The sequence below is a fragment of the Peromyscus eremicus genome, unplaced genomic scaffold (assembly GCF_949786415.1).
Source record: "Peromyscus eremicus unplaced genomic scaffold, PerEre_H2_v1 PerEre#2#unplaced_407, whole genome shotgun sequence".
NCBI classification, from domain to species: domain Eukaryota; kingdom Metazoa; phylum Chordata; class Mammalia; order Rodentia; family Cricetidae; genus Peromyscus; species Peromyscus eremicus.
Window position 1 is genome coordinate 68482 of NW_026734643.1, and position 72089 is coordinate 140570.

Genomic DNA, 72089 nt, shown 5'->3' on the forward strand with positions numbered 1-72089 from the left:
GGTGAGGAGAGTGTGCTTGGACAGCCTGAGAAAGGGATCCTGCAAGAACAGGAAAAACTAATTGTGTGGCTGCATCAGCCAAGGCATTTTCTTCAGATAGAGGACCAGGCAATTTTAAACGGGCCTGTAGATGGCCAATAAAAAGGGGGCACTGTCTAGCCATAATCAAAGAGCACAGCTGAAGAAAAAGTGGAGCTGCATTGGTAGAGGGTTTAATAAAGGGAACAGTTTCCAATAAGGGAACAGAATGGGCAGCATAAGCACTATCAACATACAAATTAAAGGGATGAGAATGAAATAGTTGAAAAACTTGAATGGCTGCATAAAGTTCAACAAGCTGAGAAACATGGGGAGAGGCAGGAGGTAGCCTTTCCATCCACAACATAGGGGGCAACTCCATTGGCTGAGCCATCTGTAAATAATTGAGGAGCCTCCCTTATAGGTTGTGAGGCAGTTAATTTGGGGAAAACAAAAGGATGAATTCTGGCAAACTGTAACAAGGGATCACTAGGATAATGGTTATCGATAGTACCAAGGAAGGAGGAGCAGGCAATGGGCCATTCATCATTTGTTTGAAGCAGCCAATCTAATTGTTTTCACATATAGGGGATGGCTATGGAGTCAGGATCTTTTCCAAAGTATTGGCGACTTGTTTCTCTGCCCTTAATAATTAGCTTGGACATTAAAGATGGATAAGTGTCCAGGACCTTTGAGGAAGATGTGGGTAGGTGGACCCAGAGTAGGGGAGTCCCTCTTTTCTCTTCTCTGATGGTTATTTGTTGCCAGAAGACTAGATGTGGGGGGTTCAGGAATATTAATACTGACAGAATGACAGACAGAGGGTGGATGGGAGGACCTTTTAGGGCTTTTTCTCCATCCTTAATTAATTTTTGAACATCAGGGGAATGATTATAAGTTTTTAAGACATCATTAATTAAATTCCAGTAGGAAAAGTTTTGAACGGGGACCTTTTCAGGACCAAAGGTCTGGTAAAAATCATTTAAACAGTCACCAACCTGTCTCCAGCACTTTTCATCTATGGTCCCTTCTTGGGGAAACCAAGGACAGACATCTCCAATATAGTCAAGAATTTTTTTTAAGTCTTTCTTTTTAACCCTAGTTCCTCGTGTCTTGAGAGACTGTTTCAGTCCCGAAATAAACAAATCCTGTTTACTAAATGCTTGTCCCATGGTAAACTTAACTTACATTGTCACATCACAAGTCCTCTGGATCTGTCTCACGGCTGGGTGTTTCCCAGGTGATTACTGACCGGACCTTTGCTCATGGAGCCGACTTCCATGGTGGTCCAGCTCTTAGGCAGGCCTTCCCTGGGCTGTGACTATGTTCACCACTCCTCCACATCCTTGAGCTCCATGTTGGGTGCCAGTTGTCCCGGCCAGTGGGATCTTCAGCAGAGACGCTAGAAGGAGGAATGGCGAATGAAAGGGACAAGAGACACAAATAATTGACAGCAAGACAGTATTCTGATCAAGCTGCAAATTTTTATTTTTCTCAGGTGGGTTTTATAGTAAGCAGACCAAGAAACATTCTTTGGGAAAAAATCAGGGGACTGTTGAGTTGCTAAGCACCGCAACTAAGCAACCCAACCACAAAACATTGTTACTAATGGTCAGTGTAGCAGAAAGATAAGGAAATGATAAGTTATTTTCTAATAACTCAGGATTTGTCCAGGCATGTTAAAAGTTTCTGGTTAGTGGCTCAATACTGGACAACAGAAACTTAACATGGGCAGGCAATATGGCATGGCTCTTAAAATTGTCCTTGGCAGTTTGATTTTTGGTTTGTTTTTCTTTTCATTTTAAAATAAATTTATGTATACTTTTACATTCCAACCATAGTTTCCCATCCCTCCTCTCCTCCCAGGAACTCCCCCTAACCTCCCTCTGTTCCCACCCCTCAAACCACTCCTTCTCCATTTCTGTTTGGGAAAGGGCAGGTCTCCCATGAGTATCAACAAAACATTGCCTATGAAGTTCCAGTAAGAATAAGCAATTTCCCATGTATTAAACCTGGACAAGCTGACCCAGTATGAGGGGTAGGGTCCTAAAAGCCAATAAAATAATTGGAGACAGCCACTTTTCCCACTCTTAGGAGTCCTACAAAAGCACCAAGCTACAAAACTATAACACATATAGTAGGCAAACTGGTTGATTGGCAGTTAAGACTCTATGAGCCCCTATAAGCCCAGGTTGATTCTGTGAATTTTCTTGTGGTATCCTTGATCCCTGTGGCTAATGCAACCCTTTCTTCCCCTCTTCTGCAGCATATTCTGAACTCCACCTGTGGAGTCTGCATATATTTCCATCAGTTGCTGGATAAAGCTTCTCTCATGACAATTGTGTTAGGGACCAATCTGGTCACAGGAGAAAGCCAGTTCAGACTACATATCTGCTATTTCTACGAGTCTAAAGAATCTTCCTGATAGATTCTTTGGGGATTCCCTTATGTCATGTTGTTACTTAACCCTGAAATGCCCCCCTTTCCAGTAGTCTCTTTCATTACTCTATATCTTTACCCCCTCCCTCAAACTGATTACTTATGTTTCCAACCCAACCTGCCCTCAGATGACTCACAAATTCTCTTCTATTTTCCTTCTACATGGATATCTTGGTGTAGCCCCCATAAATCCTCTTGTTACCTAGTCTCTCTGAGTCTGTGCATCATAGCATTATTATCCTTTATTTTGCAGCTAATATCCACTTATGAGTGAGTACATACCATATCTGTCTTTCTCTGTCTGTGTTACCTCATTCAGGGTGATTTTTTTTCTATTTCTATCCATTTGCTTCCAAATTTCTGTTGGCTTTGTTTTTAACAGCTGAGTTGAGTGTAAATGCCTCACATATAATTGGGTCTTTTTGTAGGTTGATTCCCAGTTTTCTGAGAAACCTCCACACTGACTTTCAAAGAGAATGTACAATTTTGCACTCCCATCAGCAATGGAAGAGAGTTCCCCTCACTCTACCTCCTCTCCAGCATAAGCTCTTTGATATAGATATATAGATATAGATATGATAAGATAAAATAGTAGATTGTTTAACCTACTTTTAAAAAGCAACAACTTTTTTAAAAATGTTTTACATTGCTATGGATTTAGTTTATTGATACAAAATTAAACGTAATTTTGTTATACTCTATATGTATTTTAACCCTTATTTAAGGTATTATGTTGATACAACTCATTTAAATTGTAATAAAACAATTAGTCTTCTATGATAGTCAAACTTATAGTCCTGTTAAGTTTTCATAGATATACATAGATATAATTCAGTGAGGTAGACAATCATCAAACACTTCAAAGATGTACAAAATTTCTGGGCATTGAAACATGTCTCATCCTGACAATACCGATTTACTTCAGAAGGGAAGATGGACATCAAAGACACTCTATGTAAAGTTTATCTTCTTCTTGACAAAAATAGCCACTTGGGCAAGAAAACTGTTCTTGCCTGGACTGCTTGATCGACTGGACATGCAAGACCCATAAAAATATGACCACTAAGCTTTGCTTGACAAAATGGTCCTTCAGGTTCCTGCTTCACAAAAAAAAAGAAAAAAAGAAAAACACTGAGAGACTCTAGGCCTGTGGAATAAAGACAGATGCACCAACTTTACAAAGGAACTTTGGATGACTGTCCAGGCTGCCAATTGCTTTTGTCTACTCTCACAAGACTCCCAAAGTTACTTATGTCCTTCACCTGTTTCTCAGGTAATATTATATCCTTCTAAGGTCTTTGATATAGTTAAAGACCAGAAACTTAAAATTTTCCTTAGTTATGATAAAAGATAAGCTAGATATTAAGCCTTAGATAAAATATTTTCTTTAATTTTGCCAAATACAAATAGACTAGATATTATAACTATAATTCTTACTTGATAACTATTTTATTATATATAGTTTTACTATGTAAAAGTTAAAACCTCCCTTTTTAAAAAATGCTGTAAAATATTCTCTATGCTATAAATGTGTTGCTCTGATTGTTTAATAAATAAAATACTAATTAGCCAGTTCCCAAACAAAAAATTTTGGCGAGACAAAAAAAAATTCTAACAGTAAAAGACTAAAACAAAAAAAAATGCTGCCAGCCACCATAAAAAATGTTAAGATACCAGTAAGCCACCAGCCACATAACTTATAAATTAATAAAAAATGGGTTAATTTAAGATATAAAAACAACTAACTAAAAGCCTGAGCCATTAGGCCATACATTTTATAAATAATGTAAGTCTGGATGTGTTTAATTGGGCCTAAACAACTACAAGAGACAAGTAAACACAAAAATACTCCAGTTACAGCTGTTACTTGAGCTTTTGTGCTGACAGGTTAAGAAAGAATTGCAGAGTCATTTTCATTTGCATTCCCCTGTTGGCTAAGGATGTTGAACATTTCTTTAAGTGTTTCTTAGCAATTTTGGTTTCCTCTGTTGAGAATTCTCTATTTAAACTGTACTCCATTTTTAAATTGGATTATTTAGTTTGTTGGTGTCTAGGTTTTTGAGTTCATGTGTTTTGAATATTAACCCTATGTCAGATGCAGAGTTGTTAAAAATATTTTTCTAGTCTTTGGGCTGCAATGTTGTCCCTATTGATGGTGTCCTTTGCTTTATAAAAGATTTTCAGTTTCATGAGGTCCCATTTATTAATTGTTGGTCTCAGTGACTGTGCTATCAGTGTTCTGTTTAAGAAGTTGTCTCCTGTGTCATTCAAGGCTATTCCCCATTTTCTTCTATCAGATTCAGTGTATCTGGACTCATGTTGTAGTCTTATATGTACTAAGACTTGAGTTCTGTGCAAAGTGATAAATATGGATTGATTTGCATTCTTTTAAAAGCTGATATCTGGCTAGACCACTATCATTTGCTTTCTTTTTCCATTGTATAATTTTTGTTTCTTTGTTGAAGATCAGGTGTTCATAGTTTTATGGATTTATGCCTTCATCTTTGGTTCAGTTACACTGATCCACCTTTCTGTTTTTTTTTCAAATTACCATATAGTTTTTACTACTACATCTCTGTAGTAGAGCTTGAAATCAGAGTTGGTGATACCTCTGGATGTCCTGTTATTGTACAGGATTGTTTTAGCTATTACGCATCTTTGTTTTTCCATATGAAATTGAGTATTGTCTTTCAAGTTCTGTTAACAATTGTGTTGGAACTTTGATGGGAATAATGTTGAATCTGTAGCTTGCATTTGGTAAGATGATCATTTTTACTATGTTTATCATACAGATCCATGAACATGGGAGAACTTTCCCTTTTCTGATCTCTTTTTCAGTAAAGAACAATATTCAACTTTCCTCTCTTTTTAAAAAATATTTTCATTTTTTATTTTGGGGGAGGTTACTATCCCTGCTCCCTCTCCTTTCATGATCCAGCCTATATTTCAGTCTATATTCAGTCTACCATTTTCTCTATGTGTTGTAGACTCTTCCAGATTATCGAGCCTGGCTTTATTCTCCCTCATCTCTACAATAAAACCCTTCCCCTCTACTATACCTTAGTAAGGTCATATTCTCATTTTATGTGTCTTGTGCCTGAAATCCAGTAGAAACAATTAAGAGCCACATACAAGGGGCTCATTCTCCCATTACTGAATAAAACTGTTGATTTGACTCTCTTAAGGCAAGTATGGATCATTTGTTTCTGAAGGCTTTCCCTACACACAGTATTCAATTCCAAATCCTAGAGTCTGCCTCTTCAGCTGCTTCTTCCTTCTATCTATGGTAAGTGTTTTTCCTTGCCTAATCAGTATGGGTCCTCTCTGTTTCTCTAACTCCTGCACCTTTCTGTGCCTTTCTGTGCACCCATCAACCATCGCTGGGTATTTCTGGCTCCTGAAGCCTGGTAACCTCCGTGGTCACCCACCATTTGGTAATCTCTCTACTAAGACACAGCCTTCTTTCTCTATTTGAAACTTCCCTTTCCCTAGAAGTACTTCCCAGTCTACCTCTGTAGATGTTTTTTCCTCTTCATTTTTTCATCCCTTATCTTTCATCTACTTGGTCAGTGTCAGCCTAGAGATGCCTGAATTGTCTCTCTTGGACCACTACAAAAGCCACACTGGTATACCAGAAAGTTTATTTCACTATATAGTGATCCTATCACATGCAAAGGGATACATCCTATGTAATTTGGGACATTTTTCTCTGACAAGTTTCTCAACCAAACTGAGGATGCCCTGGATTGAAGTTCTTGTCAACAGGTCACTTAACTTTCTCTGTCCCTTGATTTCTCAGTTCTCATATGTACTTGAAACCTTCCTTGAGTTTCCTTGCCACAGCACCAGACTTACCTTCTCTGTCTCTTTCTTACTCTTTCATGGGCCTAATGATATTGGAACCTTTTCTCTGATTATAATTTAAATGAGATTACAACCAAGAGTTTGCAAAAATCTCAAAAGAGACTTTGAACTTTGGAACTTTAAACATTGTGGAAGCTGTCATAGACTGGGAACTTTTGTAATTAGACTAACTGTATTTTGTATTATGTTATAGCTACAAGCATATAGGTGCAAGGGAGTGGAATATGGTGGTTTGAATAGGTACAGCACCCATAGACTCTTGTGACCGAATGCCTGTCCTATATAGAGTGGCACTATTAGGAATTGTGGCCTTATTGGAGTAGGTGTAGTCTTGTAGGATGAGATGTTTCATTGTGGGTGTAGGCTTTGAGGTCTTATATGCTTAAACTATGCCCAGTGTGGGATTATGCTCATTTCCTGTTGCCTGCAGATCAAGAAGAAGAACTCTCAGCTCCATTTCCAGCGCCATATCTGCCTGCACACTTGTATGTTTCCTGCCATGAAGATAATGGACTAAACCTCTGAAAGTGCAAATGTGTTCTTTTAAAAGAGTTACTGTGGCCATGTCGTCTCTTAACAGCTATAAAAACTGTAACTAAGACATAGGGTCTAAGGAAGTAATTTCAAGTATGTAAAAGTAAGTTGTAAAGGTCAGAGGATGTGAATGCTTAAGTTTTGAGGTCTAATGAAATGATTTAAGAAGTGCAAAGGGCGTGGAAAAATGGAAAATGTTTCATATTTCTTTTCTTTTTTCCATGTTATTGTTATACTAAAAATTTGAAGGTTCAGAGTTTTAACATTAATCAATGGAGTTCTGATAAGCTATTAATCTAGCCATGGTAAAATACTACTATTATCATAATCACAAGCCCAGAAATTTGAAATTCCTTTGTTTTTTTCCCTAGGGATAGACTTAAAAAATGCTTCACATTGTGCTGAAAACATCTTGTTCTAAACTTTATATATCTATCCTCTGGACAGAGGAAAAATGTTCATGGTTTTAACCCACAACCATGGGTTTTGATATGACTCCAAGGGATGAGTGTACTATAAATGTTTTAAAGACACCTGTGAAGTGCTATTTAATTTAAACCTATCACTCAGGAGACAGAGATCTCTCTGAGTCTCTGTGAGTTCAAAGTCACACTGGGAACAGAGTCAGATGTGGTGGAACACAACTTTAATCCCAACTCTTGAGATCTCATGTCTTTGCTTGGGAAGCCTACAAGCCTTTATTCCCAGGAAGTAAGATGTCAGGGCAGAAAAGGGTATACAATCCCAAGTAAACAAGAAGTCTCTGTCTTGAGGCTGAGGATTTTGCAGAGGTAAGAACTTGTCTGGCTTGTTCTGTTTCTCTGATCTTTCAACTTTTACATCAATATTTGGCACTGGGATTTTTTTTATTAATAAGACCATTTAGCAATTTGTGTTACACATCTGTTAACTGTTTTTTCAACAGTGAAAATTTCAGTACAGATTATAAGCAGTAGCAATGCTAATATATCCAAAATTTTCATCTCCATGTGTAAATTTAAGATATTAAGTTTCTTAATTGATTAATGAAGTTTCAAGGATTTATGTCTTGGATCCATCTGTCACAACTCCTGTTTTAGATAAGTACTCCTGTCAATCTCACCAGCTTAAGCTTCCCTACTTACCCACTGTCAATTCCTAAATTTGGGATCTATCTATCTAACTATCTATCTCTCCATCTAGCTAACTTTCTCTGCTACCCTTAGTCTTCAGACTACTTCCACACCCCAACTACCTATAGTTCTGGAAGTTTCAAGTGTAAACCCAAGAAAAAGTTTTTCCACTATGCTCTTTAACTTTATCTTCTTTCTCTAGTCTGTAGCTGTCCCATCAGATTTCTAATTATTTAAAAAACCATAAATTGCTCCATTTTAAAATTAGCTACCTCTACACTTGCTATAAACCATGTAAACTTGATGTTTCTGAAGGAATTCCAGACTAGCCTGAGCCTCTGACTTTAACCAGAATTTTCAGACACTCTAAAGCTCGCAGCACTTTGCTTGCCCGAGGGTTTCCCTCAGAACGTGGGAAGCAATCAAAACATATGTCTCCAAGCATTAACTTCTCTCCTTCCTCCCAACCTTGATTAGAACTGCAAACTTCCCAGGTCATGACACTATCATTACCGAACAGATTACATAGTCCTTTATCATCAACAAAAAGTCTGGTGTGTCAGGGCCAAGAGAAACTCAGGACAAATGGCTAAATTGTTGCCTATTAGCATACCAAAGAACATGTTTGCCTCCATTCTCTCACAGAAAATACCTGTTACAGAGTTCACACTAGTATCCAGTATCCTGTCTCCTCTCTGCTCGTCTCACCCCAGTCCCTATCCTAAACTTTTCCAGATCACAGACTTTTATTCCCCAGCTTCTGATTTGTATATAATCCTTCCAAATTGACCACAACCCCCTTGGCTCTTTTGGTTTTCTTGGCCACTTTCTCTCAGCTCCTTCAGTTTTGGTCCTGCTTTCTTGCTCCCCATTCAGTAGCCTGGCCTATTCTGCTGGCCATGTTCTGTCTACTACTTTTTCTCCTTGCTCTGGACTCTTCTAGATGCCTCTGGATATATTCTCCACCTTACCTACCAGAAATACCTCCCCTGTAGTCATAAAAAGGAAAGACAATATTGCATTATTTCTTTATTCTGAACATCCATATTTAAATATAAGTGTGTCTATATGACACACAAGCAGAGAAGTGCTGTGTGGGAGGAGAAAGTACTAACATGAGTGAATGTATGGAACTTGTCAGTAGAGGAGCAATACTGAGAAAATGACAATGATGTGCATGTATGAACCAAAGTTTCCTAATGAAACCCATTATTGTATACACCCAGTAAAAATTACCAAAAAAGAAGAAAAAAGCTGAAATGCAAATACACAATTGTGAGCAGAAATGAAAGTTTATAAAGATCTACCATAGACTACTTAAATTAGGTTTTAATGTCTCTATAAATACGATTTATTTATATTGCCCAAATGTCACAGACTAAAAATTATCTACAAATTTCTGTAGTGTGTTTTATATTTCAGATATTACAAGGGTTATTTTAAGCTGGAATTCTGTGAAGCAAATTGGACTTAACTGGCAATGTAGAGTAAAACAGTCATAATAGGAACAAATATTTGATGACTCAAGACTACAAGAATCAGGGCTGGAAAGATGATTGAGAGGTTAAGAGCACTGTACTACCCTCATAGAAGAAATGAATCTAGTTCCTAGGACACAAAGAAAGGAGGTTACAGCATACATAATGGCAGCTCCATGGGAAACAATGCATTCTTCTTATCCCTAAAGTTACTACACACAGAAATGTATGTGCACACCCATGTGCGTGATGCACACACACAAACGCACACACACACACAGACTCACATAAAACAACCACCACTACACCACTACTATGACCACTAATAGTACTGCTATAATTACTACTAATACATTTTAGAAAAAAGCCTACACAATTCAATAATAGGATGTATTCTATGACCATATCCACTCAGTCCCTGTACAAGGACAGGGAAATAAACACCAATGTCCATGTAAGATTTTAAAGTTTTAAGAATTTATTTCCATGGAAACAGCCCTGGAGGAAAACCAGCCATTTTCTCCTGGAATACTTTATCAAAGGTTTCAGCTTGAGCTACTGTAAAGTGATTCTTCCAGTCCCCAGCCATACCTGGAAAATGTGAAGCAGACACAGAGATGGGTTAATGGTGATTGTAAATCTGCTCTCATTCCTTTATTCACATGATATTATCATCTGCTTATGTAGGACCACACAGTAAGTAAAGTAGAACTAACAGTTACTCTGTGGAGAATGATTCTTATGCTTTGAAAAATATGCAAACAGACTTGTACCTCTCAATAAGTAATGTCAACCATCTCTTATACCAATATATCAACTCCACAATCTAACAACATGGACACTGGATCTATATATTTAATGTCCATATTATTTCTCCTTCTCACTAGATATGCTTCCACCATGCTATCGAGCCCAACAGAGTTTCATATGTCAATTATCCAAACACACTTCAATTGTTCTTTCTTTCTTTTATGGTTTACTTATAAATGTTCTGCAAACTATGCCAGCAACTTTTAAAATACCTTTTAAAATTAATTCTAAATATGTGTCTGTAGCTGCATATGAATGCACATGCCTGCAGAGGTTGAAGGTTTCAGATACCGTAGAGCTGGATATACACACAATGGTGAGCTACATGTCAGTCATCTTGGTATTTCCATCAGATACAAGAGACACAGATACTGTCTGCTGAGAGCATCCCAGGATGTCTGTTTTCAGTCAGTATGGAGTTTGCTGATGCGTGAAGATGATTTTATCCCCAGTATTTTTTTTTTTTTTTACCATACCTTGGTTCTCATAACCACATTCTAGGAGGTCTTTAGGTTTCGACTTAGAGATCTCAAATAGTCCAACTTCTCACATTGTATTATGTGTTCCTTCACCATGAAGTGCTGATGTGTTCCACATAGTCACTTCTTGTTCTTTTGTTTCCTTATTTGTGTAATGGTGACCATTTCTTCCTATCTTCTCTCCATGTAGAATTCTACAGGCCCCATCCTTGCTGTATTTTATTTCATAGCTGTGACACTTTGATGAATTTCCTTTTTTTAAACATGTTTGAAATATGCATGTAATATGTTTGAAAAGTAAAATATTTCTTAAATTATCAAAGGCTTCATTTTCAAAGTGTGTCAGACATACAAAACATTCTCAGTATGGAATTATTGAAAGTATTAGTAAATGAGTAAGGAAGATAGTGGCCTTGTTGCCATTTTACTGATGAAGATAAATTAGTCCTTGAGATCTTACCAGTATTATAGTGATGCATGTAGATTTGAAGCCAAAAGACTGACAATAGAAGTCATGTTTTTTCCTTACTAAAATACAATCTTTTGTATCACATAACTTAATTTTAAATGCCCAGTTGTACACATTAAAGGAAAAATAATTATTGATGCACAATATTCAAATAATATATCATTACTTGCGATGACTGTAAGAGTGTCATCTATTAATACTGGAATCTGTCAATGCCCATTGCTACTTTCAGCTTCATTATTATACCCATTATTGAAACAAGTTGTGTTATTGTATCCCACAGCAATCTTGATCCTCATAAGCCAGACTGGATGCTGAGCTACCAGAATCTCAGCAAATTCAATGTGTCTGCCAAATGGAATGAATCAGTCCAGATGAGAGAATCATGTTTGTGGAGTGTACACATGAAGTTCTCAGTCCAACATTCTCATAATCTTGTGTACCTTTCATGCAAGTATTTTTCTTTAGTGCTTCTTTCTAAAAACCTCCTCCAACTCTGATGTGTTCAGGGTCAGTATAACCCTAACGCATAGTGGCTTAACTCTTGTTGGAAAGGAAGTTCTTCCTAGTTTCAGAGGCTGCAATTCTCATAAAAAGCCTTCCTGGCTTTTTTGGCCTGTAGATAGTGGGCTTCTCCATAGGTCTTCTTCCCTCTGTGTCTCTTAATATCTTCTTTGTTACACCAGAGAAAATGATTACTGGCTCAAGTACTCTGTCTAGTAAATATCTACTGTGAACTACTGAGGGTCAAAACCTTTGAAGATGTCAGAAGACATTTCCTCCCATGGGTCTTGATTGTGACAATGTCTTTATTGAAGTTACCTCAACTACGCAGAACATCTCTCTAGTCTGTATTTCCTGAAATATCTAAATATTGAATCATAATGACCAAAATTGTTTGTGGAAAATTTTTCATTGGAGCTTTAAACTAAATTAATACCATCTAGCCAGATAAGTGAGACTCCTAGGTAAATAGTAGCTCTTCAGAGTATCTCTCTAGAGGCAAGGAAATGTATCTCTCGGGTGTCCTGAGAAAAGCAATTAAAGGACAACAAAAGTAAGTCGAGAGAGTTCCTCTTTTTCAAAGCTAGTATAACATTTAACATAACTTTTCATGCATTATGATTTAAGGATTAGGTATCTAATGGTAAGTGATGAAATAAATTTTATAATTAATCTTTGATCTGTTAATACTTTCCATATTAAAAAAGGAATCAATCTAATGTAGGAATTAAGAAGATCAACATTTTCCTCATTCTTCTTATTCTTTTCAAATTGTTTCCCACCATATGCATCTCAGCAACTTCTGCACTGGAGTCATGAATCAGGGTGAAGGGCATAATGAAGTTTGTCTCCCCCTTCATTGACCTGGTTTCCTGTGGGATGCATGGCTTATAGTGAGTTTAATACAAGGAAAACAATTTCTCAGAATAAAAGTTATCTTCAAATACAAAAGAAATGGGTGTTTTATATGATCACTATGATAATTAAACTACATATGACTTTAGGGCCATATTCATTTTTTGAGAAATAACTACTATATATTTTTCTCCTAAAAATATAATACATGGAAATATTATGTTTTAGAAGAGAGTAAACTAAAATCCCAATGTGGTCTCATTCTGGAAAAACATAGCTGGAAAAACAGTTTTCCTCATGCAATTTTGTTCCAAATTCTATTTCATCTGCTCCAGTGTGTCTCAGATAAAACTTTTGTTAGTTTCAGTAGCCTGTCTCTATTAAACAAGCCACTTTTTGGTTTTGGCATTTTATTGAAGCCATTTATGAACACATACTCTTTTATCTCTGCTAAATTGTTATTCATTACAGGAAATCCAATAATAGGCTATTTCTTTTCTTATTTGAGGTCTTCAGTTCTTGTACAGAGAACTCTATCTCCATACAGTCTGGAGCACAGGAGTCTGAGGTTGTAGGTCAATGGCAGTGGATCCTCCCATAGGCCTCGGTCCTTAGTGCATAGATGATCATTTCCTTAAGTTGACGTTTTTGTGTGCCCAAATCTGAGTATAATTTGCTCTTGTGAGGACACCAGGAGTACTGAATTAGATGCAATACACTAATGACTTTAACTTACTTATCTCTATGTATATTCCTGATGTTCTTAGAGTCTCATGACCTGATTCTCACAAACACTGTAGGTTGGAGGTTGACTGAAGATTAAGGCTGAAGCATGTAAATAATTGGAAGAAGCCAGGCGGTAGTGGTGCACGCCTTTAATCCCAGCACTTGCCAGAGGCAGCCGGATCTTTGTGAGTTCGAGGCCAGCCTGGTCTACAGACCGAAACCCAGGAAAGGTGCAAAGCTATACAGAGAAACCCTGTCTTGAAAAACCAAAAAAAAAAATAACTAGAGGAGGAAAATTAAACGCATAACTCTCCACTTTCTGCATTTATACACAAGTTTTTTAGTCATCCCCAAATACCTCACATCTAACTCATTCCTTCTTCAACCCTGAGTCCCATCTCACCAATTATTCACTAATTTGATGTGGTGTATTCTGGCAGTCACTTCTCAACTGCACAGCTATGAAACTATACCCACAATTTGCTCATAGCATAGAGAGGTGGCACAGACATAGAGAAGATGGATATTCCCATTCCGATGGAGACAATTCAGAAAAAAAGACAGTAACTATGATCGTGAAGCAATCCAAATTTAGCTTGGCAAATGCCATCATATTTTAACACTGGAGGATAATTCACTAGTGGGTCAGCAATCTTGACCTGTTGGACATCTTTTTCCAGCAGTGAATGGATGTGTATTTTGTGGTTGTCCCCCAATATATATCTTTGGTTCTTTGCATTAAACATTTTCTTTAGAGTTTATGGCTATGATACAGAGAGCCTAACAAAGACTCACAAAAACATGTCTCTCATTTTCCATTGAGGATATTGGACACAACCCTCTACAAACCCAAGATCATCTCCCAGAAAAAAAAAATCAATCTTTTCAGAGTTTCTGAAATCCATGTCATCACCACAGAAAGATTCCCCTGGAAGATCTCTGAGAAACTATGAGTGATGAGCAATGACTGCTGACACATTCACAACAATTTCTTAGAGCCTCATTGGAAGAAAAAACCCTCCACATATTCTGACATATTTTGGGACTAAAGAGTCTCTTCACCTTTTCTCATGAGGACCAAACAATTAATATTCACAGCTTCTGGGTGGAGGTTTAAATTAGACATTCTGTTTTCTTTCATAGCTTCGAAGGAGCTGTACTTGAGGACCAGATCTAGCTCATCTGGCTCCAGTTTCTTTCCTAGGAAGTCACAGATCTTCTCTATGGTTCCCCTTGTATTCTAAATGAAGAATCAAAACAAAAATGAGGTTAATAATTATAGAGCTCTGAGAAAACAGATGCAGAGAAGGTAACTACAGATGGAAGATGGAAAAAGAAAAATGAAGAATGAAATGGTACCACGAAATGAGAAAATATTGAATGGGGTTTAGGAAAGAAACATGCCTTGTAAAGAGGGCAAGAGTCACACACAACATTCGTATATTTAGTCGGCTTGCAATGTGACTGATTTCTGGCCCCTAAAATACAGAGGCTATGGTTTTTTATGGGGGAGTTAATATTAGATGGGTCTCATATAACTTAGAGTGTCCTCAAATTTACTTTGTATTGAATGAAGACCTTAAACTTTTGATCATCTTAACGTCAATTATCTATTGCTATATTCACAGGTATATGCCAACCTACCTACTAAATACAATGGGATTTTTGTCTTGAGACAGTATGCTATGGAGGGAGTCCTATCTGGTCTGATGCAAATTGCTGTGGAGACCAGACTGATCTCAAACACAAAGAGGCTTTTCCCCTTAAGTGCTAGCATTAAAATTGTGCACCACCATACCCAACCTGCCCTCAGAAGTTTAAAGATACTTGTAGACATACTTATAGAAAGCGTCAATGTGAGTGAAGGCAATATACACAAATAATTTGATCTGGGTTCATGTTTATGCCAAATGATACTTTTTCCTATGGGTAACTGAGCATAACACAGATTTAAAACACTTTTATAAAAATGTTCTCAATAATTTTTACTTGGGGCTACTGCCAATATGTTATTTTGTTTTGAATTATGATTTCATGCTGTTACTTAGATGGGCATCAAATTCACAACCTTTTTACCTCAGACCCCCCACTGGGATTATAACTGTGCACTACCACAACTGGCTCACTTCTAGGAGTTACTCATAAGAATGCAAAATTTTGGAATAAGGAAGACTTTGCTTAGAATCCAAGCCCTACAAATATGTTCATACAGGAATTTTTGGCTCTAAACTTTTATTACATATTTTATCACAGATTCAGTTAATATTTAATGTAAAGGTAAACAACCATGGCAATAATTGAAAACAGTGCATTGAATGGTTGCAAAGGAGAATTATGGGAAAATGAATAAGCATGCAGCAGAGGTGGGTAATGAAGTTTCCTGGGAAAAAATTGAATTTTACAATGAAAAATTCAAATATTCCTCAAAAGCAAAGTATCTGATGGATGGCTTTGCTTTTTACATGGAAAATTTGTACCCCTGGAAAAGATAAAATCAACAGATCAAATTATTTTGGAAAAATCCAGTTTTTCTCTTTTTGATTATCCTTAATAAATTTCATCAAAGATTATTTTTCTGACTCATGCCAGGGAAGTAGGTAGGCTGACCACATATTTTCTCCTTTTCCTCTGTTCCTCACATCCCAATTCCCAAGTCTCATACCAAGTTCTGCCACAGAATATCTGTGGCATCTCGCCCCATCTAGAGTGGATCCCAAAGAGCTTCTCCTCCTATCCTGACTTTTCCAACTCATAGGATTATCCCAAGCCCCTACTTCAACTGGCCCTCCTTGGGAACCCACAGATTACTCTGGCCAGGGAAAAGTAAGCCACCTATAGATTTTTGGCTCACTCTCCATTCCTTTGAGTCCCATCCCCCAGTGTTATCCCCAGTTCTGCATCAAAACACCTACATCAGACACCTCCATCTCTAGTGGATCTCAGAGACCCTCCTAAATACCCCTACCATAAATTGTTGATTGGTCCCACACCTCAAGTCAATCAACCATTTCCCAAAAACCCACAGGCAAAACTGGGCGTGGAAATAATAGACTCAATGCAGAGGTTTATCTCTCCATTTCCTCCTCAAGTCCATTCTCCTAGTTTCACCCTCATCTCTGTGCAGAACACCTGCTATAGTCTCTCCCCAAAATTCCCCAATATAATGTGTATAACATAAGTCTTAGTCTCCAAAGTTCCTTCTACCTACTCATTGTTTTCCCCTCACCTCCAGATAAAGAAGACACTCCATAAGATCCCACAGGTCACTCTGACCAGGAAAGCAAGTAGGCTAACTATAGATCCTCACCTCTACCTCTGTTATCCCAAGGTCAATCATTCAGTTTCATTCACAGCTTTATATCAAAATTTTGCTGTGGCCTGTCCTCACTCCGTGCCCTCATTTCCAGGTGATTATCTATGTAGTTCCTGTGGAAAACTGCTTTCTTCCATCCTGGTGTCCTTTCTATCCCCACTCATAGTCCACTCCATTTTCTAAGTGCTGTGGAATGTTCCTGTACTCTGTATAAATTATGCCCAGATGGGTTTAATGAAAAAGCTGACCAATAGCCAAGCAAGATACAGTTAGGCAATAAAATCAAAGTATGGAGGAGGAAATGAAGAGCAGAGTGGAGTGAGCCACTGAAGAAACAAGATGTTATAGGCAGGTGAAACCACAGGACCTGTGACAATACAAAGATTAATAAAAATGGGTTAATTTTAATGCAAAAGTGAGAATTCAAACCAAAATTATTCAAAAAGGAAGGTGGAGGATATTTTATACTTATTAAGGTAAAAATCCACCACGATGACATTTCAGTTCTTAACATTTATTCTCCAAATGCAACGGTACCCATATTTGTAAGACAAACACGACTAACACTTAAATCAAACATCAAATCCCAAACATTAATAGTGGGACACTTCAGCAGCACATTCTTACAAATGGACATGCCATCTAGAAGGAAATTAAACTGATAAATAATAGAATTATCAGACATTGTGGCACAAATGACCAGGACATATATCTATAGTATATTTCACCCAAACACAAAAGGTTATAGTTGTTTCTCATTCTCTCATGGAACCTTCTCCAAAATTGATCATATACTCAGTTACAAATCAAGTATCCATACATCAAAAAAATTGAAATAACCCACTATATACTATGAGACCACTGTGAGTAAAATTTGCATTTTGAAAACAACAGAAACTGTAGAAAGCCTATAAAATCATGAAAACTGAAAAACTCCCAGCTGAATTAACAATGGGTCAAGAAAGAAATAAAGATATTAAACACTTCTTAGAATTCAATTAAAATAAATCCATGACCTACCAAAACTAATGGGACACAATTAAAGCTCTGTTAAGAGAAGACTCATAGCACTAAGAACCTGATAGCAGAAATTAGAGAATTCTCATACCAGAGAATTAACAGCACAATTAAAAGCTCTAGAACAATAAGAAGCAGACACAAATACTAGAAAGAATTTAGGAAATAGTCAAATAGAGGACTAAAATCAATATAATAGAAGCAAAGAGAACAATGCAAACCATCAATGAAACATTGAGTTGGTTCTTTGAGGAAAAACAACAAGGTAGACAAACATTTATCCAAACTTACTAAATGGAAGAGAGAGAATATCCAAATTAACATAATCAGAAATGATAAGAGAGACATAACAAGAGACACCTAGGATATTAAAGAAATCATTGGGCCATAAGTCAAAAATGTGTACACCGCAAACTTGGAAAATCTAAAAGAAGGGAACAACATTTGTGTTAGATACCACTTACTGAAGTTATATGAAGTTCAAAACAATTTATATAGATGCATAATGCCCACGGAAATAGAAGCAGCCATTAAAAGCCTCCCAAAAAATAGTAGCCAGGACTAGTTTGTTTTAGTACATAATTCTACCAGGCATTCAAAGAAGTGCTAATACCTATACTCCTCAAATTCACAAGATAGAAATAGATGGAATATTGCCAAATGAGGCCACAGTTATGCTGATATCTGTTTTTTTTTTTTTTTTTAGTTTTTCGAGACAGGGTTTCTCTGTGTAGCTTTGTGCCTTTTCCTGGAACTCACTTGGTAGCCCAGGCTGGCCTCGAACTCACAGAGATCCGCCTGACTCTGCCTCCCGAGTGCTGGGATTAAAGGAGTGCGCCACCACCGCCCGGCTTACACTGATATCTGAACCACACAAAGAAGAAACAAAAATAGAATTACAGACCAATTTCCCTCATGCACATAGATGTAAAATACTCAATAAAGTACTCACAAACTGAATCCAAGAAAACAAAAAGATAATCTAACCTAGTTAGGTGGGCTTCATCCCAGAGATGCAAGGATGATTCAACATATGAAAATCTGTTAATTTAATCCATCATATATACAAATTGGAAGAAAAACACCAGAGGATTATCCTATTAGATGAAAAAATCCTTTAACAAACAGGAGCACCCCTTCATGATAAATAGCTTGGAGAGATCAGGAATATGGGGACATAGCTATACATACTAATGACAATATATTGCGACCAATAGCCAACATCAAATTAAATGGGTAGAAAGTCAAAGCAAATTCACAAAAAACAGGAACATGACAAGGCTTTCCACACTTTCTACATCTATTAAACACAGTACTTGAAGTGTTGTCTAGCAGAATATGACAACTTAAGGAGAATAATGGGAAACAAATTGTAAAGGAAGTAAAAAAATTACTATTTGCAGGTGATACAATAGTATACATAATCTAACAAAAAATTCTACCAAGGAGATCCAAAACTGATAAACATCTTGAGTGTAGTAACTGGATACATAAAAAATTAAAAAAAAGAATCCCAGTAGCCCTCTTATATACAAATGATAAATGGGGTGAGAAAGAAATCAGGAAAACAACACCCTTCACAATAGCCACAAGTAAGATAAAATATCTTGGTGTAACTGTAAGAAAGCAAGTGAAAAACCTGTATGACAGGAACCTAAAGACTCTGAAGGAAGAAATTGGAGAAGATTTCAAAACATGGAAATGTCTTCCATATTCATTGATCATCAGGTTTAATATAGTAAAACTGGTCAGCTTATCAAAAGAAATCTACAGATTCAATGGAATACCCATCAAAATTCTAACACAATTCTTTACAGACCTTAAAATAACAATACTCAACTTTGTATGGAAAAATAAAAAAAGCAGGATAGCTAAAACAATCTTGGACAAGAAAATAATGTCCACAGATATCACTGTCCCTGATTTAAAATTGAAGTACATATCTGCACGGAGGATTCTCAACAGGGGAGTATAAATAGCTGAGAAAGAGTCAAAGAAATACTAAAATCCTTAGCCATCAGGGAAATGCAATTAAAAACAACACTGAGTTTTATCTTACACCTGTCAGAATAGTTAAGACCAAAATTACCATTGACAGAGTTATGATGAAGAGCACGTGGAACAAGGGGAATGCTCCTCAACTGCTGGGGGGAGTGCAAACTTATACAGCCACTTTGGAAATAAATATGGCAGTTTCTAAGAAATTTGGGAATCGATCTACCTCAAGACTCAGTTATACCATACCACTCCTGGGCATATGCCCAAAGAACACCCGATACCACAGGACACTTTTTCTACTATGTTTATAGAAGCTTTATTTGTAATAGTCAGAAACTGTAAATAACCTCAATAGAAAAATGGATACAGAAAATCTGGTATATTTATATAATGGAGTATTACTCAGCTGTTAAAAACAATGACATCATTAAATATGAAGACAAACTGATGGATGTAGAAAAGATAGTCATGATTAAGGCAATTCTGACACAGAAATACAAGAATGGTATGTACTCAATCATAAGTGATTATTACATAGAAAGTAAAGGAGAACCAAGATAAAACTGACAGACCAAGAGAAACTAAATAACTAGGTATGCCCAAGGGGGTATGCATGAGACTCACTGTGAGAAAGTAAAATGAACATTGCTAGTGGATGGAGGAGGGACTTAGAAGGGAGAATGAGGATGGGAACAGGAGAGATCATGTGGGTGGAGGATGGGTTGAGAGAGAATTAGGAGAGACAATGGAATATGGAGCATCACTGGGATGAGATGGAAACCTAGAGCAATGGAAACACTCAGGAATCTATGAGAACGACCTAGTAACATGGAATATGGCAACTGAACTAGCCATCTCCTGTAACCAGGCAAGATTTCCTGTGGACTGGGACACCAGTCCAGCCACAAAGCCTTCAACCTACAATCTTTCCTGCTGACAAAATTTGCTTGGGTAAAGATGTGGCAGAAATTGGGGGAGTGAACAAGAAATGACTGACAGAGCTACAGACCCATGTCCTGAGAGGTGCTCCCCTCTGTGGGCTAGCACCCAGAGGCAGTATACTCCAGAGATTTAGGACAGCAAAAATATGAATGGCAAAGGAAGTCAATGAAATGATGTACTGCTTTTCTCATAGATTGATGTCTAGTACAACTGTCATCACATAGGCTTCACCACAAAGCAACTGATGGAAAAATATGCAGAGACCTACAGCCAAACATTAGGTGGAGCTCACAAATATCTTTCAGAACAGGGCATGGCTGGAGTGTAGGGCCCAGTGACATCAAAGGCACCAAAAAAAAAAACCCCAAAGACTACACTTACCTGGGCTCACAGGGGCTCACAGAGACTGAACAAACAACAACGGACCTCCATGAGATTGTTATAGGTGCTGTGCATATATATTACAGTTTTGTAACTTAGTGTTCCTGTGAGACTCCTAATAATGAGAGCAGGGGAAGTCCCTGACTCTTTTGCTTCCTTTCGACACCCATTTCCAATACCAGATTACCTCATCCAGCCTTAATAGAAGAGGAAGAGACTAGTCACCCCACTATTTGATATACCATGGCTAGCTGATATCATTGGGAGGCCCACCAGTATCTGAAGAGTAACAGTGGAGGGGAATTGTGTGGGTGGCAGTAGTGTTGGAAGAAGTAGGAAGAGGGGAGTGAGGGAAATTTTGGTTTGGATGAAAAAACAAAAATAAATAAACCAAAAATAAATCATGACAATAACTCCACAACCTAAAGAAGGAGAGGCATATCAAAGTAAAAAGAAAACATGCAGAACCCAAAATAGACAACAGACAACATCAGGAAAAAAAGTTGGTTCAGCCCATAATCATAATGAAAGAACTAAACATGGAGACAAGTTACAGATGGATAGGCAAGGCCTGGAATGGGATAATCAAATGAGGATGGGGAAAGAAGAGGGACTTGAGGGAGGGAGGGAATATGAGGAGTGACAGCTACAATTAAGGAACACATCAGTGAATGTATGGAAAGCTAGTACAATAAAAACTTCTTAAAATATATACACATATGATGACAATCTAAATAATATTACCAAATAATGGGGGAGATCATGTTCCAAATGACCATCTCTTGTCTGGTATTGGGTTACACCTAGTGAGTTCTTGGCCAAAGGGATTCCACAGGACCCCTAACACAAGCCTTTGCCAAGACTATAGTTTGCTCTCCACAAACTGACAGCAAGGACTCATTGCTGAAGACAACACCTTTATCACTCATCAACCATGGAGATGCTGGTGATTACATACTGCTGTCAGCTCCACATTCCATCATCGTTATTAAAAGATGGTACTATGCATACTATCAAAAGAGAAATGTAAACATTAATCTAGCCACAAATACTTTGATCTACAATTTTGTCCTGAGAGATATGCTGGAGTAATGTTTGCACAAAGCTCATGGGAGGAAATAACCAATAATTTATTTTACTTAAGGCCCACTTCATGAGATGGAATCTTTACCTGACACTGCTTTGCTGACCAGAGGTTAAATAGCCTGGGGACCTAGTGTAAAGGAAACTAATACTGATCTAACAATTTAGTGACAAAATGACTCCTAACGATATACTGCTATGCTCAGATTTGTGCCTTGTTCAGCCATCATCAGAGAAGCTTTCTCATGAAGCTGGCAAGAACAAATAAGAGACCCTCAGACAGACATTACACAGAGTGGATACTTCTGAACAAATCAGTTCTTAATGGTATGTTTCCACTAAATCCCTCCAAAAATCCCTCCAAAACTCCTCCTCAGAAGAAGAAAGCGTAAGAGCCAGAGAGGAGGGAAGACATGAAGAAAACAAGGCCCTCCACATCAGCATGAGAAAAACACATAAGAAGCCACATTCTGAAGCATGCTGCACTGTGCTCCATGTCTGCACCAGTTCTCTACTTATAAATTAGAGTTTCTACTTTCATGATTTTATGGGCTTCCCAAGTGTTCAATCACATGGATCTCTGATTTTTGTGCCATAGTGATGCTTTTGTTCTGTTGATTTGTCTTGTCCAACTCTAAGATGATAGTATTGTTTCATCATATTGTGTTTTATTTTGTTAAACATTTAAAAAATAATGAATGAATGAATGAAAATCTAGCCACTAGGGTAAAGGTTAACACCTGAACTGTCATTTACACCTGCCTGGAGAGGGAAAATTAGGCCTCTCCAGTGCAGTGACCCTGTATATATCAACCACTTCAGGGCAGTCTTCATGTGCAGGAGTAAATGACTGACATATAATAGACTCCATAGTTTTTGGGGTGGTGGGAGCGCTCACACTTTGTTACACTTTGGTGTTTTTCTTTTGTTCCTTTTTTTATTAGTATTAGAAATTTTCTATTCATTTTACATACTGACCACCATTCCCTTCTCCACCTTCCTCTGACCCCCATAGGCTTCCCCCTCAGCCCACACCCCCATTCCCATCTCCTCCAATGTGAGACCTACGATGGGGAGTGAGCAGAGCCTGATACTCTCAGTTGAGGCAGGTCCAATTCCCTACTCCTGCACCAAGGTTGTGTAAGTTGTCCCACCCTAGGATGTGTGGACTCTCAAAAACCTGCTGTGCACCAAGGATGGTTCCTGATCCCACTGTCAGGGGGCCCATTAAGCAGAGCAAACTACACAACAGTCTTGCCTATGCAGAGGGCCTAGTCCAGTCTCATAGTGTTTTTCTCTTTTGCTATCGTTTTCATTTGGGGATTTTTTTAAAAAAAGAATTTAAAGTTCGGTGTGTAAGGAAGGGGAGACAATTTGGAAGGAATTGTGTGAGGGACAGAATATGATCAAAATATATTTAAACTGCCATGTGTGGTGGTGCTCGTCTTTAATCCCAGCACTCATTAGGCAGAGGCAGGCAGATTTCTGCGTGTTCTACAAATTGAGTTGAAGGACAGACTCCAAAATCTACACAGAGAATCTCTGTCTCCAAAAACCATGCATACATATATATATAATTGTTTTAAACAATAAAAAATATAATATGAGAAATCAAAGCAACAAAAAAGAAGATAGAACTATCAGCAGCCTTTGTCATCACTAGAATCTACTTCTATAAGGTTAGCAGTGGCTGTAAAATTGCTTCTCCTTAACTAAATTTTTGAAGAATTCTGAAGGTGGACAAGTATTTTTTCTGACAGATTGTTTGCTCAGCACAATTTTGTTTTGCTCAGTAAAAAGTACAATTGATATCTTTATCGTTGATATATAAATGTGTAAATGATGGTTATATTTCACATATAACTTTCAAACTACTTAAATTTTTGAATTGCTGATCAAATGAGAATACTTTTTTGCTTATATGCTTGGTTTCATTATTATGTGCCCATCATTGGAGGGAAGATTTTTTTTTAATTACATGAAAATAAAATAGACGAATGAACTTCAAAATTATTTTCCTTAGTAGTCTTTTGAAACAAGGTCTCTTGTACCCAAGGCTGGCCTCAAACATATCAGACAACCAAAGATGGCCTGTAGTTCTGAGTCAGTCTCTATCTCTCAGTGCAAGGTTTACAATCATGTGACACCCTGACAAAATATGATTTTGTTTATTTTTAAAGTAAGAGATATTTGTGACACACACATATTACTTAAACATATTTATGACTTGCAGTGGGACATTTCAATGAAATGAAACCTGCAAAATAACATAAGGGTATGGCCTATCAGAGTATTTAGATATATTTCATTACTTAGTGTTGAAACATTTTAGATATTCTCTTCTAAGACTATTGAAATTTCCAGTGTCATCTAGCTCACCATGCAGAAACCCTCAGTACTTCAGAGCACAAGACACCTTATTCCCTGAAAGGTTGAATGCCTTTGTCCCTCTTCTTTTCATCAAAGAGAGATGGCATACATTTCGGCACACCAGTGGAATGACACTATTTACCCCTTCCCCACTACCACTGGATTATCAACTGTATCAAAATTGTTGCATAGACAGAATTGAAAAACCACTAGAACAAGTTTGAGCTTCTCCAACCTACTTCAGGGTCAAGTAGGGTGACTAGGAGGCTGGAGAGTAAGTGACAGATGCATCTTAATAAAGGAAATAGGGTATAATATCACATTTAGTGACTCTTCATGATCCTACCAGTGATAGAGTAGGTGGAATAGGGATATTGAATAATGTAGGGTGCTGCATGGGGTGAATTGCTAAAGGATTTTGTGATTGCTGTAAGAATGACAGTTACCTTTTTCATGTCTTCATAGCTCAGTAACAGGAAGTTGTCATTTCCTCTCATAGACAGCCAGTCACGGGTGTGCTCAAACCATGATCCATATAGCACTGTGTGAAAGGGGAAGGAAATTATTGATTACAAAGAATAAAATTGAGGTCTGCCTATTATTATTCACTTTCCACAAATGGCAGAGAAATTTACTAAGAAAAACAAAACCAGTATTTACAGCATTTAATGTGATATTTTATGTAGCCATGTCAGAGGAGCATTAGGTGGCAACTGAAGATCAGTAGGTTGATCCACCAGGAAGGAAAGTTCTAATGGGTGAATCTCAGATAGGTAAGGCCTCAAAGGCTTTGGCTCTAGAATGTCTTTTGCTAATGTTGCACCTTTACATTTTTGCCGCTGCTATTTTCCTATGGTATCTAGAATGGTGTGAATGTATGTGGGAAAATCCCCACTTCCCTTAATTTATTATGACTATCTCCGGGAAATATCCTATTCTACCGGGCATTTTTATTTGTGAATTATTGTAAAAATTATTTCCTCCTAAGCTATTCTGTTTAAAGCAATGGTTTTATACAAAATAATAGTGATAGTTTAAATGGGATTTTGGTAATTTAGGTTCTTTAATAAATATAGTAATTGATTATGATAGAGTTTAGTTTCGTAGGGAAACTAATAAAGTCAAAAGCAAGATATGGTGTTTCCCCTGCCCATGATAAAGCATGGGCTGCAGAGAATAGAAAACAAGAACAAGGAAATGTCACATACCTAGTTTCTTTTGAGGATCCATATGGATTGTGGTTTAGGTTAATGATTAAGAAAAACAATTGTGCTGTAGAATATTATTTTAAAGTATGTTACTTTTTATGTTGCATTTGTTTAACGCTGTGAAGTTGTGTTATGGTACTTGTCTAAACACCCGATGGTCTAATAAAGAACTGAAGCCAATAGTGAGGCATGAGAAAGGACAGAAGGGGCTGGCAGGCAGAGAATATGTAGAAGAATTCTGGGAGTAAAAATGATCAATGAATGAGAGAGAAGAAGGAGGACATCAGAGTCAGCCAACCAGATACACAGCCAGTGCCAGTAGGAGTAAGAGTAAGAGTAAGATTTACAGATGTAAGAGAATGGGAAAAATCCCAGAGGCAAAAGAGAGATGAGTTAATTGAAGTTAAGGAAAGCGGGCAAGAAACAAGTCAAACTAAGCCCAGGTGTTTACAAGTAAGAATAAGCCTCCTTGTGTGATACATTTGGGAGCCGGGTGGTAGACCACCCAAAAGAGTAAAAAATGAACAAGAACACAATTGTGTCCCAGAAGTTAAGCTAGCTCAAGTTCTTTTAATCTTAATGTTGAGAGATGTGACATGGGCTTCAGTGTGCATCATAGCTAAAAAAAAAAGCTTTCAATATGACTTATAGATAGGATAAGATAATTTTGTTAATAACTTTGAGATGAAAAACTTGGGGAAACCATCTAAAGTTTAGAAAGGCACATAGTTGAGTGAGGGACTCATCGAGGTCAAGAAACAAGAACAAAGCAGCCTAGTTATTATTTGCAGATGGATCTTTCTTGTTAGGATAGTTTGGCAATCCAAGATGATGATTAATTCCTTAATGCCTTAAATCCTGATAATTAATTCAAAGACAGTGATTAATAAATGCCCATTTATGCCCTCTGCTTCCTGATACAAAAAAGCTATTGATGAATGAATACACAATCTGAGTATTTAAAAGACAGAAGAATGATTGTTTTTTATACATAATAATTTGGGTTTGTGATTCTTTTAAGATTGTTCATAGGATTACCATTTGAGATAAGTAATAAAATTATTGATCCTTCCTTTGTAACCACAAAATTCAGCCTGGCAGTAAAACAATCGTTGAGAAATATATCTTACTGGCTTATATTCTGTTAATCTATATATATTCTTTTAATCTATACCAAGTTGCTTGGATATGAATGTATGTGGGTTCGTGGGATAATTTGTTTTACATCCATAATATGTAGGATGTTTAATCACTTGAGGGAAATTGGAAATTATGTTTTCTAACTCTATTCATTGTACTCATGCACGTGACAAATAGAATGTAACCACATTGTAAGTTTTATATTGCCTGAGAGATTTTGTTCAGATGTACAAGCTGTAAGAGAAACATAGAGGAAGAACAGAGAGAAAATGATGGAGAAATACAAATGTTTGTGCATGTTTCCTCCTTTTTTGTTGGCCCCAGAGAGTTAAATTTTGTCCTCTCTCTGGCCCCAGCGAATTAAGTTTTACACCCTCAGATAGTAAAGTCAAGTTAAGTGATTAGTTTGCTGACTCTATGGCTTCCTCTTCAATCCTTGAGCTCCTGAAGGCTGGTCATCATTTCAATGATACCATTTACCACACACACAAAGTTAGTAAGCAGATAAAATCCAGTTCATTAGTGAACTCATCACCTCACGGATTTACTACTGGTGCCATGAGGAGACATCCTATTGGCAAGTAGCAGTGACAAAGGCATGAGTTGGTAAAATGTGATCACAAGAGTACAAGAAGCCAGAGGATTCTGAGCATTTCCAGCTTGGGACTTTTTATTACCATAATGTCTGGAGAACTCTATTAACCCCTTCTGAGGGAGATCTATTCCCACTAACAACCACCTCTAAGGTTCCACAACTTGTGAATAATGAGTCCTTAAGACCAAAGACAGCAAATCATAGACAGCTAGAGATGTTCAAGGCATAGCCTTCCACATTCAACCCAATGTATCATTTACATTTCTAGTACTATTTTGATGTGTTTTCACTAGTCAGAGTGTCCTAACTGTTCCTGTCTAGTTGTGCTGTCTCTTCATGCCTCACCCTCCATTGCAGGCTTGTATTGTTCCCCATTATCTGAAGAACCAACTGAATCTAGTCAGGAGAGAAAGTAAGACTTAAGTCATTGCCAGAGAAGTAGGACACATGAATTCAATGAATCTAAGATTTGATTGAAACCTGGCGGTGATAAATGATCTACAGAGAATGTGTAGAGATAAAGTGAATTGCATAATATATGAGAGAATTAAGTTACTTAAAGAGATTGAAAGCTGGGCACATGTGATAGCTCAAAGATAATCAATTGCCTTGTATGTCACAAGACCTGAGTTTGGATCCTCAAAATCCATTCAAACATGGTGATGAAGCCTGTTTTTTTTAAACCTAGTACCCCTACTATGACATGAGAGGTGGTGACAGGAGATTGCCTACAAGCTTAGGACCTGCCAATGTGCCATACACAGGGATGTACAAGAAGGAGATTGTCTCAAACAAGGTAGAAATCAAGGTTCAACACCTGATATTATCATCTGTCTTTAGCATAAGAACACCTACATTTTCACATTTGCATGCACTTCATCATAAACACTAATACATACATGCATAAAAAGAAAAGCTAGAAGCCAAGTGAAATGATGTGTCACACATATGTAATGCAAAAATTAAGAAGGCAGGCGAGCCTGGGCTACCAAGTGAGTTCCAGGAAAGGCGCAAAGCTACACAGAGAAACCCTGTCTTGAAAAACAAAACAAAACAAAACAAAACAAAAAACCAGAAGGGAGAGCCCAAAGACCAGGGATTCAACGTAATTTTCAATTACATAATGAATTTCGTGTCAACTTGGGATACAACAGATCCTGTCTCAAAACCAAAAAAAACAAAAGCATGTTAGTGAGTGCACCAAAAATAAGCTAATAAGAAATATTGATAATAATTAATAGCAGTTCTGCTTTGGAAAATTGTCTTAAAAGGTAATTTGGGGACATGAATTACAAAGTGTATTCCCAACAAGGCTGTAGTTGGAAGATTTCGTGTGTCCTGACCTGCTGGTGATAGGGACACATCTCTCCCACTTGCATCCCCCCCAAGTAAATACACAGAAGCTTATATTAATTATAACTGCAAGGTCATGGCTCAAACTTTTTGCTAGCTATTTTTTATATCTTAAATTATCCCATAACTATTAATTTGTGTATCTCCACATGTTCTGTGGCTTTAACTGCATAACTGTGGCTCACTGGCATCTCTTCTCTCATTCTTCCTGTCTCTCTCTTTTAATTTCTACCCTGCCTCTAAACTGCCTTGTTATAGGTCAAATGGCTTTATTTATCAACTAATCAAGCAACACATATTCACAGAATACAGAATGACACTTCCTCACCATTTCCCCTTTTCTGTCTAAACAAAAGGAAGGTTTTAACTTAACATATTAAAATTACAAATAACAAAATAGTTATCAAGCAATAATTACAGTTACAATATCTAATCTATTTGTATTTTGTAAAATTAAAGAAAATATTCTATCTGTCCTATATGTGTGAGTCTAAGGTTTCATATTTAATTTAACTTTTATCATAACCAAGGGAAATTATAATTAGAACTATCTAGTCTTCAACTACATCAAAGACCCCAGAAGGATATATTACTTAAGTAAGCAAGAAATACATTGTACGCAACTTCCAAAAATCTAGAATGACAGAGAGAGCTGGCTACCTGAACAGTTACATGCAACATTGTTGCATCCTTAATTAGTCTATAGGCCTAGTGTCTCTCAGTTGCTTCTCTCTGTGTCCTGTGGAATGTCTGGCAGTCTCATCTGTTAAGTAGGTACCTGAAGAACCATCTTATCTTGCAAAATTCAGTGGTCACCTTTTATGGGTCCTGCATGTCCACTTAATTCAACATATTTATTGTCAAGCAATCAAGGCAAGGGCAATTTTTTGTCCGTTGGCTAACTTTTGCAACAAAGAAAGCAAACTTCATAATGAGTTTCTTCAAGGCCCATTATCTTCTCTGAAGTATACTGGTGCTGCCAGGAGCAGACATGTCTCAATGTCCAGAAAGTCAAAGTTCTTAAAATATTTTAAATTCCATATTCTTTAGGTCTTTGAACTGTTTGAAGATTACGTACATAATTGAAATATATCTATGTATATCTAGACAACTTAACTAACATGACTACAAGTTTGATTATCTTAGATGATTAACTATGAATATGTATTTCTTAATGATACATTACAACTTTAAATGAGTTGCACAAAAAAAATAATTCCAAAAAGAGTATAAATATACATACAGCACAAAAAATTAACTTTAAATTTGTATCAATAAACTAAAATCCATAGCAATGTAAAACATTTTTAAATAATAATCTACCCTTTCATCTTGTCATATCTATAACATTCTCTTTTCCTCTTGAGAAAGAAATTGTATTTATAATCCACCTGCTTTAAACAAAAATAAACATTTATAAACAATATTTTGGGAATTTAGGAGTAGCTTCTCATACTACCCCTGCTGATTGAGGGTGCTGGTAATCTTAGGGGAATCCTGAGAAAATGTGAGATAATGTTCAAGTCCTGGGAAGCCTGGTTATAACCATTCTTGACAGGTACCACCTGTTAAGGTTCAGGATGTCTGGCTTGATCAAATCTGAACCTTCTTAATCTGGAACAAATCCATAGCCTCTGGCTTTCTGTGGAAAAAAACGCAGAGCCTCCTTTCCAAAGCAACATATCCTTAGATCCAAATTTTTAAGTCAAAATACCTTTAAAATACATATATTGGTTTAACAAAGCAGCCCTTATAATCAAATGTCTTTCTACAGTTAAAAATCTCAATGACAACATAATCCAGACTCTGTGTATGATTTCCATCTTTATGTGGCTCATTTTTATATTACTTTTACTGTCTCTTTAAAGACTTTACTCTTTAAAACCTATTTTATATAACTCTCTATATTCCTTTTCCTCTCTCTTCTAAGCCTATATATATTTTTACACACACTATAAACTCTTTAGGGTTTATCCCATTTGAATCTGTCTCATTGTGAGTCTATTGCTTTAAACTGCAGTGGCTAGTACTGAAGTGACAGTCTTGGGTGCTGACTCTGCCCACCTCAGCTTTTCAACATGGTGGAGATAATTCACCATTGTCTCTAGGAGCCATGATGTCCACTGACTCCAGGAGGCTGTGGGTCTGTGCTTCCACCCAGAAATGTGTAGCCCAAAGCCTCTTCCTTTTTTTCTTTTGTCCATACCATCAAAAGCTAAATCCACAATGCAGCATGGGGATGCTTCTCTATACTCTGGAGGGAATCTGCCATGCTCAAGCCCACATGCCACAAACCTGCCATACTCAAGCCCTCAGGCTGCAGCTGGCCTGACAGACACACTAGGAAGCTGTTTTTAGCTCCCTTTTAGAATCCTTTTTTTTTAAACTTTCTCAAGTTTTGGGTGGAAATTCTTGCCCCATGTTGGGCACTAAATGTAGCTTGAGCTTTCCTGTGTCCTGCCTGGCCCACAGCCACCCAGAACCAATTTAAACACACAGAGGCTTATATTAATTATAACTGCAAGCTTTTTTCATTGTAGCTTTTATATCTTAAATTAGCCAATAAATATTAATCTATGTATCTTTAAATTTATTATATGTTACACTTTAATTGATAAGTATCAAATTATGAGACCTAGTGGCTGTATCCAACAACAAACAACCACAAAATTTTAGTGTTAGTGGTAAGTAATATTCAATAACAAGTCAAGTACATTCTTGCCACCTGGACAACTTCCTGAGGAAGTCTGAAAGCTCCAGTTACAAATATGTAAAGCATGGCATCTCATAATATGACAGAAAGGAAGATTACCATCAATAAAGCAACCTGTTGAGTGAAATCAAAAGAAGGTATGTATCAAGGTTATATGACCACATTAATAATTACATGAATGACCAGAGTGAGGTACATAAGTAAACTGGTAGAGAAAGAGGTGTGGGGGAAGAGGAGAGAGAGAGAGCAGGAAAAGTAGAAAGAGACTGGGGATTTTAAACACGTATATTTGGAGAAAATACAAATCTCTAGAAACTTGTGGATAAAGAAATAAATTTTCAATGGTTTATTGTATTTTTATTTTTGTATGTTTATATGTTCTTATGTGAGTACAAGTCTGTGTGTGTGTGTGTCTACAGAGCTGAGAGTGTTGGTTTCCTCTGAAGCTAGAGTTACAGGAAGTAGTGAGCCACTCTGTGAGGGCTCTGGGAAACAAAGCACCTTCTTCTAAAAAGCATTAAGTTCTTTTGGCCAGAGCCTTCTGTCAAACTCCTATGATAATATAATTTTAAAGAATAAGCTATACTGTAAAATGAAAAGTATAAAGTAGCACAAAATGATCTCCACAACAAATACATTGTAAATGAATTAAATAGTGATACAAAAAGGAATGGTGTGGTAATGATATGACAATGGGTAAAATGCTTATCATGTAAACCTGATGACCAGACCTCAGTCTCTATAAACCATATAAATTAGAAATGGACAACTGACTCCACAAGGTTTTTCTCAGGTTCTTCCAAATGTTCTGTGAGATGTGGGTACCACACAGACACTTATGCACACATGTACACTAGATCACAATAAATAAGAAAATTTTAAAAGAAAAATATATCATGGTGTGAAGGCAAGGTGAAAGATGTGGGACAATCCAATAAGAACAAAGATAATATAGGAAGAAGGTATGAGTGGGAATTCCAAGATATCTATCACTCTATGGGAAAAAATCTAAGAGGTGTTACATTAAAATTATCTACTGATAACTTTTTTTTTAATTTTTATTTTGCAATACAATTCAGTTCTACATATCAGCCACAGATTCCCTTGTTCTCCCCCCTCCCCCCCCCACCTTCCCCCCAGCCCGCCCCCCCATTCCAATCTCCTCCAGGGCAAAGCCTTCCCCACAGACTGAGATCAACCTGGTGGACTCAGTCCAGGTGGGTCCAGTCCCCTCCTCCCAGGCCGAGCCAAGGGACCCTGCATAGGCCCCAGGTTTCAAACAGCCGACTCAAGCTGTCTTCAGTTGTGTCCCCAGTGAGGTGCCAACTAGGTTTCTATTGGTAGTCAAAACCCACATTCCCACAGAAGATAATAATCATGGTTAAATTGAATGGGTCACCAATAAAGAGATGTGAAAGTTATAAAGGAGAACTGTAGGGAATGGGGGTTACTAAAGGTGAGAGGGAGATAACAGAGGGCAAAGGGTTTCAATAAGCAGAACATAATTTATACATCTTTGTAATTTCTTAAGAACAAATTCAATAATAAATTCATACAAAAGCACAAACAATTGCACATAATCAAAGCAACTTTGGAAAAAGATAGGACCTTATTTCAAGTTATGCTACAGAGATAGAGAAATGAAAACAGCAAAGCACTGACACCAAACAAACATGTGGATTAATTGAAATGAAAACCAAGACATAAGTTCACACAACTGCAGGCACTGTATTTTTGACAAAATATCAAAAACATGCATTGGAAGTAAGATCTTGGTATCTTTAGTACATGGCTTTTTAGAAACTAGATTGCTATGTGTAGAAGAATGAATTTCAATCTTAATCCTTCATCACACACACACACACAGACACACACACACACACACACACACACACATGTACACCAGTTGTAAATGTATCAAGACCCTCAACAGAAGATACAAAACTATGACACAGTTGAGGAAAATACAGGAAGTGCACTTTGAGAGGTAATCACAGGTAAGGACTTTCTAAATGCTACTCATCTCACTCAGAAAATAAGGCAAGTACTCAACAAGTGGGATCCCTTGAAATCAAAAGATTTCTATCCACTAAAAGAAATAATTAATCATGTGAAGATTCAGGTAATACAATGGAAGAAATCTTTGCAAGTTATATGCTTCCAGAAAATGTGTATCTAGTATCTAAAAAGAATTAAAGATAATAAAATATTCAATATAAAGAAAGAAATGGATCAAAATCAAAAATTCCTTGATTAGCTATCAAGAAAATACAAATAAAAACTAAAAACAACTTAGGAGTCTATCTTATCTATGTCAGAATGGCCACGATTATTTAAAAAAATTATGCCAGAGCTGTAACATAGAGAAAATGCATCTCAGAAATGACAACAAAAAAGACAAAAAAAGGAAAAAAAAACAAATAAATGTTTGAAGTGTATGTTGAAAATGTTTGAAAAGAAAAGATAATTTAAATACAAAGGAATGAGAAAGAAGTAGATGCAAGTAATGGACAGGACTGTTGAAAGAGTATATAGTCAAATGTTATTCTTGTTCTAAATTTCTCATGGATTTGGGGGTTTTGTGGTCCAAAATTGGGTGAAATATAAGCAATACTGAAATTATAACATTTAATATGATGTTTCCCAGCTTCTCTTTTGGATACCAATTCTAACTGTATATAAATTCAGTATTGTATAGACTTTGAGTTTCAATAATTTTGGTGAATCTGGTTTTTATTTATGTACAAGTTGCTTTATAATAAAATTTAGTTTTTAATTTTTTTAATTTTCAGAAAAATTGTGGGGAAAGAAAAACACTGTTGGGACTGAAAACTGCATAGCCATTATTTAAATCACTGTGGGAATCATTAACAAAGATGAAAACAAAAATTCATATGACCCAGCTATCAAATCTTAGGTATTTACTCAAACTAGGTAGGTATATACTACTATAGACTTAGATATATACAACTGCATAGGCACTTGAACAGTTGTGCTAATTGCAGCTCTATTCACAATAGCTACAGAACAGGTTTAGCCTAGATGCTCATCAATTGAAAATAGATGAGGGCCGGGCGGTGGTGGCACATGCCTTTAATCCCAGCACTCTGGAGGCAGAGGCAGGAGGATCTCTGTGAGTTCGGGGCCAGCCTGGTCTACTGAGCGAGATCCAGGAAAGGCGCAAAGCTACACAGAGAAACCCTGTCTTGGGAAAAAAAAGAAAGAAAATAGATGAGATTGTGATATGTACACACAATAAAATTTCATTCCACTTTAAAGATGAAATTAGGAAATTCTCAGTAAAATAGTTGCAACTGGAAAATATACTTAATGAGGTAACACAAGCACAGATAGACAAACACTGCATCTTTTCTCTCATACTTGGATCCTAGACACATTATTAGCATGTTTACCTTGATGTGTAAATAAAGGAGAGGAAGGTAGAAAAGAACCATTAGAAGAGAAGCAAGAAAAAAAGAGACCTTAAGGAGAGAGAAGTACCAGGACACATATGGTATCAATATGAATGAGGGAATATGAGAGTGATTGTGTGGATGCAAAAATGGGGTGGGTAAATAAGGGATAGAATTAACCAAAACCAAGAATATATGAAAATGCCATATACAAACTCATTAGTTTGTAAGCTCATTTAAAAATATATTACAGAGTTTAAATCAAGGCAGCTTTCATGAGCAGATACTACTGCTCCCAGAAGTTATTGGTTATAAAATAAAAACTGCATTGCTATTATTGGGATGCCTCCCTAGGAGTTGTTGCCTAAAATGGGCCTGAGGGTCCAAATAATATAGACAATTGTCATTATTGTCAGTTGCCCACAAAAACTGGTTGGTAAGACCCTATTTATTTATTTATTTATTTATTTATTTATTTATTTATTTATTTATTTTTGCTTTCGAGACAGGGTTTCTCTGTCTAATTTTGGTGCCTGTCCTGGATCTTGCTCTGTAGACCAGGCTGGCCTTGAACTCACAGAGATCCACCTGGCTCTGCTTCCCTGGTGCTGGGATTAAAGATGTGCACCACTACTGCCCAGCTAAGACCCTATTCCTAAAACCAGTCTTGTCACACAACATAAGGAAAGAAAACTGGTAATGAGCTGAAATATGCCTTTCTGCTGAATAGCCTTCATTGTAACAAAAGGTTTATGTACGATTCTAGTGGGAGTGTCTTGTCAATAATATTACACTCATCTATGGACACTGATATCTATATTTTAAACATCCATACAACATACACCCACTGGTGCAATAACTGCAATTGTGGTATCAGAGTAACCAATCATTTTCTGATTAAGAAGACTTCACATCTGATACAGTAAGCATGGTCAAGTATCCATGATGGGGAGGGAATAGGTCCTAGTGTTGTTGCTATCACTGTTGTTCTGTTAACCACAAGGTATAACATCTTCATTAGTACTACAAAGACTAGCTACTCCAAATATTGCCAGGATGGTTAGTCATAGGTCAAGCTGTAGCTGTGCCATTAGGAAGTGGCTTATGAGAACAGGAAGACTTCACAATTAGGTTTGTAATGGTAATGATCCTTGGATCAACAGGTGGTAGAGTGTAGAGGAATAAGACGGAGCTAAGAGAAAATTACAGAATATACTAAAGGCTAGAGTTGTAACCAAGTTAGATAACATAAATGACTTGGGGATTGAAGCCCAGAATTAAATAAACAGAATATAGAAGTGAGTGCTTGTAGTTCTAGAACTCATGAGGTAGAGGGAGGAGGAGCAGATCTTCAAGGTAATCCCTATCTCTATTGAGAATTCAAGGCCATCCTAAGCTATATCAAACCTTGTCTTCATAAATGTAACTGAGCCTCCCTCAACCCCTATATTTAACAGGACACTCACCATTTCCTTTGAGAAACCATTCAAAGTAAGTTCCTAGTGACTCTGGATTATCGATAAGTTTTGTGTTACGAAAGAAAAAATAAGCAGACACAAGAGCATCTCTGGGATTTCTGATGATATAGATCACCTTAAATGGAAAAACATGTAAATGAAGGTCAATATAGTCATAAACCGATTTTATCTGGCATAGTTTATATGAAAAGTCAATCAAATATCAGTGAGGTTTCTAAAAATTTTTATCATTTTTATTTGAACAAAATATGAACAGAAGTGCAAAATATCTATATTTATCAGAATCTTCTTTTATAATTTTGATTTACAAAAATGAAATAGCAAAATGACTGTGTTCACTAATTCTGTAAAAAAAACCAACAGCAACTAGAAAAAAACAAGATTGATTCAATACTTGTAAAGATCAATTATCTTACAGTGTAAAAGATTATCCATCCACTGTGAAAGAATGTCTTATACACATGGAATAATGCATACTATGTTAAATATATCTGAAAAATGACAAACTAATTGATTTCTGTAAGTGTAACTATAAAAGAAAACTCTCAAAAGAATCATGATGCAGAGTTTAATGCTAACATTTCATTGCAAAATGGTGAACACAAAGACCCATGAGCACTAAAAAATGCTGACACAGAAAGAAATAGACTTCCCCAGGGAAAAGCATAGCAATTGGTTATGCCATACCAGTTTCTTAGCCTTGAAAACATACATACAAGTAACATTGTACATACTGAGCAGATTGTACCAAGGTACTTAGGAATATGTAGATACATATATAGATGTAACAAAAATCATGAAAAAAACACAAATTTGAAAGAGAGAAAAGAGAGTTATGATGGTAAGCCTGGAGAGAGGAAGAGAAAGGGGGAATAATGTATTTAATTATAGTACAATCTCAAAAACAGAAGAAAAAATTTCAAAAAATATAGTATTAATTAATTAATGAAATTAATATTTTGTCCCAATGCTCATTGTGACATTATTATATAATTCATCTTTTAGGCCTTAATTTCTCCAGACAAAATTTTTCCAAATCCTGATAAGACACACATATATAGCTTTACGATCACAACTTCATTGTGATACTTTCAAGAGAGATTGTTTTCTACATTTGTCTTTGTGTTTAAGCATAAATACTTATAGTTTCTAAGGTGTGGGGACGTCCACAAAACTTTCTTATTAACAGTGAGCAATGATGTGTCAGAACCTGGATATTTCTGATTCCTTTAGGAGATCCCCTATCAGTGATGTCAGTGATTTTTGTGGCTACTGATTTTAATAGACAGCTAGACACAGCAAGACACAATGGATACAGATAAACCATGATTGTTGAACAATCTCTCAAATTACAGCATTAGTGCCTATTCAGGCTGCTTTCCCTATGAGCAACTCTGCTTGGGTGATTCACCCATTAGGTATGGGCTGTATGTAGAATCAATTTTAGCTAAATGACTTTGATGACAACAAAACAGTAATATCCACTGTACACTAGAGTTTGAACTCTACTTGACATGTATGTATAGTCCCTGAATGCCCTAATGTGATAATACACTTTTTCACATTATATCTGCCCAGCATCACTGAGAGGTGGTTGATATCATGGTACTCTGATATAGTCTGAGGAGGGGACAGATTAGCATCACCTAGTATGTGAGAATCCCAACTTCCCTCTCCAAATCTACACAGAATGAATTTCAGGCAGAGGTCCACGGCCCAATGCAGAAGAATAATTTCAATGAGCATTTGGCCAAAGATTTCTCAACCACTGGACACTTACCTTGGCCTTGGATCTGAAGAAAGACTTGGGGAAAAGATGGAAAGGGAGGTGGGAAGTCATGAGGCGTGGTCCTTCCTTATTGATTAATGTTAGATATCCGTCTTGAAACTCTATCCAGGGCGAGCGTTCCCAGAAAGGCACAGATTGGATCCATTTGGGATTTCCCTTGGTCTGAATCAAGCAGACAGTCTCAGTCAGCCAGTTAGTTCCTGAACAAGAAGGAAAAGTTATTGTCACTCATTTCAAGAGCACTTCTGAAAAGCCTTAAACAATATACAACCATACAGTTTACAATGTAGCTGTTTCCAAGCACAAAAGCATGTGGTATTTGCAATATCCACATCGTGTAAGTACAAAATATATTCTTCCAGAAGATTCAAAATACGTCACCAAACAAAACTGAGAATCTCAGCAAACCCCACCTGCCTATTGAACATTCCCTCCAGTCAAGAACCGTTCTGTTTCGGTGAATTCACCTATTCCAGATATTTGTCAGGTATGCAGTCATGGTATCTGTCCTTGAGACTGAAACATTTTATTTAATACAATGTCATTAAGATGCATCCATCCTGCACTGTATGTATTGGTAGTGCTTCTCCTTAGCTTAAATAAATTTCCTGTGTCTATTTACCATACACACATGTATTTGTGATTATATGCTCATTTGTCAATGAGTGTTTCTCTAGCATTATTCTCTGGGCTATTATCTGAATCCTTTTCCTGCAGTCCACTGCCCTTAAATTCTCCATGTTATTGCCCTTTGATGTTGGCAACCTAATACTTTTTTTTAATTTTATAATTTAATTTAATTTTACATATCAGCCATGGATTCCCTTCTTTTCCCCCCTCCCATCCCCCCGCGGCACCTTTCCCCCAGCACACCCCCCCCCCATTCCCATCTCCTCCAGGGCAAAGACTTCCCTGAGGACTGAGATCAACCTTGTAGATTCAGTCCAGGCAGGTCCAGTCCCCTCCTCCCAGGCTGAGCCAAGTGTCCCTGTATAAGCTCCAGGTTCCAAGCAGCCAGCTCATGCACTAAGGACAGGTCCAGGTCCCACTGCCTGGGGGCCTTCCAAACAGTTCAAGCTAATCAACTGTCTCACTTATCCAGAGGGGCTGATCCAGTTGGGGGCTCCTCAGCTATTGGTTCATAGTTCATGTGTTTCCATTCGTTTGGCTATTTGTCCCTGTGCTTTATCCAACCTTGGTCTTAACAACAATTGGACTCCTGGAGCTCCACCTGGGGCCTGGTCGTGGATCTCGGCATCCGGTTCTGTAAGTCATTGGATGGGGTTTCTAGCACGACAATTAGGGTGTTTGGCCATCCTATCACCAGAGTAGGTCAGTTCAGGCTGTCTCTCGACCATTGCCAGTAGTCTATTGTGGGGGTATCTTTGTGGATTTCTGTGGGCCTCTCTAGCACTTTGCTTCTTCCTATTCTCATGTGGTCTTCATTTATCATGGTCTTTTATTCCTAAAATTTTTTTTTTTTTGTTTTTTGAGACAACGTTTCTCTGTGTAGCTTTGTGCCTTTCCTGGAACTCACTTGGTAGCCCAGGCTGGCCTTGAACTCACAGAGATCCGCCAGCCTCTGCCTCCCGAGTGCTGGGATTAAAGGTGTGCGCCACCACCACCTGGCGCAACCTAATACTTAACCGGCTTCTGCCATCCACCACACTCCTCCCCCAATGACCATGATGCCTATTTTTTTTCCTTGAGTTTTGAGACTCTCGTCTACGTGAAGAAGGTCCATGGTAATTCTTCTACCTGACCTTGTCCTCTCCTCCACATATTCTTACATTCATGCCTTTTTTCTTGATGCTATTTTATCTGTTTATTCTCATCATTATCTCTCTTCCACACAGAGAAAAACCAATACCAGAATCTGCTTTAGGAAACACTGTCATTGCTCCTCTGACTACATTGATTAGGTTAGACTTTTTCCTCTGAGTGGAAATGCTCTCAGATACAGCTCTCCAAGCCCACAAACCATGGAACACATGAGATATATAAAGCATTCCATTCACCACCTAAATAAAGGATGATTAAAGCCCAAAACTTCCACAGACAGTTCAGGATCATTCTCAGTGATGTTCCTTACCTGATTTAGGATAACTCACTATGACCGTGTCTTCATCTCTGATCACAAACTTATCACGGCTTCCTTCAATAATTTCTCTTTTATGCGCTATAGCAGCGAAAGGTATTCCTTCAAACCAAAAGTAGGCTGACATCCCAAAACCTCTGTCTTGATGCTGTGAGAATTCCAGCATTGACCACTTGTTCAGCTTAAAGCAAATGCTGAGAGGTAAAATTTATAGTGCAGGCAAAAAAATCATTAACATCCCAAAGTTTGTACTGAAATGAGCTGCTGATAGGAATAAACACAGATTGTATTTATCAGTCAAAGGTTGCTGTATTAAGCAACTGTGAACTTATTCAGAGATGATCTAGAGAATTGTGAACCTGAGGTTATGACCCCAAACCAGAAACTCAATAACAAGTACTTAGACATTAAAATAAGGCTTAGTTTAAAATACTTTCTAATACAATTAAGTATTCACAATGGTTTCAAATGTGCAAAAAATTTACAGAGACCATAAAAATTTTGCCCTGAAAAAAAGTTGTCATGTACAATCATTTTTTAAAGTAGGGATTGTTTTTGATAAATATAGTGCCTTCACTGCACCTCAGCCTCGATTTTTCCCCTCCATTGCCTTCCTCCCTTTCCCATATTCATGATCCTTTCCTTAATTTTCAATGCCATGTTTATATGATCACACATTTACATAACATATAGAGTCCATTTAGTTCTGTTTGTATGTGAATGTGTCCTTAGATGAGCACTTGGGATTGAACAACCAATATGGGATTTCCCCTCCTGAGGCAGTTGAATCTACCTTTATTGACCTGTTTTTTGTTGTTGTTTTTTATCTAGGGATAAGACAATGTAAAATTTCCTCTATCATTATTTGCATAACTGGTGCCATTGTGGTGGTTCATTTGGGTAAGTATACTGGTGAGAGATCAAAGATGTATTGCTCTGTAATGGCTGTAGGATAAATCCTATCAACAGATATCCTTAAGCTCTGTGTTTTTCGCAAGCCATAGGTAGATGGGATTCATTGTAAAAAAAAAGTTTTGAAACCCTGTGGGTTTGGTCCTGGTTTTTGGCACCAAAATATAAGTAAGTTTTGCAACTCTGTGGGTTTGGTTCCAGGTCTTGGCACCAAAACATGAATTTTGCAGGTCTGGGGGAAAGGTATCTTTACTATTTAGAGAGTCAGGTGACACCTTGAGCTGCTAGGACAGCCCTGACAGCAGGAGCTGCAATGAGAAAGCTCAGCCCTAGAGGGTGAGGTATCTGGGATACCTCAAGCTGCTAGGACAGCTCAGCCCTGGAGGCATCCCAGATACCTTGACTTGCTTAGGACAGATCAGCCCTGGAGGGGAAGGTCTCCCAGATACCTTGAGCTGCTAGGACAGCTCTGAGAACTGGATCTGAATGAGACAGCTCAGCCCTGGAAGGGAAGGTATTCTGACTTCTCAGGAGAGCCAGGCCTGGAGCTTCTAGGACAGCTCAGCATGAAAGGGTGAATTAAGATCTTCACACCTAAAACGCTTTTGAGAAAGGAATTTATTTGAGAAAGAGGAGTCCAGTAGAGTGGCTGCCTCTAACAGGGTTGAGAGAATAGCCCACAACTGAACATGCAGGGTGCTCTACATAGAATATCTTGGGGGTGGAGTCAACCAAAGATTGGTTAGATTTTTCTGCTCAGGGATTGGTTAGTTTTATGGGTTAGGGGCAGAGTTAGCCTTGATCTCAGAGCCAAACTGTGTTTTTATTTTACTGGCCTTTCTTAGCTTTTTGACACTAATTCTAAGGCTAGGGCATATTTCTTTCACTGACTCTGATTCTAGGGACCAAGAGTGTTTCTTTGGTAATGGTTTCAGACTCAGGGCATGTTTCTTAGGTTCTGGGTTTGGGGAGAGTTTTTCTTTCTCTGGCTCAGTTCCCAGACCCAGGCTGTGTTTCTTTCCCTGGTTCTGGGCTCCAGGATCAGGTTGGGTTACTTTAACCAGCCCCTTTTCCCATATTCACTGCAGATGTGTCAACTGGAGTTGGGTACTTTACAGTGGATTATTTGTGGAACTTTGTGATAGTCTCCATATGTTGCAAAAAGAAGTTTCTTTGATGAGGCGTGAGAACAATATTTATCTGTGTGTATAAAGATAGGTATTTAGAAAACAGCTGGAAAGTATGCTGGTTAGTTAAACTGGCAGCAGCAGGTTCACCTCTTGGGTCTATGCCCTCTCCATGCCTAACTGGTTGTCTATGTTTACAGTACCAGACAGGGCTCACCTCTTGTTGAGTGTGCTTTAAGTCCAATTAGACAGCCCTTGAAACCTCTGGATAGGTCTAGTGATTGATCCTTTCCCTTTGCAGCTTTTCACTTTTGAAAGCCACTTTTCAGGAAAGAGGTTCCAGGTCAGGTTCAGTTCAATTCCCCAAACATCTGTGTCTGAAGTGCATCGAGACTTTAGCAAAAGAATTAGGTTTTCAAGTTCTGAGACAATCAAGGGCAACATTAGCTGATAGTGTTTTAGAAGTCTCATGGATTACCCTGACCAACAACTTAAAGGGAGGTTTCTCATGCATGGTACTTGGATATATATATATATATATATATATATATATATATTCCATGGCACTTGGGGTAATATGATCACTATTAATGGCATAAATTTTTTAAAAATACATGGTAATACATGCATATTATATGTGATTTTAGGTAAATATGGAATAATAAGATCATCTCTGTCTTTTTAAACATGCTTAGTAGTATGTATCCCTCCTTCCACTCTGTCAATCTGTATTGTACTCTGTGACCCTTCATCAGTTAAAGCTCCCATCTATTTATTCCATATCTCCCTTTGTAGTACCTGCATGCTGTTCTAGTATTGAGAGATGCTTTACCAATTGATCCCATTTTGCTTTCTTGGTTCTGCAGTTGCTTGAGGTAATAAACTTGCATCTACAGGTTCAAAGTCAGAAAGCACAAATAAGAGAGAATATTTAATATCTGTGTCTGTGTCTGTATTATCACATTCAGTATAATATTTTCTACTTAAACACATTTACATGAAAATTTCATTAATTCATTTTTCTCCATTCCTGAATAGGTATACCATTGTATACATGTATCATGTTTTCATTAGTAGTTCATTGGTTGAAAGACATTTAAGTTGTTTTACTTTCTTATCTATTGTGAACATGGCCAAGAAAGTATTTGTGAAATAGAATATCAAGTTCTTTAAACAATTCCAAGGAGATTTGGGCCTTGTGATAAATTTTCCACACTGATTTCCAGAGTGGCTCAACTAATCTCTAGTGTTTCCTATCCCACTAAAAGTGCATGAGGGTTCCCCTTTGCCTACACCTTCTCCAGCATTTATTCTCATAAGCATTTGTTGTTTATGGGTTTTGGAATGATAGTCATTCTTGCTGAGTAAGATGAAATCTCAAAGTAGTTTCAATTATCATTTTCTAATGTTTAAATATGTTGACCAATTTAAAAGATATTTCTTAGCCATAGACATATTAATTTCTTCTCTTGAGAACTTTCTGGTCAGAGATGTCTCCAAGATTTAAATAGATCATCTCTTTCATGTGACAGTTCTGTATTCCTTAATTTTTTCTTATAATTTTATTTAAAATTTTTGCATGTAATATATTTTGATCATAGTTTACACCATACTGCAAAGCCTTTCAGATTATACACAATTGATTTTATTCCTCTCTCAGTAAATCAAAAACAAATAAAAGTACAGACAAACAAAAAATGAAACCAAACAAAAATAAAATGATATACTTGCCTAGACACACCAGATGGAGTCTGTTTTGTGTTGGCCCTATTCACCTGAGTGAGGGCTGACATAGAATATGGCTGACACACCCAATGACACTCCATTGGAGATAACTTAATTTCCCTTTCTAGAACGTATCAATTGCATATTGGTTCTTGGTTAGGAGTGAGAATTTCTGTCCAAATGTCTTTTTCTGTGCTGAAATTTTTGTCTCATATAACATGTGTAACTTGTGCATGCTGTTAGTCTGTATGAGATTCTATATGCACTAGCCTTCTTGTGTCTGGAATGTTCTGTAAACTTGAATTTATCCAACAATTCTGGCTCTTACAATCTATCCATCTCCTGTTCTTCATGGAACCCAGTGCCATGAATAGATGAGCTTTATGTAGATATCTGGTTTGGAATGGTTGATTCAAGTTTCTCACTTTCTGTACTTTGTCAAGTTGTGATCTCTGTGTTAATTAAAATCTACAGCAAAATGTAGCTTCTCTGATGACAGTGGTGTGATGCCCTGATCTATGGGTATAGCAATATATCATCAGGACTAATTTTATTGCTGTTTCACTTAGCATAATAATAGTTATAGATTTTTCCATAAGTCCAGGAACAATCTAGGATCAGGTTTGGGCCTCATTATCACTGTCAGATGTGGATTCCATCTGATGGAATTGGATTTAAATCCAGTAAAAATGGTGTTTACTATTCCCATAATATTTTTTTCCATTAAACTACCAATAAATCTGGAAGTTAGGTTGTGGGATGTTCTGTATGGCAAATGTGTTGCTAATTAGTCAATAAATAAAACACTAATTGGCCCTTGGCTAGGCAGGAAGTGTAGGCGGGACAAGGAGGAGAATAAAGCCGGGAAGTGGAAGGCTGAGTCAGAGAGACACTGCCAGCCGCCATGATGACAAACAGCATGTGAAGATGCCGGTAAGCCACGAGCCATGTGGCAAGGTATAGGTTTATAGAAATGGATTAATTTAAGCTGTAAGAAAAGTTAGCAAGAAGCCTGCCACGGCCATACAGTTTGTAACCAATATAAGTCTCTGTGTTTACTTGGTTGGGTCTGAGTGGCTGTGGGACTGGCAGGTGAGAGAGATTTGCCCTGACCATGGACCAGGCAGGAAAACTCTAGCAACAGTATGTCACTTGTATAGGTCACAGGATTTGTAGATATATGATATTTATGATTGTTTTTCTCCTCCTGTAGTGTGCACAGTACCTTCTAGTACTGTTAATGATAATCAGTAGAGATGAAGCTTCTTGTTAGATATCAACTCAGTTTCTCCATGGTGAATAATATAAGTTATGTTCTGTCTTCAGGAATAGGGCCTTATCATCAGGTTGTGGAAGTTAACCAATAACATTGACAACAGCCTATAATATTTGGGGGTGTCTATGGGACGCTTTTTTGCCAACTATTCAAAAGATGAAAACCAATTCCTGATACTATAGATTTTACTTGACAGCATATAAATTCTAGTTGGGACATGATCATTCCTATATGTCATAATAAAATTTGAATCATTTTATTTACTTTAGAAAGCATCTAAATTAGTGGGTTTTCATATGGCTTTTCAAAATATATTTAGTATCAATTTTAGGAAACACTAGCCCCCACAAGTTGATTAAAATTTGATCTTGCCTATTATTTTGATATCGCACAGGATTTTAGTTTGGAGAAATATTGAAACTAACATTATAGAGTATATGCCATGACAAAAAGTGTCATTTTGAATACTTTCTAACTAATTATAATTATCTGATATGAAATTGTGGTGGTTTGAAAGAAAATGACCAACAAATGGAGTGGTAATATTAAGAGATATGACTTTGTTGAAGTAGGATTGCCTTTGTTGGAGGAAGTGTGACATTGTTGGGGTGGGCTTTGTGGTTTGGCAAATGCTCAAGCTACTTCCAGTGATTCAGAGCACATTCTGTTGCCATTGTATAAGATGTGAGGATTCACGATTCAGTATTGTATCTGTCTTCTTGCTGCATTTCATGCCACCCAAGGATAATGGGATAACCCTCTGAAGTGTAAACTAACCACCCATTAAATATATTCCTTTATAGGAGTTGCTGAAGTCATATTGTATCTTCATAGCAATAGAAACCTATCTAAGAAACAAATCTTAATTGTGATGGGTGAAGAAACAAGATATTAGGCCTGTGAGAAGTAAATATTCCATTGATTTTGTGGAAAATCTTCTCACTTATAAGAAGACCATAATATGGGAGAAGCACAATGTAGATCAGTTGTTAAGAGTACTTGTCATTCTCCCAGAGAACACAGATTCCATTCTTGTCACCCATATGTCACTCTCAACCATCTGTAACTGCAGTTCCAGGGAATCCAATAATCTCTCCTGGCTTCAACAGGCACTCAAAATACATGAGGTACACAGATAACCATGCAAGTAAAACACTCAAAAATAAAAGTAAAATAAACTTGAAACATCTTTTTAAAATAAGAAATGAAATTAGAATTTTGACAAAATTTTACTATGGATTTTCTGTGCTTATTTAATCATATTCATAATATTATATTTGTCAATCAGGGAAGAGTGTATTGCTGGAGAGTGTCATCCCAGTTCATGTTGTTCATTTTAGGTGCTTCCTTTAAGTCTTAAATATTTACTGTAATTAATTTCACTTCCTTTTTCAGGACTGGTCCCAGTATAGTTTAATCTATTGTTAAGAGTATTATTTTCTTATTTATTTCAAAATGTTCATTGTTATTTTAAAAGGTCATGGATCTTGTGCCATGCTGTCTTGTGGAAAGTAGTGATACGGTCTAAGTGTTTTCTGGAGGAGTCCATAGAATCTGTGATATGCGGGACCATTTTCTTTCAAACCACCACAACTTGGTGTCAGATGATAACAATTTGTTAGAAAGGAATTCAAAATGATACTCTGTTGTTATAAGATGTATTCTGTAGTGTTACTTTCCATTATTTCCTCAAACTGAAATTTTGAAGGGGAATCATCTGATTATTTTTCTACTCATATTCTTTTATATATTTCTGTTCTTTTTGTCAAAATCTTGAGTAGTGTATAAAATATAATCAATTATATATATATATATAAATATTTAAAAATATGCACACATAAACAGGCATTCACACATGTATTGTTATACATCCATGCATTAAAATATAAATCAAATATTGTTAAAACATTGGCCAATCAAGCTGTAATCATGGAGCAGAACAATAAAATGCAGCAATTTCTTCCATGAAAGATCTATGAAAAACCTCAGTATAAGGAATGTCTCTGAGTGAAATCACTAGGCATCTTTTCAGGACCTTCCCATCCCAGAGCACAAAGCCCCCACCCAAGAATCACCAGCCGTGGTGACAGTCAGAGTTCTTTGTTAATATGCTAGTATAGAGTCTTAAAGCCATCCCATCTATGTTGACAATACATGTAACATATGTGGCCTCTGAACATGAATGACTACGAGCAGGCACTGAAAAAGAATCTTTCATTTTGCACTGTTGAGGGAGCCACCAATCTGAAAAGACAGCAGGTTAACAGCTTAATGCCTGCTGTTAATCATATCATCAGCCAGCTAACCTTCCCGATGAGTGGAGGATAATGGCCATTCCACAGATCAAGTTGTCAGTGGTCTGTCAGCATATTTCTGATGTCTGTTTCTCTCTTTATCATTACAGGGATTATTCTTTCTTTCTCTAGATGTCTGAGTTAATGGCGTTTTTAAAGTGCTCATTCTAATTTCCTTCTCAACCTGTTTGTCAATTGTATATAGGAAGGCTACTGATTTTCTTGAGTTGACCTTGTATCCTGATATGTTGCTGAAGGTGTTTATAAGCTGTATTAGTTCCTTGGTTGAATTTTTGGGGTCACTCATGTATACTACCATGTCATCTGCAAATAGCGAAAGCTTGACTTCCTTTCCAATTTGTATCCCCTTAATCTCCCTATGTTGTCTTATTGCTCTGGCTAGAACTTCAAGTACTATATTGAAAAAGTATGGGGAGAGTGGACAGCCTTGCCTTGTTCCTGATTTTAGTGGAATCGCTTTGGGTTGCTCTTCATTTAATGTGATATTGGCTATTGGTTTGCTGTAAATTGCCTTTATTATGTTTAGGTATGTTCCATGTATTCCTGATCTCTCCAGGTCCTTTATAATGAAGGGGTGTTGGATTTTGTCAAATGCCTTTTCAGCATCCAATGAGATGTTCATGTGGTTTTTTTCTTCTTTCAGTTTGTTTATATGGTGTATTACATTGACGGACTTTTGTATGTTGAACCACCATCCCTGGGATGAAGCCTACTTGATCATAGTGGATAATTGTTTTGATGTGTTCTTGGAGTCTGTTTGCCAGTATTTTATTGAGTATTTTTGCATCAATGTTCATGAGGGAGATCGGTCTGTAGATTTATTTCTTTGTTGCATCTTTTGTTGCAACAGGGTAATTGTAGCCTCATAGAAGGAGGTTGGTAATGTTCCTTCTGTTTCTGTTGTGTGGAACAATTTAAAGAGTATTGGTATTAACTCTTCTCAGAGATACATCACCCTTTACAATAGCCACAAATGATATAAAATACCTTGGGGTAACTCTAACTAAGCAAGTGAAGGACCTATATGACAAGAAATTTAAGTCCCTGAAAAAAGAAATTGAAGATGATGTCAGAATATAGAAAGATCTCCCATGCTCATGGATAGGCAGCATTAACATTTTCTCTTCACAAGTATCATAGGTCCTGCTTGTTCAGCAGTTCAAGGGGATGGTATTGGGACCTAAGATCATTAACTGAATGCAATTAATCTGTTCTTGAATGAAGGCAATTACTCTATTAATAAGGCAAGGGCCAAGTGTAAGCAAAAGGAGCAAGATCACTAAAGGTCTTGATAAGGCAGACACCAGGGTGGTTAACCAGGGGGACCAAATGAACAAATACTCATACCATCCAGCTTCCACACAGATGTTCTGATCTCTATCATTAATTTGTTTTCTCAAAAAGACCATTGACTCTCTAATTACCCCAGAATGATTGACATAGAAACATCATTCTTCCCCCAGAGCAACACACAGGCCTTCTTGTTGCATGAAGAGGACGTCCAGACCTCTTCACTTTTGCAAAGCAACTTCAGCCAGAGAATATAAGAAAGTTTCTAATTTGAGTACACACTATTCTATGTTATTTTGTTTTTGTTGATTTTGTTTTTTTTCGAGACAGGGTTTCTCTGTGTAGGTTTGGAGCCTATCCTGGATCTTGCTTTGTAGACCGTTCTGGCCTCAAACTTACAGAGATTCACCTGGCTCTCCCTCCCAAGTGCTGGGATTAAAGGCATGCACCACTACCACCTAGCTTATTCTATGTTTTTAAGATCTTAAAAAAAAACCCACTCCCATTGCCCTGGCTATGCCCAGTCCTACCAGGAAAGAGAGTAAAACAGCTGTTTCTCCAATGACCTGCTTTTCCCTGGCAGGAATATTAGATATGGCCAGTTCCATTTGGACCACTTTATAGTATTTCATGTTGGGGAATAATTGGACCATCACACAAAAACATCGTCCTGTGTTAAGGACTGCCCCATGGATTCAGGGTGTGATCCTGGAAGTGCAAGCCCACCATCCAACAGAGGCTAAATAGAGAGTGTTGTTTTATATGGTGATGGTCTGGTAACATAAATCTGCTGAGGCTTGCTTTCCAATGGACACCACACATATTCTCATAAGCTTCACCTGCTGTAATAAAATCTTACCCTGTTTTCCCCAAGGGCAGGATGCTGGGGAGACTGAGATGTAATCACCAGTTATTGCAACACCGGTATAATAAGGGGATGTGTATTTAGACAAAGTCAGCATTCTTACTCAAGTCAGATTTAGAGGCATTTATCACCTGGAAGGTTTTTATAAACCAAGTTCCATAAATGATGTTGACTGTATGAAGAATCTTGACCCTGAGAGGTGGTTCCAAAGTGGATTACTGGTGTCTGGACCCCTCCAAGGAGTCTAGTGGCAGGACCCTCCTGTGGTACCAGGACTGGACTGTATCCTATTGCCACAGGGAGAAGGGTTGTCTGAAACTCTAATCTAATGGTGAAGAGGGGCCCTGTGATCAGTCCCAGATAAGGTCCAGGGCCATCATAGATGTGGATACCCCAGATCTTACCAGTGGTCCATTCCTCTGTCTGATTTTGTTTTCCCCTCTCATTAAATTCTATCCTTATATTCACCTTATATTGCATTGAATCTGCAACCACTGTCATATAGACTCCATTGGACTGTGATCAAATCATCTCATGATGGCTGTTTCCTTCAGATAGATTCCATACTCACACATTTTCAAGGGGAATAGAAGTAAGACTTGGTTCCCCACATTGTTGAAGCCAGGACTTTTCAGTCTTGTGTCCAGGCAGACATAAAATCTACTCTCTCAGTTGGCCCCAGTCTTGGTGGGACAGAAATAAATCCTGCACCTCAAATTCTAGAGGTGGGAACCAGGTCCCAGGTGGAGCCATAGCTGATTCTTGTTTGAGAATTTCTCCATAGGGTGTGTCAGTGACAGTTCAAGTGAATTCTCCAGGTTGTTGTGGATTAACGGGAAACAGAGTGGCAAAGGATATCAGTGCCAGCAAAACCCAGGATCTTCATGATGGAAGTTGGCAGCTTCAGTGGATTATCTTGATGCTAGAATCTCCAGCCTGAGGAGTCTCTTTCCTGTGATGGTTCTGTGGCTCCCGCTGTCTCTGGATTGGCTGGCCTCACATGGGTGTGATGAATTCAGGTGGCAATGCTGTCTAACTTTAGGGCTGTTGGAGTTGTCAGGATCACAGTGTGTGGCCCCTTCCATCACAGCTCAAGGGTCTCCCTATAATGTCTCTGCAGGAAGACCCAGTCTCCTGGCCAAAACCCATATGGCATGGGTGACAGAGCTGTCTCATAAATGGCCCTCAGGTGGGACCCTATGTCTTTTTATTTAAATAATATTGTATTTTTTTCCATTTTTCTTTATTAAGAAATTTTCTACTCACTCTACATACCACCCACAGGTGCCACCTCCACTCTCCTCCCATCTCCCAGCACTCCCTCCCAAGCCGTTCCACATACTCACATTCCCCAAATCAAGGTCTCCCATGTGGAGGCAGCAGAGCCCATCACACTGAGCCTAGGCAGGTCCAAGCCCCTTCCCATTGTACCAAGGCTGTGGCTCTCATAAATAAAGACATAGGGTCTGCCATCCAAGTACTAACCAGGCCTGACCCTCCTTAGCTTCCAAGATTAGACGAGATCAGGGTGGTAGACCAGGTGCCAGGCTGAGCTCTGGGAATCCAATTGATGAGAGAGAGGAAGGATTCTGGAGGCGGGGGACGTCAAGATCATGATGGGAAGAATTACAGAGATGACAGGCCACACTATTGGAGGCCCATGAACTGTAGACTAGTAGCTATGAAGCCCCCATGGGACTGGACAAGGCCCTCTGGTATGGAAGATGGTTGTTTGGCTCGAACTGTTTGGGGAGCACCCAGGCAAGGGTATCGGGATCCATCCCTGGTGCATTGGCAGGCTTTTGGGAATCCAGTGCCTGTGGTGTGGTGCCTTGTGCTAACTCACTTTGAAATCCTGTTTGGGAGGCCCCCCCCTATTTTGCCTAAATCTGAGCTTTTTAAAATCTGAGCTTTTTCCTGCATTTGGGGCCTCCCAAACAGGATTTCAAAGAGAGTTAGCCACAAACTATAAGGTGAGTTAAGAACCCTGTAGAAGACAAACGGGAGGAGAGCCACCCAGTCATTGCCAATTTCCATGGTTAATTTGGTAAGGGTATGTTTTAGGGTCCTGTTTTTGTACTCAACCTGACCTGAACTGCAGATGAAAACTGGTCCGTTGTCTAACTTAAGAGGGTAGGGATACCATACTTCAGATTGATGTCCTCAAGTAGCTTTTTGGCAATCATCAGAGCAGTCTCATGTCTTGTGGGAAAGGCCTTACACATCAGAGAATGTATCTATAAATACCAAAATATAATTGTTGCCATATTTTCCAGGTTTTACATCAGTGAAGTCAATCTGCCGGTGGGAACCAGGTTTAGTGTCTCTGAGTCTGGTTCCAGGATTTTGGGGTTGATTTTCTGCTTTGGTGAGTTGGCAGGCCAGGCATTTTTCAGCTATTTGTTTGAACTTGTGCTATGGCCAAAGATTTAAAATGAGCACCCCCTCAATGGTTAACTTGTTGGCATAATTCACCAACAGTGCAGTGGCTGCAATGATCCTTAGGCATGGAGGCCACCCTGCTACTATGGGTTGAGTCTCTTGGACAGGTAAGCCACTACTGGCATGCTCCAAGGTCCTAGAATTTGAGTAAGGTCCTGATTAGCCAAGGCTTTTGGTGATATCTGGCAATCTCAGTGCATGTGCCAAGAAGAGAGCCTTTATTTATCTTATTGAAACCATTTTCCTCAGCCTCAGTCCATTGAAATGGCCTGTAGCTGAATTCCTTTTTTTTTATTAAGAAATTTTCTACTCACCCTACATACCACCCACAGATCCCACCTCCTCCCTCCTCCCTCCCCGATCCCTCATCCCTCCCTCCCAAGCCAACCCCCATCGCCACATCCTCCAAATCAAGGTCTCCCATGGGGAGTCAGCAGAGCCCAGCTGAGGCAGGTCAAAGCCCCTCACTGCCACACCAAGGCTGAGCAACGTGCCACATCACAGGCACCGGGTTCCCAAAAGCTTGCCCATGCACCAGGGATGGATCCTGATCCACTGACTGGGTGTCCCCCAAACAGTTAGGGCTAAACAACTGTCTCTCATATCCAGAAGGCCTAGTCCAGTCTCATGGGGACTCCATAGCCAGTAGTCCACAGATCATGGGTCTCCAACAATGTGGCCAGTCACATCTTCCCATCATGATCTTGATGTTCCCCAACTGCAGAATCCCTCCTCTCTCCCATTGACTGGATTCCCAGAGCTTAGCCTGGCAACTGGCTGTGGATCACTGCATGTGCCTCCATCAGTCACTGGATAAAGGCTCTATGATGACAGTTAGGTTATTCGCTAGACCAGTCACCAAAGTAGACCAGTCCAGGCACCCCCTCGATCACTGTCAGGAGTGCAAGGTGGGGTCATCCCTGTGGATTTCTGAGAGCTTCCCCAGCACCCTGCCTATTCCCATTCCCATGATGTCTTCATCTATCCTGGTATCTCATTCCCTGATCTTCCACTCTATCTCCACTCCAGTCCGACCCTCTCATTTCCCTATGTTCTCACCCCCTATTTTTTACCCCCAGCCCACTCACACAGATCCCATCCACTGCTACTTCTCTGGGCAATCCCCGTGTCCCTCTCAGGGTCCCTCCCTGTCAGCTAGCCTCTCCAGAGCCTTGAGTTGCAGTCTGGCCATTCCTTCCCTCACATCTAGTATCTACTTATGAATGAGTACATACTATGTTCGTACTTCTGAGTCTGGGTTACCACACTCAGGATGATATTTTGTAGTTATATCCATTTCCCTGCAAATTTCATGATATTATTGTTTTTTACTGAGGAGTAGCACTCCATTGTGTACATGTGCCACATTTTCTTTATCTATCCTTCAGTTGAGGGACATATAGGTTGTTTCCAGGTTCTGGCTACTATGAATAATGCTGATATGAACATAGTTGAGCATGTGCCCTTGAGGTGAGATTGAGCATTCCTTGGGTATATGCCCAAGAGTGGTATAGCTGGGTCTTGAGGAATACTTATTCCCAATTTTCTGAGAAATCGCCATACTGATTTCCAGAGCGGCTGTACAAGTTTGCATTCCCTCCAACAATAGAGGAGTGTTCTCCTTGCTGAACATCCTCTCCAACATAAGCTGTCTTCACTGTTTTTGATCTTAGGCATTCTGACAGGTGTAAGATAGTATCTCAGAGTCATTTTGATTTGCATTTCCCTGATGATGAAGTATGTTGAGCACTTCCTTAAATGTCTTTCAGCCATTTGAGATTCTTCTGTTGAGAATTCTCTGTTAAGCTCTGTAGACCATTTTTTAATTGGATTGTTCAGTATTTTGAAGTCTAGCTTTTTGAATTCTTTGTATATTTTGGAGATCAGCCCTCTGTCAGATATGGGGTTGGTGAAGTGTTTTTCAAATTCTGTAGGCTGTTGTTTTGTCTTATTGACCAAGTCCTTTGCTCTACAAGAGCTTCTCAGTTTCAAGAGGTCCCATTTATTAATTGTTGCTTTCAGTGTCTGTGCTCCTGGTGTTATATTTAGGAAGTAATCTTCTGTGCCAATGGTTCCAGACTACTTCCTGCATTCTCTTCTATCAAGTTAAGTGTAACTGAATTTATGTTGAGGTCTTTGATCCACCAGACTGAGTTTTGTGCATGGCAACAAATATGGATCTATTTGCAATCTTCTCCATGTTGACATCCAGTTATGCTAGCACCATTTATGGAAGATGCTTCCTTTTTTTCCATGGTACACTTTTGGCTTCTTTGTCAAAAATCAAATGATCATAGGTGTGTGGATTAATGTCAGGGTCTTTAATTCAATTCCTTTGGTGCACGTGTCAGTTTCTGTGCCAGTACCAAGCTGTTTTTATTCCTATAGCTCTATAGTAGAGCTTGAGGTCAGGGATCATGATGCCTCCAGAGGTTGCTTTATTATACAGGATTCTTTTGGCTATCTAGGTTTTTTGTTTTTCCATATAAAGTTAAGTATTGTTGTTTCCAAGTCTGTGAAGAATTGTGTTGGGATTTTGATGGGGATTGCATTGAATCTCTAGATTGCTTTTGGTAAGATTGCCATTTTTACTATGTTAATCCTACTATCCATGAGCATGGGAGATCTTTCCATTTTCTGATATCTTCTGTGATTTCATTCTTCAGAGACTTAAAGTTCTTATCATACAGGTCTTTCACTTGCTTAGTTAGAGTTACCCCAAGGTAATTTATGTTATTTGTGGCTGTTGTAAAGGGTGATGTATCTCTGATTTCTTTCTCATCCCATTTATCATTTGTATATTGGAGGGCTACTGATTTATTTGAGTTAATCTTGTATCCTGCCACCTTACTGAAGGAGTTTATCAGTTGTAGGAGTTTCCTGGTTGAATTTTTGGGGTCACTTATGTACACTCTCATATCATCTGCAAATAGTGAAAGTTTGACTTCTTGCTTTCCAATTTGTATCCCCTTGATCTCCTTTGGTTGTCTTATTGCACTAGATAGAACTTCAAGTACTACGTTGAATAAGTATAGGGAGAGTGGACAGCCTTGACTAGTTCCTGATTTTAGTGGAATAGCTTTGAGTTTCTCTCCATTTAATGTGATGTTGGACGTTCACTTGCTTTATTATGTTTAGGCATATTCCTTGTATTCCTGATCTCTCTAGAACCTTTATCATGAAGTTATATTGGATTTTGACAAAGGATTTTTCAGCATCCAATGAGATGATCATGAGGTTTTTTTTTCTTTTAAGTTTGTTTATATGGTGTATTGAATTGACAGACTTTCCTATGCTGAACCATCCTTACATACCTGGGATGAAGCTTACTTGGTCACAGAGGATATTTTGGAGGTGTTCCTAGATTCGGTTAGCCAGTATTTTATTGAGAATTTTTGTATCAATGTTCATGAGGGGGATTAGTCTCTAATTCTCTTTCTTTGTTGCATCTTTGTGTGGTTTGGATATCAGAGTAACTGTAGCCTCAAAAAAAGAATTTGGTAATGTTCCTTCTGCTTCTATTGTGTGGAACAATTTGAAGAGTATTGGTATTAGCTCTTATTTGAAAATCCAGTAGAATTATGTGCTGAAACCATCTGTTCCTGGCCTTTTTTTTTTTGGTTGGGAGACTTATAATGACTGTTTCTATTTCTTAAGGTTTATTGGTCTATTTAAACAGTTTATCTGCTCTTGATTTAACTTTGGTATGGGGTATCTATCCAGAAAATCATCCATTTCTTTCAGATTTTCCAATTTTGTGGAGTACAGGTTTTCAAAGTATGACCTGCTGATTGATTCTCTGGATTTCCTCACTGTCTGTTGTTATGTCTCCATTTTCATTTCTGATTTTGTTAATTTGGATATACTCTCTGTGGTTTTTGGTTTATTTGGATAAATTTGGTTTATTTGTCTATCTTGTTGATTTTCTCAAAATACAACTCTTTGTTTCATTGATTCTTTGTATTGTTCTATTTGTTTCTATTTTATTGATTTCAGCCCTCTGTTTGATTATATCCTGGTATCTGTTTCTCCTGGGTGAGTTTGCTTCTTCTTGTTCTAGAGCTTTCAGTTGTGCTACTAAGTCACTAGTGTGAGATTTCTCCCACTTCTTTATGTGGGCATTTAGAGCTATGAATTTTCCCCTTAGCACTGCTTTCACGATGTACCATAAATTTGGGTATATTGTACATTTGTTTTCATTGAATTCTAGGAAATCTTTAATTTCTTACTTTATTTCTTCCTTGACCCATTGATGATTCCTTTGAACATTATTCAGTTTCCATGAGATTGTAGGCTTTCTGTAATTTTTGTTGTTGTTGAAATCTAACTTTAATTAGTGGTGGTCTGATAAGATACAGGAGATTATTTCAGGTTTTTTTTTTTTGTATCTGTTCAGATTTGCTTTGTGACCAAGCATGTGGTTGATTTTGGAGAAGGTTCTAAGGGGTGCTGGAAAGAACATATATTCTTTTGTGTTAGGGTGGGATATTCTGTAGATATCATCATAATGTCCATTAGTTCCCTAGTTTATCTGTTAAGTTTCTGGCTGGCAGACCTGTCCGTTGGTAAGAGTAGGGTGTTGAAGTCTCCCACTACTAGTGTATGGGAATTGATGTGTGATTTAAGCTTTAGTAATGTTTCTTTTAAGAATATAGGTGCCCTTGTATTTGGTGCATAAATATTCAGAATTGAGACTTCATCTTGTCAGATTTTCCCTGTGATAAATATGTAATGTCCTTCCTGATCTCTTTGGATTGAATTTAGTTTGAAGTCTATTTTATTAGATATTAGGATAGCTAAACCAGCTTGCTTCTATAAACTACTTGATTGGAAAGTCTTTTCTCAGCCTTTTATTCTGAGGTAGTGTCTGTCTTTGAAGTTGAGGTATGTTTCTTGTATGTGTATGCAGCAAATGAATGGATCTTTTTTTCATATCCAGGGGTTATGCCCCTGGGCCCAAAGCCTAGGGGCTGGATTGTTCAAGTATGAGGATAAAGACTTATCTCTTAGTCCAGTTAGGTGCTGGCAGGCTCTGTTTCAGGGAACAGTTGCAGTCTCTGAGGGTGGGTGGGGTTTGGGGTAGGTGGGGCTTGGGTTACAGGGTCTGATGGAGGATGGTGGTAGTCTGATCTATCTGCAGGAGGTATGCCTACCAACTGGCCTGAAACTGGGACTGCAATGGGTGGTGGTGTAGGGGCACAGGGTTGTGCCCCTGGGCCCAAAGGCTAGGGGCTGAGGTGTCCGGGTATGAGGACAAAGACTCACCTCTTAGTCCAGTCGAGTGCTGGCAGGCTCTGTCTCCCTATAACCTCTTTTACCTTTTGTTTTCAAACAAGAAATTAAATCAAATATCCTTTGTTTATCCCTTTTCCTGACTATTAACAACAACAACTTGTAACCAACCATCCTAAACAATGACAAATATCCCAAACATGAAACCTATTAAAAAACAAAAACAAAACACCGACCCTACCCCACCTCTTGGGAATGTGGGCATTGTGTACTTAAAATTACTTCATGCTGTTTGTGGGTGAAGGCATCTTTAGGTGACTCTGAAAAGAAAATTTTGGGGTAAATTGTCAAGTTCCGGGAGAGGTAGCTATATAATTTAGTGTTCAGTCTCTGCATAATGCCAAAGTTCAGGGCTTATCTCACATCCTTGTTTGAGTAGTCTGTGAGGATGGATCATCTCAGCTAGCCATCTTGAAATTGTTCTTAGCAGTTTTGTATTCTTAAGGTGATTTTTGGGTGATGTTTGTCAGCTTAATGGTATTATGATTGTCCATGTGAAATCATTGTTGTGGGGCCACATTATCTTTCTGGAGACTTCAAATTCACTGTTAGGCCTTGTCATGATTGCCTGCAGAAAACTGATAGAGACTTGAACACAAAAACATGTATAGGGAAGTAAATGAAGCCTTTTTTCTAGAATTAGTTAGCACTCTATATGACCATTAATATCATAACAAAAGTTTAAAATATATATTTTAATCTTATAAAATTTGATATAAAATTCATACCTTAAGAGAAGTTTAAAGAATCAAAATAGAACCAAAAAATTGGGATTAGTGGCAATAGAATCGTCCCTTAACTTTTTCATTTTCTTCTGTCCCATATCAGAATATGGTTCTTTCTTCTGATATGATACAGAGATTTCTGGATTTTCCTTTTAAGAACATTCTTGGGTTTACAGCAGGAGAGAGCCACTTTCCAACACTAAAGCCAGCTTAATTTTTAATTGAACTGGGAGTACAAAAAGACTATTTGTGTTAAGTGTCTGTAGAGAAGAGCAAACATTTAGGAAGACTTATGAAATTTTATATGTGATATACCAATAGGCAAATTTATTCTTTTTCTTGGGACATTTTTTTTAGATGATTTGCCCCTTTTCTTCAGATGTCTCATTTGTCCAGTGTTCTTCAGATTCTTTATCTTCATTTTCCTGAAAGACAATGACAAAAACCCTTCCCTAAGGTTATCTTTGGAAAGGTTCCATTTTGGCAAGTTATATCTGATTGAAAGAAAAGCATTTGTTAGTGGTATAAGTTGGTGTAAAATTGAATGAATGGTCATGCTTGTTGATGAACTATCATCTCTTTTAATTAAGAGGTTTCTCTTGTTCAAGTCCTACCTTTGTCAATTTTGATGGTATCCACAGCTTATCTTCCACTGTAGAAACAAAAGCAAAACCTCATCCCCAATGTAATGTATGTCCTGGTTTCCATTCTGATGTCAGCACATATTTAAAGTGTATAGGTTAATTTAATTCTGTAGTTTTTCTATTATCCAATATATCTCTTCAGCTGTTGTTCCTTTCTCATTAGCACTGAGAAAATTCAAAGTTAATAGAGTGTAGATGTAACCAACCGTCTTATTAAATAAGAAACACAGAGCCGATTCAGAGAAGAAAGCCAAGAGGTCAGAACTAAGAGCCTTACCCTTCCTGCTTCAGCTATCCTGCTTCAGCCAAGAGAGCTCTCCGAAAAAAGGGGCCTACTTCCTGTGTGTATGCCTTTTTATAGTCTAGCTGTTCTGCCTTCTCATTGGTTGTAAACCTAAACACGTGACTGCCTTGTCATTGCCTGTATGTACCGCCCTCCAGGTCCTTAAAGGTGTGCGCCACCACCGCCACGCATTTGCTATGGCTCTAAAACTCTGACCCCCAGGCAACTTTATTTATTAACATACAATTAAAATCACATTTCAGTACAAGTAAAATACCACCACAATAGAGCATTATTTAATCTATTTGGGGAGTGATGTTACCCCTTTCTGTTTATTTAGCATATCCTTTAGAGTTCAATTTGATCTTTCTATAACTTCTTGGCCTGTAGGAATATGTGGTAGAGCTGTAATATGCTTTATATTATAATAAGCAAAAAACTGTTTCATATTACCAGAGACATATGCTGAAGTATTGTCAGTTTTAATTTGTGCAGGTGTACCCAGGATGGCCATAACGTCTAGCAAATGCATGATTACAGAATTAGATTTTTAAGAACCCAAAACAGTTGCGTATTAAAATCCTGAATAAGTATCAATAGTGTGGCGTAAATATTTCAATTTTCCAAATTCTGCAAAGTAAAACACATCCATCTGCCAGATTTCATTCCTCTGAGTACCCTTTGGGTTACATCCTGCTCATAGTGGAATCTGATTGTATAAAGAACAAGTAGGACAATTTCCTTGGCTTATTGCCAGGTTATAGAAAAATCCTTTTTTAAACCTTTACTATTAACATGATGCTTTTTATGAAATTCTGGGACCTCCAGCACATTTTCTATCAATAATTTAAAAATCTTGTCATTACCTTGTTCTAGAGGGCCTGGCAGACCTGTATGGGATCAGATGTGAGTTATATACAAGGGATGCTTCCTACTCCTGTTTATTTCTTGTAGCTGAATAAAATAGTGAAGTTAATTCTGACTCATCATAGATAACTTCTGCAGTCTCAATATGTAATACCACTGTTTTAGCATACTGAGAGTCAGTAACTATGTTGTGAGGTTCCGAAAAATTTATTAATACCAACAGAATAGCATACGATTATGATTTTTGAACTGAATTATAAGGACTTTGAATCACTTTATTTAAATTTTCTGACTTGTAACGTACCTATCCTTGTTTGCTTGCATCTGTATAAAATATATAAGCTCCATATATGGTTGTTTCCAGTACAATGTAAGGCAAAATACAATCATCACGCTTTCTAAAAAGTTCAATTTTATTCCTTTTGGATTATTTGCTGTTAATCTCTCCCAAAAAATTATTGCAAGCTCTTTGCCAAGGTTCACTTTCTGTCCATAATTTTTCAATGTCTTCCTTAGTTAAAAGTATGAAATTTCTGCTGGGTCTGTTCCTGCTAATTGACAAAGTCTCAATTTTTCTTTTAAAATCAATCAGGTCTGCTGTGGGATGGTCTGTATGTCAAGTGTGTTGCTGATTGGTCAAAAAATAAATCACTGATTGGCCAGTGGCCAGGCAGGAAGAATAGGCAGGACAAAGAGGAGAATAAAGCTGGGAAGTGGAAGGCTGAGTCAGAGAGACACTGCCAGCCACCACAATGACAAACAGCATGTGAAGATGCCTGTAAGCCACAAGCCAGGTGACAAGGTATAGATTTATAGAAATGGATTAATTTAAGCTGTAAGAACAGTTAGCAAGAAGCCTGCCACGGCCATACAGTTTGTAACCAATATAAGTCTATGTTTACTTGTTCAGGTCTGAGCTGCTGTGGGACTGGCAGGTGAGAGAGATTTGTCCTGAGTGTGGGCCAGGCAGGAAAACTCTAGCTACACGGGATTTTTCACATATTTTTTTTTAAATTTTTTTCCTCCATTTATTTTGTATAAATATCTATTCCCATAGAATATCTTCTGTCTGCATTAAAATTTCTGTAGGATAATGCTTAGAGGGTAAAATAACCAAAATGCAATCAAGTTTTGGCTCCACATGATGCACATTTTCTTTCTGTACTTTCTTTTCCAACAAGGCCAATTCTTTCTCAGCAGCTGATAATTCTCTTGGACTATTTAAGACCTTTTCACCTTCTAACGTTTTGAACACACTACTCATTTCATCATTTTTTACCCCCACAGTTCATAGATGGGAAACATTTCCAAATAATCTTTGAAAGCCATTAAGAGTCCATAATCGATCCCTCCTAATTTGCACCTTTTGAGGTCTAATTTTTTGTAGATCTATTTTGTATCCTAAATAATTAATAGAATCTCCTCTTTGTATCTTTTCAGGAGCAATTTGTAATCTCCTGTAAGGCAAAATTTTCTTTACTTTTTCAAACATTCTTTCTAAAGTATCTGTATTTGAATCAGCTAGTAAAATATTGTCCATATAATGGTAAATTATAGATTTAGGAAATTGTTTGTGTATTAATTCCAATAGCTGTTAACACAGTATTGACACAGGGTTGGGCTATTCAACATTCCCTGTGAGTGAAGCCTCCACTGATATCTCTTAACCAGTTGTGAATTATTATAAATAGACACTGTGAAGGCAAATCTTGCTCTGTCTTTTTCTTGTAAGGATATTGATAAGAAACAGTTATTTGAATTGATAACTATAAGAGGCCATTCTTTAAGTAGCAGAGTATTCAATGGCATTCAAGATTGAAAAGAACCCATTGACTGAATTACTTTGTTAATTGCTCCAAGGTCTGTTACCATTTTTCATTTACCAGATTTCTTTCTAATAACAAATACAGGAGAATTCCAAGGGCTGGTTGATTCTTCAATATGCTGAGCATTTAACTGCTCTTGTAGCAGGTCTTCAAAAGCCTGGAGTTTCTCTGTTTTTAAAGGCCATTGCTGAACCCATACAGGCTTGTCTGTTAACCATTTTAAAGGAAAAGCTGTTGGTGTATTTGAAATATCAGCAGTTGTTGTGCCCTGTTCTCGAACAATCTGTATGGCTGGTGAACATTCTTTAGAGTAATACCTCTGAATACTTCTCTCAGAAATATGTGTTAGTTTATGATTTGATTCTGAGGTTGGAATCTGAGTATTCCATTGTTGTAATAGACCATGGCCCCATAAGTTCATAGCTATATTGGACACAAATGGCTTTAATTTTCCTCTCTGTTCTTCTTGACTTGTATATTTGAGCCATCTTGCATTTTGATCCACTTGAGATAATGTTCCAATCCCTAACAGCTTAACATTTACCACCAGAAGAGGGCAATTTGAATGCCAAAATTCTGATGCAATTATTGTCACATCCACACCTGTGTCTACTAAACCTTCCAAAAATGTCATTTATTCATATTTTTAATTTTGGTCATTGTTCATTCATAGAAGTTTGCCAAAAAATTAACCTTATAGTTTCTTCCTGTTCTCTCTGCTATAACTGTTCTATCACCCTGAGCATGCTGGTTTATTCCAATAGGCATTTGTTTATTTAATTGCTCATAGAAGGAGTTTCTTCTATGGTGGCAGGAAATGTCTGAACTGAATTTGCTGTGGGGGCCTACATGAGGGCCCTCTGGGAGTTCCCTAGGAAAGAGGCAAAGGAATGCCTTGTTTGTCTCTTGTTGATCTATATTCGTTGGTCCAATGTTTATCCTTACCACACCCTCTGAATGATACAGAAGGGAGGGGCATTTTGTTGCCATTGTTCTTTGAATAAACATTCTTTCTAGGAATGCCCTGTTTACACTCCATTTTCAAATGACCCTGTTTACCACACCCAAATGGTCTGACATTTTTCCTCAAAGCTTTTGAAATTACTTCTCCTATCCACATATCATCATGGTCATGAGAATCAACAATAATTGTGTCTGTGACACAATCCGCCAAGAGTGCTGATCTTGCCTTTAGCAGCCTGATTATTCTTTTGCATGCTGCATTCATATTTCTCAAAAGCCCAAGATACCATTATTATCTATCTAATTTCTTAATTTGGTATCGTTCTATTTACTGCTGAAGACAGCCTTTGTAAGAAATTCATGATGGATTCGCTGGGGCCCTGTATATCTTTTGTGAATGAGTCAGGTTTTCTTTTCCTGCTTCCTCAATTCTGTCCCATGCATTCATGGCTGCAATGCAGCATAAAATTATGGTTTGTTATCATATAAACATTGTCTTTGTATATCAGAGTATTCACCTTCTCCAAGAAGCTGATCCTGTGAAATTTGCACACCTCTCATTCTACATTGGTTTTCTATTGTCTTAGCCTCCTCCTTTAGCCATGTTCACCACTGTAATTGTGCTCCAGATTCCAGGACAGCTGTTACCAATTCTTTCCAGTCCTTAGGAATAACCCTATTACAAGTTGACCATGCATTTAACATTTGCTTTAAAATAGAGAATGCATGCCATATGATACTCTATTTTACTTAAATCTCCTTAAATCTAACATTTCCACTGGAATCCAGTTAGCTTGTACACATCCTTGAGCAGGTAGTTTCTGTAAGGTTACTGGATAGATTAAGTTTGGTTGTTCGAAAACCGGCTGTCTCTCTATAACCATATAATTCAGTCCCAAAATAATTTCACCTTCAAATTCTTCTGCCTGGCTCAGAATTTCTCTATAAGTCATTTTAACTAGTTTTTCTAATGTCAATCCTTAGTTAGTTTCACCTTTGAATTTTTCTGTCTGGGCCTGAAGTTCTCTATGATTCATTTTTATCAGGTTTTTCTAATGCTTTTACCTTGGCACTTAGATTGACCAACATTTTTAATACTAATTAAACAAATAATATTCATAATTGATGTTACATACAACCCATCAACATTAATTATCCTCTCATTTAATTGTCCCATTTTTAGACTGCCTAAGGTGTTATCAAACAAAGACCAATTTCTTTCCATTGTAAAAATGTTTCCCACTTTTAAATGCGGGAAAAAATCTCTTTTAACTAGTTTCTCCTTTTAAGATATCGTAATTGACTTAGCAAGTCTGCATAGAACAGTAAATATTTGAGGGTATTTCAAAGCAGCTATCTAGTGTGGTATCAGTCTGAGATGGGAGTCCAGAGAGAGTGGGAGGGAGGAACGAAGGGAAGGAGGCAGGGAGGGGGAAAGTAGGGAGAGAAAGAGGGAGAGAGAGAGAGAGAGAGAGAGAGAGAGAGAGAGAGAGAGAGAGCCTACTGCCTACCAAAAGAAAAAAAAAGCTAAAAGCTAAGGAAAGTCTGGCCATGTGCTCAGTCTTGTGCCATACTGGGCCTGAGCCAGGAGCAGTCTGGCCACTTGCAGTTGCATATGGCCCCTTGCAGCTCCAGCTGAGTACAGCTCTGTCAGCATGCTCCAGCTGAACTGGGGCGCACAAAGCCACAGCCAAGTGGCTTTTTTTTATCAATTCCTGTCCCATAGTTAGATGCCAAATATAGCCAAATTACTAAGCAGTCTTATTAAATAAAAAACATGGAGCCAAATATAGGGGAGAAAGCCTTAGAGATCAGGGAAGTAGTGAGGGCCACCATGCAACCTTACCTCACGGGCTCTGCAGCTTCCAAAATGCCATGACTTTCTGTCTACCTAGGCTTTTAGTGCCTTGCTGTTCTGCTCTCTCACTGGCTCTTAGCCTAGCTTCCTCACTTCCTTGTCACTACCTGTCTGTACAGACCCCCAGGTCTCTATGTTTGGTTCTGGGATTAAAGGTATGTGTCACTATGCTTGGCTCTGTGACCTAGTATGGCCTTGAACACACAGAGACCCTGCCTGCCAAGTGATCAGATTAAGGGCATGTGCCAACACTGCCTGACTTTTGTGCTTACTTAAAATGGCTTGCTATTTCTTCTGATCTCCAGGAAAACTTTACTTATTAACATACACATAAAATATCACCACAAGGGCCAGCTTTCTTTTGTTGCCTCATATAGTGACTTAGCCATTTCAGCAAAATGGGACCCAGAGGTGGCAGAAAGTAGATGACCTAAGGAGTTCTCTAAGCTCTATCCTGTTATTGGGGTCAGGTATTTTGAGCACAGTTTCTTTGTGGGCTTCAGAGACCCAATGCTGATCCCCTTTGAGGACATATCCCAGATAAGGCAATTTAGCTTGGCAGATCTGGGCCTTTTTCACTGATACCCCGGGATCCCCAAGGCAGTAAGCAAATTACTAGTGCTTACCTTACAATCTTCTTCAGTGTCAGCTGCTATCAGGAGATTGTCCACATACTTCAGGAGAGTGACCTGTGAATGTCCCCTCTGGTACTCACTGACATCCTCATGTAGGGCCTTCTCAAAGATGATTGAGGAGTTCTTGAACCCTTGGTGCAGCCTGGACCAAGTCAGGTATCTATTGTATTTCTTTTCAGGGTCATGCCATTCAAAGGCAAACAAGGACTGGCTCTTTGGGGTTAACAGCAGGCAAAAGGAAACATCTTTAAGATCCAATACCATATACCAGGCCCATGTAAGAAGAGATAACATCAAAAGAGTGTATGGATTTGGGACAGTATGGTGAATTTCCATAACCCTGTGATTGACCTCCCTAAGATCCTGCAGAGGCTGGTAATTATTTGTGTTTGTCTTTGTAATGGAGAGCAGGGGTGTATTCCAGGCTGACCAGCAAGGAACCATAGTTCCTAGTTCCATGAGGTGCCTGAGGTGAGTGGTAATTCCCTCCTTTGCCTCCTGGGACATGGGATAGTGTCACAGCTGGGTAGGGGTGGCACTGATCATGATCTCAGTTAGCACTGGGGATTGATGTTTTGCCAACCCACTCTCCCAGGCTCTTTGAATGTATATAGATACACTTCTAGCAATGTGGTCATGTCCTGAATGACAGGTAACAGCTCCTGGTGTAAACTATGCTCATCCTCAAGCTCAAGGGTGAGAATTTGGATCAGCTGTTCCACCTGATTTGTAATTGAGACTTCATTCTTGTTGGATGTGATCTGAGATCCAACTTCAGTAAGTAAGTCTCCTCCAAATAACGGATAGGGTTAGTTAGGTATGACTGAAAATGAATGTGATACCCAGCCCATTTTAAGATCCACTGTTCTTAGGGTAGTCCATGAATATTGACTTTATGAAACACAAATTTCTTTCTTTTGTATTATTAAGAAATTTTCTGTTCATTTAACATACCAACAACAGATGCCCCTCTCCTCCCTCCTCCTGTGCCCCCAGCCTTCCCATCCCAACCCTCTCCCTATTCTCACCTCCTCCAAGGCAAGGACTCCCATGTAGAGTCAGAAGAGGCTGGTACACTCAGTTGAGGTAGGTCCAAGCCCCTCCCCCTAAACCAAGGGTGTGTAGTGTGTCACACCATAGATACTGGACTCCAAAAAGTCCATTCATATACCAGGGATGAATTCTAATATCACTGCCAGGGGGTCCTTAAAACAGGTCAAGCTAAACAACTGCATTGCCTATGTCAAGGTCCTAGTCCAGTCCTATGGAGGCTTCACAGCTATGGCTCCAGAGTTCATGGGTTCCCACTACTTTGGTTTAGTTGTCTCTGTATGTTTCCCCATCATGATCTTGATGCCCCTTGCTGATAGAATCCCTATTCTCTCTTCAACTGGACTCCAGGAGCTTGACCTGATGCTTGGTTATGGATCTCTGCATCTGCTTCCATCAATTACTGGATGGAGGCTCTATGATGACAGAGTATTCAACAATCTAATTACCAAAGTAGGTCAGTTCAGGCACTGTCTCCACTATTGCTAGTAGTCTAAGGTAGGATAGTTCTTGTAGATTCCTGGAAATGTCCCAAGCACCCTCTTTCTCTCTGTTCCCTTAATGTCACCCTCAATCATAGTATCTCTTTACTTGCTCTCCCACTCTGTCCCTGTTCCAGTTCTATCATCCCATTTCCTTATGTTGTCAAATTCCATCCCCTACAGTCCATTGTTCCCCTCACCCTCACTGTACTCATGATGATCTAATCTATTTCTCCTTCCTAGGGCAATACATATGTCCATCTTAGGGTTCTCCTGGTTAGCTAGCTTCTCTGGAGCTCTGGGTTGTAATCTGGTTATCCTTTGCTTTATATTCAGTATCAACTTATGAGTGAAGAAATACTATGTTTATCCTTCTAAGTCTGGGTTACCTCACTCAGGATCATATTTTCTAGTTCCGTCCATTTGCCTACAAATTTCATAAAGTCATTGTTTTTTTACTGCTGAGTAGTACTCCTTTATGTATATGTGCCATATCTTCTTAATCCATTCTTCAGTTCAGGGGCATCCAAATTGTCTCCAGGTTCTGACTATAATGAATAATGCTACTATGAACATCGCTGAATATGTGTCCTTGTGGTATGATTGAGTATTCCTTTGGTATATGCCCAAGAGTAGTACAGCTAGGTCTTGAGGTACATTGATGCCCAATTTTCTGAGAAACCACCATATTGTTTTCCAAAGTGGCTGTATAAATTTGCATTCCCACCAACAGTGGAGGAGTGTTCCTCTTGCTCTGCATCCTCTCCAACATAAGCTGTCCTCAGTATTTTTGATCATAGCCATTCTGATAGGTGTAAGACGGTATCTCAGATTCGTTTTGACTTCCATTTCCCTGATAACTAAGAATGTTGAGCAATTCCTTCAGTGTCTTTTGACCATTTGAGATTCTTCTATTGAGAATTTTGTTTAGCTCTGTGGCCCATTTTTTAATTGGATTGTTCAATATTTTGATGTCTAGTTTCTTGAAATCATTATGTATTTTGGAGGTCAGCTTTCTGACAGATGTGGGGATGGTGAAGATCTTTTCCAATTCAGTAGGCTGTCATTTGGTCTTATTAACTGTGTCTTTTCCTTACAAAATCTTCTCAGTTTCAGGAGGTCCCATTTATTAATTGTTGCTGTCAGTGTCTCTGCTACTGGCATTATATGTAAGAAGTGGTCTCCTGTGCCAATGCAGCCAAGACTACTTAATTTATCTTCTATCAATTTCAGTGTACCTGGATTTATATTGAGGTCTTTGATCCACTTGCACATGAATTTTGTGCATGGTGACAGATATGGATCTATTTGCAATCTTCTACATGTTGACACCAAGTTATGCCAGTACCATTTGTTGAAGATGTTTTCTCTTTTCCATTGTAGAGTTTTGGCTTCTTTGTCAATACCAGGTGTTCTGAAGCTCTGACGTGTGGCTTTAGTGGCTCTCCAGGAGAGAAGCAGGATTTCTATATCCTGTGAGGAGACCATTCACCACCACACAAGCTATAGCCTGACTCCTAAACAGTCAGGATACCCTTCCCTGCTGAGTTACCCAAGCAGTTCCAGGCCTGACTCTCCTGAGCAATTGGAATACCTTTCCTGCCAGGTCTGAGCTGTCTCATAGCAGTTCCAGTTGTCAGAGCTGTCCTAAACAGCTCAAGGTATTCAGGATACCTCCAGGGCTGAGCTGTCCTAATCAGCTTGAGGTATCTGGGATACCTCACCCTCCAGGACTGAGCTGTCTCATTGTAGCCCCAGGTGTCAGAGCTGCCCTAATCAGCTCAAGATATCTGGGATACCTCACCCTCGAGGACTGAATTGTCTCATCACAGCCCCAGTCATTAGAGCTGTCCTAAACAGCTTGAGGTATCTGGGATACCCCACCTCCAACTAGATCAGGCCCTCTGGATAAGTGAGACAGTTGATTAGCTTGAACTGTTTGGGAGGCATCAATGCAGTGGGACCAGGACCTATCCTTAGTGCATGAGGTGGCTGTTTGGAACCTGGGGCTTATGCAGGGATACTTTGTTCAGCCTGGGAAGAGGGGGCTGGACCTCCTTGGACTGAATCTACCAGGTTGAGCTGAATTCCCCGGGGAGCCTTTGGCCTGGAGGAGATGGGAATGCTGGGTGAGCTGGGGGGAAGGCAGGGTGGGGGTGGGAGGGGGAAGGACAGGGGAATCCGTGGCTGATATGTAAAATTAAATTAAATTATAAAGTAAAAAAAAAAGAAATTTAGCAATCTTCTCAGGCTCCAGCAATAAGTGTTACTTTTTCAGCTCCCTCTTACTCTGTTCCCTGAGGGACATCTCGGCAAGGTTCTTCTGTTCAGTTCCCCCTTGTTCAGTCCCCTGTGGGAAATCACAGCAAGGCTTTTCTCTGTGCTGGCAATAGCTTGAATTTCCACCTGATACCTGCCTCTTTTTTTTTTTTTTTGATGGTTGCATGCTTTACAGAGGACAGAGAATTGTTTTAAAGTCTGTGTACAAATGTCACTCTTCTTCTGGCCAATGGATCTTCATTTTGTGTGTGAGAAAGTGGTATTTTTTTTCTTTTTATAAAAAATACCTGTTTTTTTTTTTTTTAGCATTTTGTTCATTATGCTTTGACTGTATTCTTCCCATCCTCCAACTCCACCCTGATCTATCCCTTCTTGCAGGCCCACCCAACAGGATTCATGAAGATGGAGAATGGCCTCACTCATGGTAATTCTCCAGTCTCAGCTCCACACTTGCTGAGCTCACTGGCATGACCAATGCCTGACTGACTGCTACCATCTGTGAGGTCTTCCTACACTTCTAATTGCTGATTCTTACGTTCTGGAGACAAAATTCTAGACACAAGTTAATTCCAATCTCATTTTGTGTCCAAGGTAGCCTTGAGCTTCTGATTCTTCTGCCCCCACCTTCCAAGTGCTGGGACTATTGTTATGTATTCATATATCATATGTCTTGATGAATCTGTTTTTACATTTACTTATTTACCAATTTATTATAACTGTGCATTTGTGTCTGTTCAAACATGTGACCACTCCAAGCTAGATGTTTATTTTTAATGTGTATGTGTTTTGTAGTATCCTTCTCTTGAATACTAGCATTTGCAGAGGTGAGAACAGAGAGTTGGGTTACCAGAGTTGGAGTGTGAACTGCCTGCTATGAGTTATTGGAACTAAATCTAGTCCTCTGCATGAGATTTATGTTCTGAGTCACAACCCCACCTCTCTTATTCTCTCAAACAAATAGTATATATGTTTGAGAGGTAGTGTACATATGTATATATGCACATATATGGGTGTATGCATGTTTGTGAGTGAATGTTTTTGTATGTGTTATTAATATATGTTTGTCTTTGGACATGCATGAGCACTGTGTATTTGCAAGTATATTTTTCTGTGAATGTGCATATTTGTGTGTGTTTGGGTTTGAGCACGAATGGTTCATATGTGTAGCTCAGAAGACGACCTCGGGCATCAGATCTCTATTTCTTCCTCCTCCTTGACTCTTCTCAGTCCTTTGTCACTTCCTTTCCTGTGTTGTTCTTCTTTGCACTCTTCTCCTTCTCTCTATGTCTCATTTCCTGCATCTGTTGTTATTCATGTTCACATCCTTGTCCTCTGTGGTGTTTTTGTTTTCCTGTAGGATACTAGAAGGGTCACTAAGAAGATCTGTGAGATCCTAGGAGAGACATTGGAACCAAGGGAATTAGAGTGACTTAGTTTGGACTTTTATTGCTGTGAAAAGACACCATGACCATGACAACTTTGACAAGAAAAGCCTTTAATTGATGGGACTTACTTACATTACAGAGGTTCAATCCATTATCATCATGGCAAAGATCATGGCAACATGCAGGCAAATGTGGTGCTGGAAGAATAGTTGAGAGTCCTTCATCTTGTAATGAACTGGAAGTCAGCTGACTAACACAGTAAGGGAAGCTTGAGCAAAAGTGACCTCAAAGCCTGTGCCTGCAGTGACACACTTCTTCCAAAAAGGCCACATCTCCTAATAGCCCCACTCCCTTTGAGGGCCATTTTTTAAACCACCACATTTCATTTTCTGTCCTCCAAAGGCTTATGCACATATCATAATTCAAAAAATATGTTCAGTTCAACTTTAAAAGTGCCAGAGTCAATAACAGTCATAAAACTTGCTTCAAAGTCTAATAATCTATTCTGAGATTCATGCAGTCTCAAAACTGTAATCACCTGTAAAATCAAAAACAAAAAGCAGATCACACACATTCAACATATAATAGTACAGTTTATACATTACCATTCCAAAATGTAGGGAAGGTAGCATAGTGAGAAAATACTGGACAAATGCAAGACCAAAAACTGGCTGGGCAAACCTTAACTTTGCATCATCATGTCTACCATCAAAACCCTCTTCTCATCTCCAATAACTCCATTAAACTTGTACTGAAACACAATTCTTTCTCTTGAGCTGGTTCTCCCTCTTAGCAGCTCTCCTCAGCAGGTGTTCTTTCTCTCTGGCATCTCTAACATCTAGGTTTCTCCAAGGCAATCCAGGCTTCAAATTCACAACACCATGTAATGACTTCTCTACTAGGCCTCCAGCTAAGGACAGCCCTGACACAAGCCTGGCCTCAGTGGCTTTATTCCATAACACCTTTCTTCTCTCCTTAACTTTAAAGCCAGAACCACGTATCTGAGGCTTCCAAGTTATGCTTACTGGGGTTGGAATATGGATCACTTTTTCAATTACATCTTCAAGCTATCTGTTTTCCTTTACTACCTAAGCTTGGCTGTCCTTGAACTTGTTCTTTAGACCAGATTAGCCTCAAACTCAGATAATTGCCAGCCTCTGCTTTCATAATCCAAAATATAAAAGTCCAAATTCCTCAAAACACAGATATGGTCAGACCTATCATAACAATGCACCCATCCTTATTACCAACTTCTATCTTAGTTAGACTATGTATTACTGAGACACCATGACCACAGCACTTCTTATAAGGAAAACATTTAGTTGATGGGGGGCTTGCTTATAATTTCAGAGGTTAAGTCCTTTTTCATCAAGGTGGGGAGCGCAACATGCAGGCAGATGTGGTGCTAGAGGAAGAGCTGAGAGTCATACATCTTGTAGGCAACAGTAAGTTCATTGACTGTCACACCAAGGGAAGCTTGAGCAAAAGAGACTTCAAAGCCTGTCCACACAGGATTACACATCCTCCAACAAACCCACATCTAATACTGCCACTCACTTTGGGGGCCATTTTCTTTCAAATTACCACATTCAGTTAGTACTGAAGAACAGAAAGACATGACATATCTCAGATAAGTCTCTTAAATCACAGTGAAGATTTTTCTTATTG

The 72089-nt window shown here is 38.3% G+C and overlaps 1 protein-coding gene across 1 annotated transcript; it reads right to left on the reverse strand.

The window, feature by feature from the left end:
- Positions 1-9923: 9923 nt before the first annotated feature.
- Positions 9924-40426, reverse strand: LOC131901798 (alcohol sulfotransferase-like). Its single transcript, XM_059252874.1, has 4 exons — positions 40174-40426; positions 38073-38281; positions 36281-36407; positions 9924-10036 (listed from the first exon to the last, which is right to left on the reverse strand). Exons 1-4 carry the CDS (start codon positions 40343-40345, stop codon positions 9924-9926), a joined length of 621 nt encoding a protein of 206 aa, XP_059108857.1. The 5' UTR covers positions 40346-40426.
- Between the last annotated feature and the right edge of the window lie 31663 nt (positions 40427-72089).

Bases quoted from the DNA above. Each gene is read 5' to 3' on its own strand.
- LOC131901798 (XM_059252874.1), bottom strand. From the start codon at position 40,345: ATGCTGGAATTCTCACAGCATCAAGACAGAGGTTTTGGGATGTCAGCC. The intron at 38,282-40,173 runs GTAAGGAACATC...CTTCTTGTTCAG, and splicing joins AGTGAGTTATCCTAAATCAG to GAACTAACTGGCTGACTGAG. The intron at 36,408-38,072 runs GTAAGTGTCCAG...TTTCCATTTAAG, and splicing joins TCTTCAGATCCAAGGCCAAG to GTGATCTATATCATCAGAAA.